This window comes from Pyrus communis, chromosome 5 (assembly GCF_041283825.1).
Source record: "Pyrus communis isolate YQ-2024b chromosome 5, ASM4128382v1, whole genome shotgun sequence".
NCBI lineage: Eukaryota > Viridiplantae > Streptophyta > Magnoliopsida > Rosales > Rosaceae > Pyrus > Pyrus communis.
In genome coordinates, this window is record NC_142569.1 from 18,259,832 (window position 1) to 18,325,548 (window position 65,717).

The 65,717-nt window shown below is 37.7% G+C and overlaps 4 protein-coding genes and 1 pseudogene across 4 annotated transcripts; 1 reads left to right on the forward strand and 4 right to left on the reverse strand.

Annotated features, from left to right (window-relative positions):
- The first annotated feature begins 5,920 nt into the window (after window positions 1-5,920).
- On the forward strand, window positions 5,921-9,229 carry LOC137725164 (magnesium transporter MRS2-3). Its single transcript, XM_068463756.2, has 6 exons — window positions 5,921-6,558; window positions 6,712-6,921; window positions 7,014-7,142; window positions 7,283-7,446; window positions 7,534-7,762; window positions 8,553-9,229. Exons 1-6 carry the CDS (start codon window positions 6,106-6,108, stop codon window positions 8,838-8,840), a joined length of 1,473 nt encoding a protein of 490 aa, XP_068319857.2. The 5' UTR covers window positions 5,921-6,105; the 3' UTR covers window positions 8,841-9,229.
- A 255-nt stretch (window positions 9,230-9,484) lies between these two features.
- On the reverse strand, window positions 9,485-11,445 carry LOC137725166 (uncharacterized). The gene is made up of 3 exons (XM_068463757.2): window positions 11,130-11,445; window positions 10,107-10,580; window positions 9,485-9,887 (listed from the first exon to the last, which is right to left on the reverse strand). The coding sequence occupies exons 1-3, from the start codon at window positions 11,396-11,398 to the stop codon at window positions 9,575-9,577; spliced, it is 1,056 nt and encodes a 351-aa protein (XP_068319858.2). The 5' UTR covers window positions 11,399-11,445; the 3' UTR covers window positions 9,485-9,574.
- Window positions 11,446-15,000: 3,555 nt separating this feature from the next.
- LOC137724911 (protein SOB FIVE-LIKE 5-like) lies at window positions 15,001-16,716 on the reverse strand. The gene is made up of 4 exons (XM_068463557.2): window positions 16,076-16,716; window positions 15,737-15,820; window positions 15,575-15,642; window positions 15,001-15,443 (listed from the first exon to the last, which is right to left on the reverse strand). Exons 1-4 carry the CDS (start codon window positions 16,517-16,519, stop codon window positions 15,428-15,430), a joined length of 612 nt encoding a protein of 203 aa, XP_068319658.2. The 5' UTR covers window positions 16,520-16,716; the 3' UTR covers window positions 15,001-15,427.
- Window positions 16,717-34,837: 18,121 nt separating this feature from the next.
- On the reverse strand, window positions 34,838-35,431 carry LOC148696919 (uncharacterized). The gene is made up of 2 exons (XM_088693399.1): window positions 35,177-35,431; window positions 34,838-35,122 (listed from the first exon to the last, which is right to left on the reverse strand). The coding sequence occupies exons 1-2, from the start codon at window positions 35,429-35,431 to the stop codon at window positions 34,838-34,840; spliced, it is 540 nt and encodes a 179-aa protein (XP_088549525.1).
- A 29,243-nt stretch (window positions 35,432-64,674) lies between these two features.
- LOC137724912 (cyclin-D1-1-like) overlaps window positions 64,675-65,717 on the reverse strand; it is a 1,544-nt pseudogene continuing 501 nt past the window's right edge.

The following is a 65,717-nucleotide window of genomic DNA, read 5'->3' on the forward strand; positions in this document are numbered from 1 at the left end:
AAAAAATGTGAGTGGGCAAAAACAAAGCTTTTTAGAACCATTTCTCTTTCCAAAAATAATAACCCATCACCGTAAAACCTGTATAATTTCCCAGAAAATAATAATACATACGTACATAAAAATCAGGCTTGAGAGCAATGAAAACTAGGGGTGGGCAAACGGGTAGAAGAACCGCGGGTAGGGGCGGGTAGTGTAGGTTCGGGGCGGGTACGGGCCGGGTCCTTTTTTTTTTTGGGAACAAACGGGGCGGGGCGGGCCGGGGCATGGTTATTTACGGGGCGGGCCGGTTCCTACACCTTAGAAAAACGGGGCCCCGGACCGGCCCGTTTCATATTATAATCAACGGATGCTTCACTCCAACCCTTTCTCAACCCTTTCTCGATCTCTCCAACACTCCAACCCTTTCTCAAATTCACCACATTCGGATGCTTCACCCGCCCGATCGCCTGAATCTCCGCCGCGAACTCCTTATACCTCTGATCCCCGCCCTCCCCCAACCTCCTCACCGCCACCGGGATTCCATTCCCGAGCACCACTTTGTACACGATCCCCAGTCCGCTCTTCCCCAGCACGTACGCCGACGCCCTCAACAGCTCGTCCAGCTCGAATGTGAACCCTTTGTCGATCGCGACGAGATCCCCCTCCCCTTTTCCCCTCTCTGCCTTTTCTGGGTCGCCCAAATCCGAATCCTGGTTCCCGAACCCGCCATTGATGCAAGTGCAAGAACAGAGATGACAGAGATTACAGAGGTGGCGCTTCTCGTTGCCGTCAAGGGTAAATCGCCGAGGGATTTCGGAATCTTTCCCGAAAAGTGATTGTACGATAGGTTGAGCGCGCTCGACAGAGACTTCAACTCGCTGAAATCGTTCGGCACCGATTCGGTTAACTCGTTTGAGGAGAGATCCAATTGGTTTAGATTCTCCATGCTGGACCAAATTCCCGCCGGAATTTCTCCGTCGAATCTGTTTCTCGCGAGGATCAGCCGCTGCAATTGCTTGCAGTTCTTCAAGTAGTCTTTCTGAAGCGGACCGGAGAGGGAGTTGTTGGACAGGTCGAGGTTCTGGAGACGCGGAGGGTTGCAGATCGACGGAGAAATGATGTTAAAAAAAAAAAAAAAAAAAGTATTGGACCCGTGGACCCGTCCCGAACCGGCCCGTTTGATACGGGCCGGGTTACGTCCGGTTCCCAATTTTAAAATCCCTACACCCGCCCCGGCCCGGCCCGTTACATTTTAAAACGGGTAGGTCCGGTTCTTCCAAATTTGGGCCCGGCCCGGCCCGTGCCCAACCCTAATGAAAACCAAAGTGAGTGCCATGTCAAGTATCTCAGTAATAAATATGTAAGCCAAGTGATGCAAATCAATATAAAAGATATATCAGCCGGAGTCACCTAACATGACCTGTACGGCTAAATCTATAGCTCATAAACAATTCCTGCACACAACTCGAAACCACATAATGTGGTCTGTACGACAGGCTATGTGTAAATAAATACGCTCAAGTGCTACGATCACATGAAGGCTGTGCAAAGTATCGCAAGTCACCTATGAGTCAGAACCACCTAATGTGGTTTATACGATAGGCTGGCACCAGCCTTGGATCCAAGGTGAGCGTGTGGTGCAGGAGGTGAACAATCACGTGAAGGCTAAGCCCTGAACTCGAGCGGAGCACTAACACCAGGGTGTAGGATAATGAGTACCAAATGCATCCAGGCATAACCATATACATCATAATGTACTCATCTGTAACTTACCTGGGCTTCATAGCATCATGCAACATTATGCATGACAACACTAATGCATATACTAAAATATAACGCAAGTATGACATGGCATTTCAATCACATTTCATTTAAAACAATTTTTGGGAAAAATGTTACATACGTATATATAGAAAATCAAAAGCCCACTCACCTGGAGTCCGCGCTACAACTCCCTAACATAAATATCGAGATGTCTCGAACGACAGTCGCCTAAAACAAATATCAAATCACATCTTAGAATCCTTACTGATAGAACATGTAATTTACATAAAACACATCCCCCAAGGACGATCTAGAATGATTTGAGACCTATTGACCAAAAGTCAACCATGGGTCAAAGATAGATGGTAGGGTCCACAACCCTACGTAACTCAATCTGGAAGATCCGCTCCTTAGATTTCCGATCAATAACTTTCAAAGATCCACATTATGTTTCTAAAACATCATCCTAAAATTTCATTATGATCTAACGGTTGGATCTCCGCCAATTGCAAATTTAAGTGACGGTTAACGTTTTATTTTACAAATTTACAAATCCAATTCGGGAAGATCTGTGCATCGGATTCTTGATCCATAAGTTCCTACGATCCTCAAATATTACGTACTAAAACATATTAAATTTTGGTGACAATCCAACAGTCAGATCGTCGATTCATATTTCTACCAAGTAACGTACCTTAATCAAACTAGATTCACAATAATCAAATCACATCATATGGATATCAAATCTAAGATCAATGTATCGATTTAACATAAAATAGCATTGGTGATCCACTGGCCACGCGTCGCTGCCGGTGGCGGTCGGCCGCCCCGACTCGTCGAAAAGTTCAACTATTTCTAAAAATTCTCAAATTTTACAGGAATGAAGATCTCAATGAGTGGAGCAACTTTTATACCTGTCATTAAGGCTAATTTGACCGGGAAAAGCTCCAATTTAGCTCGAACCATACGGAACCCTAAACTTGGGTGTGTTCGATTCAACCACCAAATTCACTCCAACGCCTCAAACATTGCTTGGGCTTTGTTCCTGAGGTTGAGGGGAGGTTAGTGGTGGTGGTAATTTGCTGGGTCAACTTCACGATCGTCGGATTTCGCCAGGGCATCTATGGGTTTCATTCTATTTGAATTCAAGCTCAAACCCAATAAAATTTAGTTGGAAATGGAAGAGGGGAAGATAAGGATTAGTTTTTGGGTGGTGGTGAGGGTTAGATCGCCGGAAAACCAATGGAAAAATGTCAAGAAGGCGGTGGTGTGGGTGGTGCCCGACGGGTTACACGGGCCAACCCGTGTCTCCCCTCATTTTCTTCTCTCCTTTCCCCTCCTTACTCCTGTTTCTGATTGGTCACCTTCCTCCCTCATTTCCTCCTTTCTCTTCTCTCCTTCTCATCCCAGCAGTCGATTTCTTTCCTTCCTTCCATCCCAACCATACACGTGGCCTCACAGATCTTTGCTTCAGAAATCTGGAGCCTTCCAAGTTAAATAAAATTACCAAAATATCCCTAACTTTAAACATTAATAACTCTTCCGTTATAACTCCAAATCACGCCCTGTTTGCGCCCCGTGCGTCTGTAGCGATGCGTACTACAAGAATATGCCAAGAAAACGAACCTTAAGTAACATGACACGACAGTCAACAAAAGTCAACACTTTGCCTCGAAGGGCATTTTCGTAACTTCACTTATTAAAATTATAAAAATCATAATTTTTGGGAACAGGCTATTAGAAACAAAATCATGAGGGCATGGTCGGGGCCCAAAGCGGACAATATCGTGCTACGGTGGAGTCGAGCCTGGGATGTGGTGAGGGTCCGGGCCAGGATGTGACATGATTGATATATAGTCACTTCAATTTAGCCAACCTTCTATAGGATTTGGGCCCAAACAGCCCGAATCCTTTAGAAGGTTGGCTATACCAAAAAACCTTTCATTCATGATATAGCCAACCTTCTAAAGGATTTGGGCTGTTTGGGCCCTTTTGAGTCTTTATTCATTAAGTTGTCATACAACTTAAGTTAATGGGCTTGACGGTTCTAAGCCTAATGGGCCTTAAGGTCCAATAATTACTCAAAAGCTAAAACGAACTTATTCGTTTGATTAATTAACATATTAATTAATCCTAGCCATAAATAATTAAACAATTTAATTATCCTTACTCATCTCCATTGTTTCTTCAATCTCTACCTTACACGGTGTACGATCCATTAGGTTCTTTTTAGCAAGGCAATGGACGATTAGAACTCTTCAAATCGAATGTGAATTGAAACTTATTTTTCAATTCTCCCTTTAGTGATTATACACCTTTAGGGCTTCCACAAACCATAAGTGACACCTAGTAGTATGTCATGGCTACCCAAGCTAATCACAAGAGGTGGAGAACCTATTCAATTTGGGATTACAATGCAATACGGTCTTTCTCTAATACAATACTCTTAACCACATTGTTTGGTTTGATAGTTTATTTATGTCTACTATCCAATTTGATTCTCTTACTTATATGATTACCTTGAATGTGATTTGGAATGACTTCCTAAATCTCATTCATACTCTGGCCAGAGATTCTTAATCATATCATAGAGAATTCTCCCTCAAACGGTTTGAAGGTTAGAGATCCATTGTTGCACATTAACTTGCCTCCATGACTAAGTGGCTTAACCCCAACTATGTTGTGGACACCTTCTGATATAGTGACTTTGAGATAGTCTAAGATCAAGGACCTAACCATAAGACAACTATGATGCCTCAGGTCAAATGACTACTTTGCATTATCCCAACCATGAGTTCTTATGTGACATGAGTATAAGAACTCCTTGTTGATCGCGTTCAGTGGACTCATTCTCTATTGAGCACCTACATGCTTGTCTTGGTGTCAGTCACACTAATGACTCGAGGCCAGTCACTCTTTCTAAGAGAAGACATAGTACGTACTGATCTTAAAGGACTGTCAATGGCCAATTGGCAATCTTATGATCAGGAACGTTTAGGATATGTATACGAAAGAGAATGGTCTCATGAATCTAACTTCTTTAGATCACATTCTCCCCAATTACATATTCCTTGGACTTATCACTTAAGCATATAACATTTATATGAGACAATTTTAAACAATAATATTTGCCCTTTATATTAAACTAGATTAGTTTAACATGTGAAATGTCCGTAAAGTATCATCATATGATTGGCTTTAGGGCACATTTCCAACATCAGCTTTATTAGTAGAACTTGTATTTTGGCAATTATGGCCTGAACATATGATTATGCTTGTATTAGAGAGTCGTAGACCCATGAAGTGTGGTCCTTCGGGGATGAGTTGAAATAAATGTGATTCCTACCAGGGATTTTAATTTGGATTTATCCCTATTTTACGGGAAGTTTTGCCAAATTTTCAATAGATTTTAATAGTTGATAGGTTTAGTTATGACTTCGTCACCCATCCGGGTGATGGCTAGCATGCCTCGACTTAGGTGCTACTAGATTTTTGATTCGGGGTGTCATGATTGGGGTTATGGATTCATTTAGGGTTTTGGTTGTTTTGGGATTTGTTAGCTCATAAGTGGGTTATGCTACATTTTGGTGTTATGGTTTTTTTAGTTGTTAGTTTAGTCATTTGGATTTGTCGCGTTTACAGTTATGTAATCTTGAATTTCGTATCTTGTACACGTGTTTGATATATTGTTAAAATTGTTTAATAAATATCGTTATTTCTTAGAAAGAAATAAAGTAAGCTCCCAGTTTTTTTTTATTTTTTTTATTTTTTGCCAAGAAATAGAAAATATATAAAAATATTAGACCATTTTGGAGATTAGTTCCTAAATTTGGCCCAATTGAAGTTTTAGTCCTTGAAATAAAAAATTCATGAGTGTTGATCTGTGAACTTTACATAAATTGTCACACATTATTTATTGTGAACTTTACATAAATTGTCACACATTATAGTAAATTCATAGGCCAATACTCACAGATTTATTTAGGGAACTATTATTAGTACTTCAAAAATTTCATCTATATTTCTCACAAGTATATTTTTATTTCTAGTATAAAAAGTTTGGAGTGCAAAATGAAAATTTTGAAATACCAATAACAATTCTCTTTATTTAATTACAATAATTCAATGAAATTAATAAAATCCTGTTAATTAAAATTGAAAAACCAATCCTGCAATTAAGTCGGATATTAATCTTGTTTACCATTTATAAACCCAAAAGCATCAAATCTTGTGCACCAGGGCATGCAATCAACTAGGAAAGTGACACATGATAAAAACGGTCTCATCTTTGTGAGAAAGAGCAAAACAGAGAGATAGGAGAGAGAGGAGGGATCGGCCCGCAAATCCCAATCCCTAACAGCCATGAGAGTCCTTCATCCCACAAACCATCCATCAAAGTCGGGCACAGCCCCAGCTGAGGACGACCCTGACGCAACCCGACCCACTATGCCCGGCCTGGGCATGTCGGTGGCCGGCGGTCTACGGAAGAAGGGGCTTGGCGTGCGGCCATGGTTGCTTCTGGACTCGAGCGGGCAAGCCCAGGTGGTAGAGGTCGGCAAGCACGCCATCATGCGGCGTACAGGTCTACCCGCTCGGGACCTTCGGATCCTGGACCCGCTTCTTTCATACCCGTCTACGGTTCTGGGTCGAGAGCGAGCTATCGTGATCAACTTGGAGCACATCAAGGCCATCATCACCGCCCAGGAGGTCCTGCTGCTCAATTCCCGAGACCCTTCTGTGACTCCATTTATTGAGGAGCTTCAGCGGCGGCTTTTGCGCCACCACCAAGCCACCACCAAACCCGCAAAAACCCAGGTTCCAAAAAGTTTCAATTTTTCGTCTAATTACCATTCTTACGATTGTAATTGTGATTTTTTGTATTGGGTTGTGTTGTGTTGTTAATTGTGATTTTGGTATTGTTTTTAATTGTGATTTTGGTTTTGTGTTGTTAATTTTGGGTGTGTGAAGGAGGGCAATGGCGAAGAATCGAATTGGTATGGCATGGAAGAAGCAGAGGCAGATGCACAGGTGAGAGGAGCGGCTGGTGGAAATGGGGAAGGGGAGGCAACTGGGAAGCAAGGTCTGGAGGATAATCGTGATGGTTTGAAGGTCCTGCCTTTTGAGTTTGTTGCATTGGAGGCATGCCTTGAGGCTGCTTGCAGTGTCTTAGAGAATGAAGTAAGTGAATATCATTTTCCAGACTGCCTCATTCAATAATCCGTTCCATCCTTTCTAACTTGTTTTCCTTGTTTTTGTGGATTTGATAATAGGCACGGACATTGGAACAAGAAGCTCATCCAGCTTTAGATAAGCTCACTTCAAAGATTAGTACTCTCAATTTAGAACGCGTCCGCCAAATCAAGAGTCGCTTGGTTGCAATTACCGGCCGTGTTCAGAAGGTTAGCATAGCATTTGATAATCCAGACCCTTTCCTTTCATGGCAAAAAATAGGTGTCAGGCTTTTGCCATGGATTAACCAATGCATGAACTAGATCACTTGCTTGGTGCTAAACTTGTTACGTATTATGTTGGCCTCTAGGTGAGGGATGAACTAGAACACTTGCTTGATGATGACGAAGATATGGCGGAAATGTATCTAACTGACAAGTTGGTTCAGCAACATCTTGAAAATTCGTCCACTTCCTCCTTGGGTGAGAGAGATGACATGGATCCTGAAGCTCCACGATCAGACATGGATGACAGGCAAGGCAACTCATAATCTCATTCTCATTTTAATTTATAGGAATGCCAGTTCTTCACTTCTTTAATTTTCCTATTGTATTGTATCAGGGGTCCAACTGAAATTTCAACGGAAGCTGGTGGGGATCCCTTGAATTTTGATGGTGATCCTCAAAACAGTGATAACCACCGGCATCAATATCTTAGAAGGGACAGCCATGTGACCACAACTAGCTCCTCACATAGTGCTATGGGAAAGGTCCTTGATGTAGAAGAGCTTGAAATGCTTTTGGAGGCATATTTTGTGCAGATTGATGGTACACTAAACAAGCTATCCACGGTATGCAAGTACATTTTACCTCTCAATTTTGTTCAGTTCAAATATCTGTAAGTGAACATAATTTAAAATAGAGAGTGGTGACATAGAGGATGGTGATGCCAGCAGCCAGCCTAACACTTGCACTGGAGGTCAGTTCAGCGATTGCCATCTTCACAACGCCAGCCATTGCTGGTATCTGGGGGCTGCTCCCATGAGCAGTGCCCATGGCAGTGGATGGGCGCTTTCTCATTAAGGCTAGTAAAATTAAAAAGAAATACAAAAGATATGGTTAAAGATATTTTAGTAATATTGGGGTTGGATAGTAGGTGGGTTAGTAAAGGTTTTCCTAAGTTGAGGTTCATCTGTTGTAATCAATTTCTTCTGAGGAGCATAAATATACATCTGTTTGTCTTATGGTCAGTGTTGTTGCATATGAGAATTGCAACCATGATCAGTGTTAGGCTTTCCCTTGGTTTAGGGAAATTCTTCACAGTTAGCTATGAAATCGCTGTTTTTCTGCAACAGTTTTAACTCCGTCGATAGTATCTCTCTATAGAGACTATGATTGAGATGCAGATAATGTGAACTCTTTTTCTAGCCTGTTTGATCACAATTTTTCCTAATGAAAGATATAGATCATGTCTTGTGAAGTTTAAGGATTAATATTTTTTTATGTAATTCGTCGTTATTCATGGAATCTCTTCCTCTTATCATCAACAAATCTCTTCATGCATTATGTTCGTTTTAATATTTGTAGTGTTTCATTTTTTGTATATGTTTTTTTCTATTTTACATTGTTGTCTTTGTGCAGTTGAGGGAGTATGTTGACGACACGGAGGATTACATCAACATAATGTTGGATGACAAACAGAACCATCTCCTGCAAATGGGGGTCATGTTGACAACAGCAACCCTCGTTGTGAGTGCCTTTGTTGTTGTAGCTGGTGTCTTCGGCATGAATATCCAAATTGAGCTATTTGATAAAGAGAAAGCAGGGATGCGAGAGTTCCTCTGGACTATCGGTGGCAGCACTGGCGGGACCATATTCTTATATGTGATAGCTATTGGATGGTGCAAGCATAAGCGCTTGCTGGAGTAGTGACGACAGGCTGTTTATCATCAAGAACGTACCTAAAACGGAAGTGTATGCTGTGTTTTGGTAGACGTCCTTTGGCGACACCAGCACTACTCTATGCAGCTTCTTCGTTTACTGTACGTAATGCCAATATGCATGCAATATATATGCACATTCGCATTGTTCTTTGTTTTCGTAAGAGAATAATGTTTCAGGGTGTGGAGGAGGATCTAAATGGTTCGATCCCTCATCCTACCTTGTGCTCCTGACCATTAACTGGAATACTAGTCGAGGAACCGATGAAGAATGGGTCGATGTTTGAGGAATCTTAGGCGGCCTGAATTGGCAGAACTTAACTCACAATGTATCCTGTATGACATTATGAGTTTTACATGTAACAAACTTGAATTTGAGATTGGTCGTGTGTGACCGGAGTCCTGTCCTGCGGTGTCGGTAAATGTTCCTTTGAAGTGGCAGTTTGACATTTGCTACGGAGACTTGTTAAAAGCACAATAAGTAAAACTTCAACATGTATCAAGTAAAGCTACTACAAATTAGTTCTAACGCTATTTATCTTTCCAATAGTGACGGATGTCTCGGGTCCGAATCTCCGCATCGCGCGTATAAGTAAAATATGTATTGGTGTTTTGGAGCTTGTGGGTGATACGTGATTGAATACAGATGTCTTAGTTGCACCAATCTTGTTTATTTGGATGAATGTTTTTAACAGCAGTACACATATGTTGCGTCCTCACAAGTCATCTATCTTTGTTTCCGTCCACATCGATTATTTCCGGATGAATGTATATGATTTCTTCCTTGAGTTGCACGCCAAATTTCTGATCAACCTTTTCCTTCACTAGAGCAAGGAGGTGAAGCATGTCTTGAGAGGTTGAGCCACCGCAGTTTTTGAAGAAATTTGCATGCACTTTGGATACCATTGCCCCTCCCACTCTAAAACCTTTCAACCCGGCTTTCTCAATCAACTCAGCTGCTGCAACTCCCATATCCAATGGATTGCGGAAGACCGAACCAGCGGTTTGTTCCCCAACCGGTTGAGACATTCTTCTCCTGCAAATTTAGCCACACTACACCCATAAGCGTCTGCAAATCACCTCCTTTTCCTATAAGAATTTTAAACGTGCAAGGAAAGTGATATCTCACACCCTTGATTCTGGCATTTGGATTCAATAAATCAAAGGAGAATTAGGGGACATAAATAAAAACGAGTGTGCGGAAATCATTCCCCGTTGGAAAAACTTCTCTCTCTCTCTAGATGAACTAGACTACCTTTCCATGTATTCATGCTGCCTTCTCTTTGCTGATCCTGAATGCTGCAGTTCAAACGTAACAGCAATGATGGCTGCCAATTCTTCCATCACTTGAAATGGAGATGACCTATACCCGAAAACGAGATCAGTCCTGCTAAACCTAAGAAACTTCCCATCCATTGTTACAAATTCAACACTACGTATAGCATTAGCAGTCTCCTGCCCGTTTGCTCCAGCATTCATATAAGTAGCTCCTCCCACAGTACCAGGAATTCCTCCAGCAAACTCGAGTCCTGTGAATCCTTCATTGGAGCATTGCACCCCTAACCGGTTAAATCGAAAGCCACTTCCAACTCTGTATAAACCAGGTTCCTTCTTCTCCAAGAACTCGATCCGGTTCAATATTACACAACCATCAAAACCCACATCATCAAACAAACAGTTAGAGCCTTTACCAATGACAACGAACCTGATTGAGTGCTCACGGCAGAATCTGCATAGTTTTCAACCAAGCAAACCATTTTACTGAATTTGGTTCCAGTTTGTAACAAATTAGTTTACCTCGTTAACTCGGAAAAAATTGTCTGCAAAATTTTTTGTCTTCATGAAAAGCAAAATAGAAGATCAGATGGAATGCTAAACAGACAATGGGCCTGGTAGAAGCAAAAACCGCTTTCTGCCAACTAACAGTGCTTCTCACTACGTTTGATTGAATTTTTTTTAAGTACTTCTAGTTTGTAGAAGCGCTTTTTGGAGAAGCACTTCAAAGTTTAGTAAAAATTCAACCTTCTTCAAATAAAATGACTACTAGGTTAAAGCACTTATGAACAAAAGTGCTTTCTACATAAACAATCTCAAACAGGCCCATTTCAGACAGATTAAAATGCATAAATGTATTTGCAATCCAGAATTAAAAAAAATAAAAAATAAAAAAAAAAAAAATAAAAAAAACCCCAGAAATCAGCTTTCAGAATTTGAGACCACAATCAAATTCAGAGGATGTATTGCATTATATAATTAGAAAAGAAATGCAGAACAACACCTGATAGCAGAAACAAGTTGGGTCTGATCGAATACTTGGATAAAATAATTGCAAGGGCCTCCAATGCCCCAAGTGCTGAGATCCTTCAACTGCTTCTTCCCCCGAATAAATTTCAACCCTTTGCAGTTGTGGGTTTGTCTTTGGTCTTTGCTGAAGCTGCTGCTTTGACTGCACAGAAAGGGAAAAGGGCCTCTGGTTCTTGGTGCATGCAGCAAGATCCCTGGAGACCTGTAGCAGGGAGGGATTGACAGGGAAGGAGAAGGGCTCATTGTTTAACAGTTTTACATGCGTTCTTGGAACAACTGTTCGTTTTTTTTTTTTTACTTTGCACTACTCATTAGTTGAAAACTATTCACACTATTGGGCTTTTCCAAAATAAAAGTCAATCTCAACTAGAGCCCACAACCAAAACATTGTTCTAAATTGAGCCCAACCCTAAAGAAAATTGTAACAGTAGTCCCTCAAATTTAACTTCATTAGAGCAAATGGTCCCTCAACTAAAAATTCATGACCATTGGTCCCTTTACTCATCAAAATGTGTAGTTATGGTCTTTTTCGCCAACTCTGCCAAAATGAGTCATGTTGGAAGGATCATTGCTACAATTAGGTTAAAGTTGACGGATCATTGCTCCAATTGGGTTGAAGTTGTAGGACCATTTCTCCAATTGGCTAAAGTTGATGGATCATTGCTACAATTTTGCTCATTTCTTTTTCCATATTTGCCACTAGATTCAACCTCACGTGTGTGGCACGTGACTTATCTTGATGGAAGTTCTAACAGAGTTGACGAAAATGACCATAGCTGCACATTTTGAAGAGTTAAGTGATCAATAATCATGAATTTTTAGTTAAGGGACCAGTGCTCCAATTAGATTAAAGTTGAGGAATTATTACTATAATTTCCTCTCCAACGATATTTAGCCCAAGCTATCCACTATTCATTTTCTATTTCATATCATTCCTATATTTAGTAAAATTCCAAATATTGACTTTTACAAGATTTTCTTTCTTTCACGATTAGGTCTTTTTACATATGCCTCTTGTAACTTTGTAAGAATTAAGTTGTGACAAGATGTAGCCCTTTCATTTATGTAATTGTCTTGACAATTTGAGACTTATTCTTTCTTTTGTGTCAATAGGATGAAAATATGAGTTTTGAATTAGTTTTTCTTCTTTTCCCGTAGTTTGATCTGTTAACATATTTCCATTATTGATGGTAAATGCACAAAAAATGTCCCGGTGGTAACTGCAATCTTCTTTCATACTTTTTATAAGCTCAACTCTTATTTTTGGTGTGGAGTAAGATACTAAGATTGTACATATTAGGTTTTTATTTTTTATTTTTTTATAGTAAGGAATAAAAATTCGAATTTGAATATTTTTAGGCTTTTTAATCAAAATGGTTCCTAAGATTTGCATAGCTCCTCACTCTGGTCCCTGAGATTTGAAATCGATAAAATTGGTCCCTGAATTTATCCATAATCAATCATTTTGGTCATTCCTTGAAAAATCTCCATAAATTAAGGATAAAATGACAAAAATATCATCAATTTTTGTCAAGTTATTTGGGCCTATTGTTTATTATATTGAGGGTAATTTTGTCATTTTGATCTTTATTTAACACAATTTTTCACCGAATGACCAAAATATTGATGGTGCACAATCTTAGGGACTATTTCTATTAATTTCAAATCTCATAGACTAAATTGAAGAGTTAGGCAAATCTCATGGACTATTTTAACTAAAAAACTACAAAAATGGGTATTGGGCAAGTACACAGTAAAGTTTACATTGGCCGAACCCCGAACATATTTGCAGTAAATCTACCACATTTGTTTCTCAACCCCTATAATTGGGTGTAATAATTAAGAACTTTTGCTAGGATGAAAAGCTTTCACTTTCTATCTGATGGACATCGATCAAGATCTCTAATTCTAAGAAGGTAGATCTTTGCATTGCTCCTATAGCTGCAGGTGCAGGTACCTTCTGACTAATTCATAATTTTTCATGCAGGACATGCAGGTCCATGGAAGAGACGATAAGAGCTGCTGAGACTCTGTCTTACTAATTGGGAACACTTGAAATTAAATGGCACTGGAGGCAGCTGGGACTCAATGTTACAACACAATAAGAAACAACAAAACCCTTCCCTTGCTTCCTTTCCCCCTTTATTCTAATATGTTTGCAGAAATTGGAGGTTTTGTCTTGTAGGTGGTTGGAAGGGCAAATGGTGTTTTCCCCCATACCTTTTTTCATTCTTATCCAGTTATCTATGCTTTTCTGCAATATGATGGAATGCAGTGAGGCAAAACATGACTAGCCATCACTATATATATCTTTGACTTTAAATTGCTTTAAATTGCTGGATATTCTTTTAGAATAATAATTGAACTCGATACTTCTTATAGATAATTACAATTTGATAAAATGCATAACTTTTCATTTTGTTGTTTTATAATCACTTATGTATGTGTCAGTTTGTAATTTATAATGAAGTGAGAATAGCTCATTAACCATAAGCAGTCAATCTGCATTCTTTGTTTTATTATATGTTTCTTTCCTTTTTTTTTTTTTTTGGGTTTTGATTGACTGCATGGAAGATTCCCATTACTGAAACCCCAAAATTAAAAAGTCCAAAACAACTTGTGGGTAGGACTTGGAATTTTGACAACTTTGACAACTTTGACATCCTACATTCTCAAGTTCCATTTTATCTTTATCCTCTTTCAAACTTTTGAATAGAAACAAAGTTTTTATTCCAATAGGAATTGGATTTTAGGGAACAAAGAATGCCAACGAATGACACATAATTGTCATGACATAAAGTCCAATGACAGCTTCACAGCAGACAAGCTTGGAGTGTGCAAAATTACATTAACAAATAGTATTTAAAATAGTAAATAACAAATAAAAAAATGGGATCCTTCCAAATGAGATAAAGAAGCACAGATTAAACAAGATGGGGGGATGTTCCATTGGGTCAGAGAGATCTCAGGCAGGATCTCCTGGCCTTTAGAGAAAAAAATCATGGAAAAAATGCATATCAATATTCCAACATTTTAGTTTGGCCTTTCCCTCCCTCGTTTTTCTGTACTCTGATCAGACTGCCCATCACCCATTACACTTTACATCATCCTGTCTGGATTTTCATATGCATTTTAAGCCCTAAATTTTTTAAGAGAGAACAAGTATATGATTATTCAGCATGCATGGATGGAGCATTTGTCTGGACACTAGGGACATCAAGGGTCTTGTCCTTATTAATGCCTAAAGTTTTTATTTTTATATTTTTCCAAGATTTTGGTTTTACGATCTGGACAGATTGATTGAAAGCTTTATCTAAAATGCAGATTTGATGAGGAAATCCCACCTAATCAAATGTGATGACGATTCAGCCATTTTATCACGTAATTTGTGTACTAGCCAAAAGAGTTAGGTGGATTCTTCATTTTTGTCCTTACTATTTGATTTAGCTGGTTTAATTAATTATTGGAAACAGCTATCTTCCTTGTTATGCTGAAAAAGTACATGAATTAGGTGGGGAATAATGGCTTTTGACAAATGTGGAAAAGAAACTCAAAATCAAATAGTAGTAGGAAGAACTCACGATATTAAACCTCAAATTTTCTCATTTAATTGTTATGAAAACAACCATTTTTTGACTTCTGGTTTTCCTTAAGTTATGGAATTAGAAAACTTGGAGACATTTTAGGCACTGAAATGGCTTGGTAAAAATAGCATGAGGATACACAAAAAAGTAGAACAACAATTTTCACTCTTTGTATTTTCATGTACACTTTTATTTATTTATGATATTCGAGTCGAATAATGCAAATAAGAATCAATGAACAAAAAATAACATAAATGTACATAAAAAGAAAATGAGTGTGCATAGCTTATTTCGAAAAAATTAAGTGCTGCATTGGATACACGTAGACTGCCTAAATAAAAAGGCTTAGCCCTTTTCTAAATTGTTGAAAAGGTGGTAGGGGAGGTATAGTAAGTTAAAGAGGTCACCTCATTTGCACCACCTTTCCCACCGCATTGACAAGTAAAAGAAAAATAGAAAAGAAATCAAAAAAAAAAAAAAAAAAGGAACATGCAAGATCCCTTTCGAGATCCAATTCCATCTAACTTTTGCAGCCTCTGTAGATCCCACCATTCCCTACTACTAGAGCTAGCAACTATTGCAGCAGCTGCCATACAATCATGTGGCTAGTAGAAATACAAAGAGCAGCAGCTGATGAAGATTCCCTTTTCCCTTAACCTTTCCCTTATATCTCATTCCCATTCCCTAGCTACCCTGGAAACCACCTACATGTCAAGAAAGAAGCTCGTTCAATTTAAAGAACACAAAGGAAATTAAAGAATGCAATGTATTTGTAAACTAATGCATAAACTGTAATAATTTTTTTCAAGGAAGAAGAAAACAAATGAGGACTCACTGGTTATTTCCAGATGGATTACTAGATTGTAAGAAACCAAAGTGCAGGTCTTGGTGTGCAGATCTCCCCTGCAAGAAATTAATATTTTTATTAATCTTTTTAAACTATAAACCCAAAAAACACAAATCTTACAATAACTAAGCAAAAAACGAAAACAAGTACCTGAAAATGTGTAGATGAGAAACCTTGTGAATAATCCAGAACACTGCTTCCAGAAGCTTGATTATTTGACACAATGAGGTTATTCTGCAAAAATTTCAAGACCCCATCAAATATGATAAAAACCCATTCACATTAATGGATACATCAGTGCATGTTGATAAAATTTAACATAATTTTGGCCACAATACTTACATGTATTTAATACATCACCATTTTGACGGTTAGATGGTGATTGTGTAAAATACATATTATCACTTCAATTATATCTAACCGTTAGATGACGATTGTATTAAATGCATGGAAGTATTATAGTTAGTCTCTTAGTTAAATACTAATTACCTTGGAGTAGTTGAAGACAGGAGAGCTAGCAGTGTCATCTAAAAAAGATTGTTGTTGTTGTTGATCACCACACGAGCGCCTACCTTTTCCTTTGATATTATTTCTTTGCTTCCTTTTTCCTCCAGTCTTCAAATTTTCTGCATCCTTGGATATTTGAGGAGGATAAGAACACCCATTATTATTATTGTTGTTGTTTTCATCAAAGTAGACTTCATTTTCATTGAAATGTGGAGGCCCAGAAGATGCATCAGAAACCATTGATTGATCTTCTTCTTCATCATCCGGCTCCTCAACTTGTATATCACAAAAATCAGACTTTCTCTTTCCATTCATATCTCTGCTGCGTGAAGCACTTGGAATATGAGAAAGATAATTAGAGTGCTCCAAGTATACAGTCCAACCAGACTCACAACCGCTACTGCATTCTGAGGCAAACACATTCATTTTTCTAATCTCCCTTTCACAAACTATAATCTCAAATGGTTTCGATTCCTTTTAATATAACACGAAGAGAGAGATATATAGGTAAATAATATAGATGAATATCAACACCTCTCTCTCTCTCTAATCTCTCTTTAGTTAATTAAGTAGATATGATATATGGTATATCTCAATGGAGGACTGGTGGAATGTGTTTCTCTATATTTGGACTTCACACACCAAAAGTTATGTAAACATATAGGAGAGTGTGGAGTGAATTTAAAAAGAAAGGAAAAAGATGAATAATTTGACTTGTTTTGTCCCGACTCTGACTCACCTATTTTCCCCATTCAGCTCTTTGATAGAATGAATCAAAAATGCCAGTTGGGAGGAGGATTATAGTGGGTGCGTGAGAGAGAGAGAGAGAGAGAGAGAGAGATTAAAATTAAAAGAGAGAAATAGCTAGAAAGAAAGAACGAAAAATATGAAATAAGAGAGGCACAATATCCCTTCACATGCTAAGACAGCTAGGCACTGTGTACCCTCTTAACATAACTGGGCACACCTTCATTTCCCCTTCCTCGACCAGTATATGGACACCTATCCCTTCATATCAGTACTAGCCATTGCCTCTCTCTCTCTCTCTCTCTCTCTCTCTCTCTCTCTCTCTCTCATCGTTGTTGGTGATGACATTAGCTTGATTGGATCGGGCATGGGAGTTTTTTAAGTATGAGATTTTTCGAGCAATCTTGTGGTCCTTGTAAAGATGTTTTAGTAGATATATAAAGCAACGCAGTTATATGATCCGCATGCTATTTGAACTAATAATTTCACATACTCTTCAAGTTCAAGATACTTTCCTCCTTTCTGATATTATTAGTTAGCATATGTCTAGGGTTTACTGTGTTTAGGCAATTTGGCTTGGAATCTACAGCGCCTTAATTTCCGCTTGAAATTACCTTATATAAGCCAACTTTTTCTACCTCTATGTGATTGACTACATACAAAAGAGTTAGTAAGAGTTGGTAAGAGTTAGAAAGGGTGTTATGAAAGTAATTCTACTAAGGTTTATCGAAAGATTTCTCAACATTGGTACTATTGCAAAGATGAATAATGCTAAAAACAATCGTTCATGTACTCATGAATAACAATATATCATAGATTTATGTGAATTTTATTGCACATGTATGTGACTCATACTAATTGATGAATGACAATCACCCACGTGTCCATAATTTTTACGATATATTCACGTGTGCGTAATTTAACTATTACTTCACTTGTAATTAGAATACATAAGATTTAGACTAGATCTAGACATAACCAAATACACAATGCAAAAGAATGCAGGACAAAAGGTAGGTGTATTTGGAAGTTATTGTTTACTCTCAAGAATCAAGCCACAATAATTAAAAAGGTTAAGCACAAATTAAAAGTTTAATAGGGCATGGCTGCATGAGTGGAAACTGTAGAAATTTCTTGGGGCAAAGCTGAGTTGAGTGGGTGTTTTTGAATCCACATGCAACCACATTCACACCTCTCTCTCTCTCTCTCCCTCTGTGTCCAAATTCTGCAGAGAGATTTACTCTTTACCTCTCTAAAAGGACTGACACACGCATGTGAGCACGTGTGCATATGCATATGCAGAATTCCCCGCATATATACACACGTCTGCACGTTCACGCGCACTCCAACCTAAACTGCTCTTTCAAAGCTGCATTTTAAAATTGGTCACTTGTGATGACATATATTTATCTTTGGTGCTACTTCCAAAGTTCCAATTAACGTAAACTTCCTTCATTCTTCACATCTTCCCTTTCAAATTTTTTGTTTTCCTTCCTCCCATTTTTAAACAATGTGCTCTAATTGGTAATACTATTATTATTTATTTCTCAAAAAAATGTTAAAGACAAAGAAAAGTATATTACGCATGTGGTGGTCAAATAGAGGAGCACAAGAATAAGTGCTAAACTTATCCTCAGCTGCATAAACTTTCATCAACACGTATCTGATAATAATTGACGCATATAAGTTTGTATATAATTATCAACTTTATATAAACGAGCTAAATGTACGAAAAGGAATGAAATGTTCGATCACTCTCTCTCTCTCTCTCTCTCTCTCCCTCTCCCTCTCTCTCTTGCGCATTTAACGTGATCTTGAATGTTAACACATCCTAATATATATATATATATATATATATATATATATGCATTGATAAATGATCAGAACTAATTTACGTGCGTGTTCATACACACTTAGCACTGCTCATGCATGTGAAGGATGAAAAACCTAGTGGTTCAATATAGTACATGAACCAGTAGGGCCACCGCACCTATGTATACATGTATGGTACGAAGGTTAAACTTTAAAAAGCCATGTGCATTCCCCATTGGATCACTCAGTATTAACAGCCCATCCAAATGATTCATTATTAGGGACCTCGAAGTGTTACTATCAAACCCATCCAATTTGGCAGTGTACTAGATTGTACCTTCAAAGATTAAATTTGATCTCTCTCTCTCTCTCTCTCTCTCTCTCTCGATTGATTAAAGAAAAAAATAGGTACCCATGTCCCATCCAGCTCATATGGACCATACTTTGACAAATGCTGATTGGAGGGCATAACAAACATTGGACCTTGAGTAAAGTGCGGTTTCACATTTGAACTATTGATAGTTAAAATTAGTTTAACTTTTTAAATTATTTGAAATTAGCAATTAATCTCTCACTATTAGATTCGATAAAATTTCATAATTTTGCCATCAAATACAGAAACGTGACCAATTCGTGATTCACTTTTGAAGGTAAAGTTGTGCCAATATTTGATGGCAAAATGAATGAAACTTTATTGAATCCAACAATTAAGGGTTAATTGGATTATTTTGAATAGTTCAAAAGGTTAATTTATCAAAAAATAATTTAGAGGGTCATTTTTAACTAGAATAGTAGTTCGATGTTAAGCAACAATTTATCCTATTATTTTTGGTCTGATGATATGATGAGCAGTAAACCTACTTAATTAGCACATAAACACGCTTAGATGAGCAATTAATCTAATTGGATGAGCATTTGGTTCTCAAATGTAATGCTTGCCATCTTCATGGAGTAAACATGACTTTTGTGTCATGTTTTTCATGTTCGTGTCGTTTTCGTGTCATACCGAATATCTTAATGGGTCATATTGCGTAACATCCGTTAAAGTAAATGGGTAATATGACTTGACCCAAAATCGACCTGTTAATATTATCAAGTAATATGGCCCAACCCGTTAAAGAAAATATACTTTAAATCGATAAATAATGAAAATAAAAAACATAATTTGACCCAAAAAAAAAAAAAAGAAAACATAATACTAAATTAGTATATGCATATAATATTATCACATAAATATTACTGCAAAACATAAAAATATAAAAAATACATTTGTCTTTTAAGTATTACAATTACATACTCCAAAATAAGAGCCTAATGAAAAACATTAGTACATTACTATAAAATACCAAATGTTTAAGGATATGCCATGTTAAGGGAGTTGCGTTTCAAAGTTGAGAAACCTTGCATGTTTATATATACTTTCATATTTTTTAGACTTGTACATTAATGATTATGTATTTTATTTATTTTGAACTCCCTTAAAAATACTATTCATGAGGGTTTGTATAGTTTAAAAAATTCAAACGATAATGTACCCATATGCATAGTATAGAGGATGCGATCACGAGCCTTTGGATATCTTTTCACATTTTTCACACTTGTAAATGAATTAGTATAATTTTTTTAATGTGTTTGGTATTTTTGAATTACTTGATACTTTTATTTTTAATGTGTGTTATAATTTTTTAATCTTACTCTTTGCCTATAGTATACTATAAAAATAAATAAATAAATAAAACTTACTATAAAAATAAATAAATAAATAAAACTTACATTTTTTAAATTTATATAGAATAATACATATTTAATATACAACATATACATATACACTAAGAGTATTGTATTTTATAGTAAGTTTTTTAGTAGTTTAAAAAATCAAAACCCATTATTTTCTTATCCTTTACGTGTTGTGTTAACAAGTCGTGTAAGAAATTGCCAAGTCTAGCATGGAGGAATGACTTTGAACTAGTTATTGTAATGTTAAATTTGTGATTCATAGTTGTAAGGATGAATTTTATTTTGCACCCTCAAGTTTAAGTGCAATTGCAATCTCATACGACAAGTTTAAAATATTGCAATGTCTTACAAAAACTTACAAATTTATTACAATGTCATACATCTGTTAATCAATATGTTAATTTGATCATTAAATGATGATAAGTCAACTGTAGGTACCAAATGTTTTTTCCACCTTTCTATTTTCTCTGGTCTCAAAGTCAAGACAAAATAAGAGATGACATTCGAGAAATCTAGCATAGAAAATCTATTCCAAAGGGTGGGCGTGGAGAGAGATCTACTCCGATGTTCCACTACTATTTGAGATACTTACCAAATTTAAGATCAACACAAAAACCTAAGACAAAAATTTCAAAAACTTTCAAAACTTTTTTTTTTTTTTTGATATAACTTATAGGTGATTAGCCTCAGATTTGTGATAATGATTGATGATGGCTGTTTATTTTAGGATAAGACATGCAATGATATAGACAAAAGGAAGCGAGAAAGCTTTTGGTATAAGAGAGAACATTTTAGGAGGAGGAGGAGGAGGGGAGAGAGAGAGAGAGAGAGAGAGAGAGAGAGAGAGAGAGAGAGAGAGAGAGAGAGAGAGAGAGAGAGAGAGAGAGAGAGAGAGAAGATGGTTGCTCATTTGCAGCTTATTGAAATATTTTTATGGCTTATTCAAAAGGAAATGGATTGATGGTGGGCGTGGCAGGCGAGTGGTGCAACGGCGTCATCAGTTCGATGCAGGTCTGGGACGGAAATGACAATGATTTTTTGGGTTTCAATCTGTGGTGGATCCATGAAAAATTATTTGGAGGGTCATATGTAAAAGTTTTAGATATATAATGCCCTTAAAAATTAAACCATACTTCCATAATAACCTTAAAAATTAAACCATAATTTCATCATTCATAATTTATAGAACAAATAACAATTCAAGTTACAACTGTCCAAAACGTATTTTTATATTTTGAAAATGTTGCATTATAACTTCATTACTAATAGAAGAAAAAATGTTGCTCTTAATATAAACCAAAATGGTTCACCAAGTTACTTGGTTTTGACTATGAAATACATTACAAGAAAGGATGTGATAACCAAGTTGCTGATGCATTATCTAGAATGCTTCCTAATGTTGGTAATTCTAATAATTCAGATGCACTCAATGCCATTTCCTACCCTTACTTTTCTTGGTTGGATGACTTAAGAAGGCACATTGAGAAAAGCACTTGGATAATTGCTAAGTCTTAGTAGGCGGTACAATCTAAGTCTGATGATGCTCCTATTGGCATTTTGAGGTTCAGTATTGATAATAGTTTCTTAAAGTACAAAAACAGAATTATTTTGAGTCCATCGAGTTCTTTGAGGGATAAGGTTTTTTGCTGAGTTTCACGCAAGTCCTAAGCTACTCATGAAGGTTCTTTAAAGACCTACAAGAGGATTTCCAGGTCATTTTATTAGGACGGTATGAAGAAAGACATCAATAATAGATGGGCTAGTTGTGCTATATGTCAGCAAAATAAATATGAGATTTTGTCTCCACCTAGACTCTTGCAGCCACTACCAATTCTAGCTAAAGTATGGCATGATATTTCAATGGACTTTACCATTAGTCTTCCACCATGCAGAGACAAAACTATGACTTGGGTAGTTGTGGATATGCACATTTCACTGCATTAAATCATCCATATACAGCTTCTTCAGTTGCTCAACTTTTTGTTGACAACATATTCAAACTACATGGTATGCCACAATCTATAATGAGTGACAGAGATTCGGTGTTCATGAGTAAATTCTGGAAAGAGTTTTTTTCAATTGCAAGGTTTGAGCTTTGTTTTATCATCCTCAAATAGGTTTCTGGAAAGAGTTGGAAACTTACTACATATAGTAGTTTATAACAAAAGATAAACAGTCAATGAAATTGTATTTGGTATTCTGTTTCTACTTTCCCTCTATACAATCTCTGAAGATGTAGCTAGGTCTTAACATAAATTATTACCTAATCATATGAAGTATCACCTTCTATTCAAAGATCAAATACATGAAAATTTTAAAGAGCATTTTGCGGAGGATATACCACTCCATGCTGCAGACCTTGATGAAGTTTGATTAGAGGTATCGTCTAGCTGGAAGATGTTAAAGCAAGCGCTTCTTGGCAGGTAACCCATGTGTTCAAAGACGAAGACAACATAATTTTTTGACTTTTATAACCGGATTTGCTTTCTTTTACCCTTTTCTTTTATTGTGTTTACTTTCCATGGTTATCTTATTTTATGAGTCTTGTTTGCTAGTATGTCTTTTATTGGTTTTTTGTTTGACTTTTATTTTTGAAACATTGAAGACAATGTTTGGTATAACTTGGAAGAAGGGGTAAAACAGATTGATTTGCTCGAGTTTTTTTTCAATTTCCATCACCTATCACTAATAATGTTGTTGTTCAAATATTTTAAATTGTGTTTCATTCTTTTCATATTAAAATAAAAATAAAGAAAATTGAAAAAAAAAAAATTGGAAAAAGTTTGAAAAACAAAAAGTGTTGATTTTGTTGTTTGTTTGTGTCTTAGGTACTTCCAACACAATGATGAGGATTGGGTTTCTAATTGCATGACTGTTAAAGAATGTTACAAACGTGGGTGGAGGTTTAATATTCTCTTTGGTTAATCTTAGTTGTAGTTGTCATTTGCGAATTCACATGTAATCAAAAGGAAAAAGAAAAAAAATCTGTTTTTGTAACATGCTTGAAAGAAGACACTCAAAACAATGTTACAACCCTGTGAGACTTGTGCTTATGCTTTGTTTGGAGAGTGTTGGGGGGCTTTTCTGTCAAAGGCTATGATGGGCTTGTGTAGTAAAGAGACGTGTCAAAACCTTCATGTTCCCTATTCTGAGTTAGCGAAGACTAGGCCCAAAGCATCTCGAAGGAAAAGCAAGTCCTAGGGAATGCTTTGTTCTTTTTCCAGCAGCTCTTAGATGCTTGGTCTAGTGTTATGTTGAGTACTTTCAGCGATGAAGTGCTTCTAGTGCTGATGAGATGTTTCCCTTGGTGCTGATGAAGTATTTCCTTAGACGCTAATGATGCATGATGTGGAAGCTGAAAGCCCACTAGTTTGGCATGAAAGAGAGGTTATTCTTGGCTGTATGGTATCGAAATAGCTAATTTAGGGTTTTTAATGGTTTTGGTGGTTTTGTAGGAGTTTAGGAAGATTATTGGAAGGCTCAAGATGAAAGCAATGCTTCTCTCTAAAGAACTACGATTTCTTGCACTTCGAGGAAGCTTGCTCTGGGTGGTGCATTCTTACCATAGTTGTTCTTTTTCCCTTGCGTGGGTCTCCCTTCTTTACAACATACTGATGCTTTGTACTTATAGAAGCAGGGATCCTTCTAGGCCCTAGCTGGAGAATCTCTTAGTTACTTCTCTAAGCTTTAAAGGGATCTCATTTTGTGGCTTAGTCTTTCCCTTCCTTTCTACCTAACTCTTATACTATTTCCTTTTTGGTGTAAGGTAATTGCATTGTTGAAACTTGCATTCTACTTTTTCTCGAGGAGTGGCTTTCCTAGGTATACTCATTGGTCGTGATATTAGAGAAGCTTCACGACATGATGTTCGGCCTCCACCTCAAGAAAGATAAAGGCATCTTAGGGCAATTTGCCAAAGTAAGAGATATAGAGCGTGCCTTCAAGCTCAAGCGTAAGGAGTTGGAGCATGAGAGGTCCAAGTTGAAGAAAATGTGCCATAAGAGTTCAAAGGAGATGGTGAACTATCTTCAACTTGCGGTAGATCAAATGTAGGTTGATGCTTCCAATGTTCATTTGGAAAGGTAACCAGTTGTGGTTAGTCTTTTGTTTTTCCTAAATATGTATGTCACTTAGCTGGTTGCTTGTTTGACCTTCACTTTTTTTTTCTTGGCAGAGCATGATCTTTTACTGCATCTTTCTTTCCGAAGGCCTAGTTATTCCTTTAGACAATGGGTATGGGGCTTTCTATGCTTTGTCTCACTTTTATTTCTCTGTTTGCTTCAGCTTTGAATTCTGATGTTGAACTTGGCATGATGCTTGGTATATTTTGTCTTGCAATGACATTGGTATTTACTTTGCATGTGTGGGGATTTGTTGAGTAAAATCCTGTTAGGCTTTGAGATACATGCTTGAGCTTCTGCTTGTTTCCAATGGCTGATTATGGCACTTTGCATTTTGCCAGTGAGTTTCCCTGGGGAAGGTAAGTATGCTTAGGCCAGTTTCCTAAGGGAAACAAAGCGTGCTAGGAAGGCTTGACTTGCTTGGCATCGATTAGCTTGATTGTTTTAAAAGTTTTCCTTGCTAGGCTTGATTTTGCATTAGCTTGATTGTTTTAAAAGTTTTCCTTGCTTGGCATTGATTTGCATTGTTAGATTCGGCATTGATTTTCTATTATTAGGCTTGGTATTGATCTTGCATTGTTAGGCTTGGCGGAGCATGATCTTTTACTACATCTTTCTTTCCGAAGGGCTAGTTATTCCCTTAGACAATGGGTATGGGGCTTTCTGCGCATTGTCTCACTTTTATTTCTCCGTTTGCTTCAGCTTTGAATTCTGATGTTGAACCTAGCATGATGCTTGGTATATTTTATCTTGCAATGACATTGGTATTTACTTTGCATATGTGGGGATTTGTTGAGTAAAATCTTGTCAAGCTTTGAGATACATGCTTGAGCTTCTGCTTGTTTCCAATGGCTGATTATGGCACATTGCATTCTGCTAGTAAGTTTCCCTTGGGAAGGTGGGTATGCTTAGGCTAGTTTCCTAAAAGAAACAGAGCGTGCTAGGAAGGCTTAACTTGCTTGGCATCGATTAGCTAGCTTGATTGTTTTAAAAGTTTTCCTTGCTTGGCTTGATTTTGCTTTGTTAGGCTTGACATTGATTTGCATTGTTAGACTTGGCATTGATCTTGCATTGTTAGGCTTGGCATTGATTTGCATTGTTAGGCTTGACATGTTGTAATTTTTGTGTTGGCTTGATGCGTGGGGTTCTGGCTTTTTTTGGATGCTTGATGCAATAGTAATTCCATGTAGGGAATTATACTGGGCTAGTGCTAGTCGAAAACTAATATTTCGACGGCTGGGAATAGAAGTTGTTTTGCTTGGAACATTTCAAGATGTGCAATGGGATTTCCTTCATGAGAATTAGATAGATGATGGTGATGGCAAGCAATTTGGATGAGTATGCAGTGGTTAGAAGGGCAAAATATAAAGAACTTTGGATAGAGGATAATGGTATATGGAATCACCAAGGCAATGGAGGTAAGCATGATGGCTCAGGGATATGTTACGTGGCAATGAGGTAAGTAGGAATTTGGAGTAGAATGTTGGATGGTCGGCTTGGTGGTCTGTGGAAAGTAGCAATGCAAGTATTAATTTTAATGCAAGGGATAATGGCATTTCCCGGGCACTTTCCAAGGGTGAGGTAGCTGGTGGAAAAGGCAGTCTAGGCCCTTTTTGAGGCTAAGGCTCCTAGTGGAAAAGGCGATCCAGACCGTTTCTGAGGCTGAGGCTGAGGCTGCTGGTGGAAAAGGTGATCCAGATCCCTTCCAAGGCTGAAGCTTCTGATAAGTGCATTATTTTTTTATTATTTCATATCATTTATCCCTATGTTTTGTTAATGAATTGGTCTTAAAAGAACCTTATTACTTTCATTTTCTCAGTTTAAGCCAATCTGCACATGCAGGACGTTTTTTGTGATAATTCGACTTTCCGGAGGAGTTTTGATGCAAGACCAATTGGAGAAGGAAGCTAAAAGGTTGAAGATCGTTGTATCTGAATTTTGTAATTTTCCATGAAGCCAAACGTTCCAGTTTTCAAAGTTAATCCCACAAAAGTTGTTTTCTCGTCAGAACTGCACAACCGTAGGAGAATGATGATTTGAAGGCTTTCCCGATTTTTCCTAGTAGAATGCGATATATTCTTGGAAAGCTAAGAGATAAAGCTACATTTTTATATTTTTACAGAATTTTCTAGAAGAGAAATCGACCTCAAATTTGGCGTGCAAGTCAAATGACGTGTTTCCCAAGCCAAGAAGGATTCTTTCCTAGTTTCTTTCATTGATTATTTAAGAATTTCTTTTATTTTAGGAGAGTTTCTACCAGACTTTTTAGGGTTTTACTAGAATAAATATAGTGCCTAGGCTATCTCAAAGGGGGACTTAAGACAAAAAATTCGTCTAAAGTGTAGGAGGGAAGCTGAGCGTGCTTTTACCATTCCTTTTCGGGTTTTATCTTCTTCCATGACTTCTTTTGTAATTTTTATTATGACTATGTGTAACTAAACTACTTTTCTAAGGTTTATGATGAAATCATGACGTGATTATTTCCGAAGTATCTTGTTGATTATTGTTCGATTACATGCCATGTTTAATTCTTAATCTTTGTGATTAATTTATTCTCGTTTTGGATGTTCTTCTGACTGGCCATCATTGTGAACTTGTTTCTAGATAATTAGATAAATCTAAGAGGATGACCAATCAATTAGATTTATTGGAACTAAGATTAAGAAGAGTAGAAAAACTAGTGAGGATGACCAATATCAAACTAGTGCTACTTGGTTGACATGATTCTTCAGCGCTTAATAGGTTTTTATGTGTTTAACTGTATGCCTAACAATAGGATATAGTTGTCACGTATAGACACACGAGTTGATGCCTGATCACAGATTAATTTATATTTAAAAAAAAACAACCTTAAATATTGGTATGGTAATTGGATAGTATTCGGCTTGAAGAAAATGGAATATGATTGTAATTGGTGGATTCATGACCTTAGGCTTTCATCATATTAATTTGTTTAAACTTTCATTCATTGTGTTTTCATTCTTCATATTCCTAGTTTGATTATAAGTTGGAGTTTTAATTATTTTTCGTAATCAATTAATCAGTCATTTGTTATCTAATTAAGTTAAGTTTCACGAAATTAGTTGGTTGAATTGGTATTAAAAGCAATCCTTATGGGATCGACCTTGTATTTGCATATATTTCTACAATTGATTCGTGCGCTTGCGAGTTTAATTTGGTTTAAATTAATCTATTATTTAGGCTAGTTTAAATATAAATCAACTTCTGATTGGAAAGGACGATTTGGACCTTTTCCGGGGCTGAGACTGTTCGTGAAAAAGGTGATCCGAACCCTTTTTTGAGGCTACTAATGGAAAAGAGAGTTGCAATGTAGAGGACATGTTCGTCGATGATGTGGGTATGCATGCTACGTTCTACATTCCTCGGTTGCAGTAAGAAATGAAGGTGCTGGTGTTTCCTCCGGTGGGCTGGAAGTTGCCCTTGAAAATTTAGGCAGCAGTCCTATAGAGGTAATTCTCTTCCATTGTGATTTTCTTCTCCTCTACCTTCCTTTAGTTTGCATGATTAACGATTTTCCTTTGTCAGTGGTTGCCAACATCGCGAGTGTCAATGTCTTTCCAAGTTCAGACAAGTCGTTAGCTACGCATCAAGATTTTAAGTTGGCAATGATGTAAGGCATTAGATATCCAGCCCCCATGTGCATGTTATCAGGAATGGTTCAAGTCGTTGCTAGCTTTTAGACCTGGCATTCGTGTCGTGTTTCTCGTGTTCATGTCGTTTTCATGTCATACCCGATAGCTTAACGGGTTGTGTCGTGTAATACCGGCTAAAGTAAACGGGTAATATGACCCGACCCGAAATCAACCCATTAATATTATTAGGTAATATGATCCGACCTATTACCCATTAAGAAAAATATATTTTAAATCAATAAAAATGAAAATGAAAAACATAATTTGACGCAAAAAAATGTAAGACATAATACTAAATTAGTATATACATACTAAATTTTGGAGTTGATCCCTTCATGAAAGTTGTAAAGTTTTTCATTACAAGTGATTACATTTTTCACACTTCTACAATAATTATTATTAAATTTGCACTCAAATAAAAAACACTATTCATGAGATTTGGAGGGTTTTAAAAATCTAAACGATCATGTAACTATCGTCTAAGCGTTGAGGATGCAATTCTGAACGTTTATTATGCTTTCACATCTTTCAGACTAGACATTACTAATTACGAATTTTATTTATTTTGAACTCCTTTAAAAATACTATTCATGAGATAATGGGATGATGAGTCAATTGAATTAAGATAAAGGGATGATTTCCTAAGATATGCATTGAGTAGTAGGTAGAGTCAATTGAAGCAACTAGTGTTTTTCGAGAAGATAACCAATATGCTTGTGTAGTGTTCCATAACAAGTTAACAAAATATAAGCAAGCATAAACATAATAGTTTAAGATAGCATGATAAGGCAGTTAATTAATCTTAGATGTGATGAGAGAAAATCTTATCTTACTCATCCAACTTGGATGGTGGAAAGTAGTAGGCAGAGGCTTTAGTAGCACTGGCCTAGACTTTAGCGATGACGTGCAGAGCGTCGAGCATGGGCAATGGCATGGTGGTGTCTATGTCTCAAAAAGAAACTCGAAGCATGTGAACGAAAATGATAAGGGAAATGAGGATGATGTTGTCCTCGAATTTTTTTGTGGATAAGTGAATTGAGCATGATAAATCCTTTTTTTTTCTTTATAGTCGTGGAGCCCCCGAGTTGATGGATATGCAACCGAATCTGGGAACTTACTTTAGAGTTTTTTGGCACCTAAGTGCCATGATTTCTGAGCCACTAAAAGGCCTTGTCATGAAATTCGTTTTACTTAAGGCTTTCAATTCACTTTTGCAGCCTCTGCATCAAAAGCCTGTGAAGGCAAGGAGCCCCTAAGTTACTAGATCTCACAGTTTATCATTGGCAAGGTGTTTTCCACCACTACAATAATCCATATTTGTCATTCTTAAGCCCATGTAGGCTCTTATGTAAAACTTTATTTGCTTGATAATGAGCTTTTACCAGACGCAAAAAAAGAATAATAAGCAATCCTTGTGTATTGTTATTTTAACAAAGAAGTGACCAAAATGAAACTAAGAAGAGGAAGTTCTTATCTTTAGTTTCCTTTGCAGCTTGTGTATCCAAAATTTATGGTAGGGAGCCACTGCAAGAGTAATGCCCTAATCCCTAGTGAAGTCGCCATTTATGTTGGCGGCTTTTGTGTCAAAGGTTATGATGGGCTTGTGTTGTAAAGAGACAAGTCAAAACCTTCATGTCCCTCGTTTCTGAGTTAGCGAGGACCAGGCCTAAAACACCCCGAAGGAAAAGCAAGTCCTAGGGAATACTTTGTTCTTCATCAAGCAACTCTTGGATGCTTGGTCTGGTGTTATGTTGAGTGTTTCCAGCGCTGAAGTGCTTCTAGTGCTAATGAGATGCTTCCCTTGGTGCTGATCAAATGTTTCCCTCGACACTGATAAGGTGTTTCCCTGGGTGCTAACAGAGTACTTCCCTAGGCACTGATGGAGTGTTTCCCTAAACGTTGATCAGTGCTTAGTGCCCTGATCCTGGTGGCTTTGAAAAGTATTTGTTAACCTAACAAATACTAAGAACGACTAAGTAATCATAATAAATTATGACTGGATAAATGATGCATGGTGTATAAGCTAAAAGCCCACTAGTTTGGCATGAAACAGAGGTTCTTCTTGGCTGTATGGTATCAAAATAGCTAATCTAGGGTTTCTAATGGTTTTGGTGGTTTTACAGGAGTTTAGGAAGATTATTGGAAGGCTCAGGATGAAAGTAAGGCTTTTCTCTAAAGAACTACAGTTTCCTGCACTTAGAGAAAACTTGCTCTATGTGGTGCATTCTTGCCATTGTTGTTCTTCTTCCCTCATGTGGTTCTCCTCCCTTTATAGCATACTAATGCTTTGTATTTATAGAAGCAAGGATCCTTCTAGGCTCCAGCTGGAGAATCTCTTGGTTTATTCTTTAGGCTTTAAATGGATCTTCTTTTGTGGCTTGGTCTTTCCCTTCTTTCCTCCCTAGCTTTCCTATTATTTCCCTTTTGGTATAAGGTAGATGAACTGTTGAAACCTACATTCTGCTTCTTCCCGAGACATAGCTTTCTCGGGCCAGCCTTCCACAGGTAGCGTGCCTCATGGCGTTCGTATGTTGGTTGTCTGTGCAAGCTAGAAAAGGGAAAGTCAGCATTAAATGCCCGACTTGTTAGGCTTAGAGTGCATTTAATGTTGGAATCTTGTTTTGTCCTAAATAAGAGGGTTGGCTTGCTAGGGAAAGAGGCAAAGGGTATGAGTTGGGATCCTTGGGCCCTCAAGCAACCCAAAGTATTCTATAACCCTAATTCCACGTAACCCCAGTGAACTTCCATAACCATCCACACCACCAATCAATCGGCAAGCCTCATTAAGTGGCTTAGGCTCATTTAAGCATTGCATATGCATGACGTGACTCGTATCATAATATTATTGTATTAATAATATAAGCTTGGCATGATAAATATGCGTAATTTGCATGGGCTTGGCATTCAATAAATTATTATTTTATTGGTGTGGCATGATTGTAAATTTGCATGCTCTTCATTTCTTACTTTATGCATGGGTTTAAGTTTGCCTTGTGACAGTTCCACAACGATTGGGCTTTGAGACATGATTAGGCTTGTAAGTGACATTTTTGGGCCCCAACAGAGAGTTATAATCTGTGAACTTTCTTGTTTTCTAAAGTCGTTTCATGATCTCATTATTTCTTTGTTTGGTTGCTACTTATAATGCTTTTTCATCTTTTTAGGTCTAAATACTAGAACTCATGCCTATTCCATTCAAAGAATTTAATTGATCACATAACAAATATAAACAAGATAAAGATGTCTAGTTATCACTAGAGCCAAATAACCTTATCCCTTGCATATGTATTGTAGGTTTAACCCTTCGATCCTTATTTAGCCTATTTTTCTTTGTTAACTAACATTATCCCTACCTAGCCTAGTATAGGAATATCCATATGCTTGTTCTTAAAAAATAGTAACGCATTACTTATTGAGAATTCATTGATGTACGATTTGCAAAAGCATAAGTGTGGGGAGGGGTTTATTTTGTTCTCTTGTATCTTATGAATTTATGTTTGTGTTCTATTCAAAAGAGAAAAAAAAATCGAGAAAAAAAAAAAAAAAAAAACAAAAGAATTCATAAATTGTTCAAGCTTTAGTTGTTTTTACTTAGTATTTGAATTGTAAGTTGTTGATGGTTGAAGGAGGGTTCATAATCTAAAATCTTTCTCTATAGTTTGTATGAATCTCTTCTTTATGTTTATAGTTGGGTACTGTGATTAAGCGCAAATGCTATGTTGTTGATTTCAGTACTTTGCTCACTATCTTTTTAGGAACTTTTATTTATTCTTAATATATTTTGTGAGCACCTTAGCCCTATTACAACCCTTAGACCTTTATCTTGATTGTTATGTGTTTCAATATGTGGAGTCTAAAATTGGAATGAGCATGTGAGATCCTTCGTTCTTGTTTCTAAGTAGTGGCATTCATTTGTCCAATTTAATGAGCTTAGAAAAATCTTATAGTTAATTAGTGTTGTTCACATTTAATTTAGGTCATTGTCATTCACAGTTTATAGAAGAAATAATTAGAGACCAATTTGTATGCATATGTTTCAGGAGAAGAATCTTTTAGCTAGCCTTTCACCCATTATCACTCAGCACTTAATTTGCTTGTTGTTGTTTCTTTTGTTCAACTGATAATTTTAATTTTAGTTTAGTTCAGTTCAATTCATTCAAAGAAACGATGCTAGATACCTAGCTATACCTATTAGAAGTGGTACAAATTTATTAAAAGGGATGATGGTGATTACAATATGTAATGAGGATATGAGAATTATAATCATCTTCATCTTGAAGTATATATATGGAGTAGCTAGATCTAGTAAACGAGCAAGGCCTCTGCACAATTCCCTTTTGTATGTGTTCGACACCATTTATTCAATCAAGTGGTGGATAGAGATAAATTTACTGGGTATTTTGGTGAAGATGGTAGGGATGATACTGTAACACCAGGAACTTGGCCTGCTTATACTAGGTTTTTGGTCACTTCCATGTGGGAAGTCTGCATCAACAAAGGGGCCATAAGAATATGAACAACTAAGAACTTGTACCTGAGCACGACATAAACTGTGTAGAATAATACCGAATCAGATAGCTAGTGATTCCCACAAGCTCTAAACTGTTTAACTTTTTACAGTAGTAGAAGCGTGATTATAAAGTACCTTATCTTGAATGCATCCAATTTTTGGACGAATCATCATCTTTCCTTTGCCTAAAAAAAAAAAAAAAATCATTATCTTTGTATATGTACTTCTTTTGAATTTCAGTTAATCAAATCTCTGAAAGAGTGACTTGGAAGAACCCTATTGTTAATTAGCACTAGTTCGTACTTCGCAGACCGCCTTTGCGTGACAAGTTGACTAAATTGGACGGGAGTTTTAATGGTGTTTGGTGGGTCTAGATGCATTTTATATTGGGATAAGTATAGACTCAGAAGTGGATCGCGGTAAATGTGACTTGATATCAAACCGCACCCATGCTAGCCATGTTAAATACTCAAAAGCACGGTAGTAGTTCTGTCCAGGTTTTCCGGCCGAGAAATGTTAGTATGTTGACCTATATATAAGGCCTCTTTCCTGTTTTTACAAGTCCAATATACTTGTAATGCAGTACAAGTTAGCCTCTAGGTCTTCGGCCTGGCCCTATGTACCCAATCAAAGCTTCATTTTCGCACGGCCCATGCAATCAGTCAATCTCCATTAGCACTGAACAAGTTGATGAAAGATGTCGGCCAATTTTTTCACTAGTTGCTTATATGGTAAGCATGCAAACCAATTACGCAATCCCTTTTAAGGCCTGAAGTTTCCTTCAATCATTAAGCACATTTGCACATCCATGTCCATGTTAGAAGAACTAGGAAGTGCTTAGTTAAGCTAGCTTGAGAGAAACTTATATGGAGGAGCTGAGTGAAAATTGTTTCCATGAAGCCAGCTACCTAGACCAAGAAGGTCAATTAAGAATATAGGGTGCCCGTGGACCCTGGTTCAAGAACTTGCTTGGCGAGGATGCAAACATTTTCCTGAGAGATTCAAAATGGTGCATCCTGAACACGATTAGGCCATCTCCAATTGATCCGACTAAAGGGCCATAGGGCCGAAAATAGCCCTAAATGACACGAAAATCGTCTTCAACCGAAGGATAGGTCAAAGGGCTCATGGGCCCCACCAGTTGGCCCAAACTAACTAGCCAGCCCCGGCTGGTCCAGAGGTTTGAATCTCAACGGCCAGTTGCTGACGTTAGCTAGCCGTTATATTTGAATTTTTTTTTTCACAAATTTTTTATAAAAAAAATTAAAAATTCTATTTTTTTTCCCTATAATTACCTAAACCATTAAACAACATTAAATAACATTAATTAACATTAAACAGCATAAAACTTATACAACATTAAAAAAATAAAATAAAATAAAAATTTAACAACATGAAACTTAAACAACATTAAAAAAATATTTAACATAAAAATTGGACACCTACTCTATGCTTTTTTTGGCCCAAAGATGTGCAAGAAGATCCTGTTGTAGGTACTTGTTTGTGGCACGAGAACGTATAATCCTATGCCGCCTCATGTACTCATTTAAAGATATATTACCAGTTCTTGGATTCAAAGGCAAATTAGGCCAATCATTATTTTTGCATAAGCCCTTCTTGACCTATTTGCATCCTCTTGGTTGTCATCAGACTCTCCATCAATATATCCATCTCGCTCATCCTTCACAATCATGTCATGTAATATGATGCAAGGCATCATGATAGAGTTCAAATTTTCTCGACTCCACCATCTTGCCGATTCCTTAATGATCTTCCACCGTGCTTGTAGAATACCGAAAGCTCTGTCAACATCTTTCCGGTATGCCACTTGGTGTAAGGTGAACCACATTTCAGTGTCATCCACAAGGTTTGCAATTGCTTGGATAAGTGTGGCCCACTTTGGGTAGATGTCATCTGCCAAGTAATATCCCATGTTGTACTGACGTCCGTTGACGTAGTAGTTAAGTTAAGGTGATTTACCCTCCGTCGGGTTATTGAAGAGGGGTGAACGTCCAAGAACTGTAATATCATTTTGGGATCCTGGGACTCCAAAGAAAGCATGCCAGATCCATATGTCAAATGACGCAACCTCCTCTAACACAATTGTTGGCTTTCTCGATCTTCCGCTAAAGCCTCATTGCTATCCGGTGGGACAATACTTCCGCTAAAGCCTTATTGCTAATGACCCTATCATGCCCGAAAAGCCACGGTCTTCAGCTTTGCGAAGGAGTTGCTCTAGGTTTGCTTGATTTGGTTGATGGACGTACTCCTCTTTGTAAAGCTGAATAACTTTTTGACAGAATTCAGCAAGATTATCAAGGCATGTAGACTCAGACATACGATATGTAGCATCCATCGCATCAGCTAGGGAGGCATAGACCAGCATTCGGAGTGCAACAGTAACATTCTGATGAGGTGAGAAACCAGGGTCACCTGCTCTGTCCAGTTTCTATCGAAAATATGGATTGACATGTTGGACATCATCAAGTAAACGCTCGAAGACATGACCCCTCATCCAGAAGCAACATCTGAAATCTTCTTCATTGTACACCGAGTTGGGGTTGAAGTAGTTGTTCATCAGATTCTCATGCACCATCTCTCTATTTCGTGGCTTGTAACCATGACTAGCGATAGAGCCACCCCATTGAGGTTGTTCTTCAGTTGCCTCATAAGTTATGAACCTAGCCATAGTTGCCATATATGATGTATTGCACCATGCTTCATCTTCTTCATTGGACTCCTCATCTTCTTGTCTCATCTGCGCCCATTTGTCTTCCAATTCGGAATTGGATGAGGGCCCCCAGTTGGAATCCGAAAAGGATCCAAAGTTGAAATTCATTGCAAACTTGAATTGAAGAAGATTAAATTGAAAGAGATATTGGAGAGGGCAAAGCTGAAGGTGTGTGAATTATAGGTCAATATCCACCCTATTTATGGACATTGGAAGCTGAAGATAAGAATGTAGTATCCCTCTTCCTTTGCAAGAAAGACAAGATGAGTTTATTTCGTGTTCATCTACTAATGGTGAATTCACTGTAAAGTCTACAACTTGGTTGAAAGTTGAGCACCAAAGAGTACACCCTTCAGCTGTGTGGTTGAACAAAATGTGGAAAGTGTTAATACCACAAAAGATAAAAATGTTTTGTTGGCTTCTCTTACGTGGGAGGCTCCAAACAAGCGTGAGATTGGATAATACTAATCCTATTTGTCCTTTTTGTAATATTGACGAAGAAGATCAATGACATCTTTTTGTTAGATGCATATATGCTCAAGAAGTTTGGCAAATATCCTCTGGTGCTAATCCTGTTGGTGCCGGGTTGAATTTAGTTGATTGGTTATCTGAATTGAAAGCTAATGATGAGTCAGAGTTGTTTGATCTTAGTAGGGCTCTCCTTATTTGTTGGCAACTATGGAATGATAGAAACAATTTGATTTTTCATAATTGTAAGGTCCACCTTACCAGAGTTCCAAAGGTGGTCACTACCGTTGGTATTGAGTACTAAAACACTAATAAAAGCTCAAGATCAATTCGTAATTATGATGTTGTTCATAGATGTTCTCGGATTATTAAATGGAAAGCCCCTCGTGCTCCATGGCTCAAAATTAACTTTGATGGTTCGATAGTGGGATTTCAAGCGGCTACAGATTTAGCCATAAAAGCTCATAATGGGTCTCCTATTGTTGCTAGGACTCGCAATCTAGGAGAGAATACTATATCTGCTACTAAAGCTCTTGCTTTACATGATGCGCTAAAGTTTGCAAAAGTCAAAGATTTCAAGGATGTCTGTGTTTAAGATGATTCCAAAGTCGTTATTGATTCTATTTTGAACAAGTTTAGAACGTCTTGGCGATTGAAGACTATTATAGAGGACATCAAATAACTTGCATGATAATTTTCTTCTATTTTTTGGACTCATGTCTTTCAGGAGACGAATTTTCTTGCCGATGTCATTTCTAGCGTAGGGCACTCTATTTATGATACTTTTATTTGGGATAGGACTTTATCCACTACTGCTAGAAATGCTTTTCTCTTCGATTGTACTGGAATTGGTTGTAATCGTGGTTTCTCTCTTTGAATGAATTTATTTTTCCATAAATAAAAAATAAAAAATTAGCAAAGTGATTCAAGCATTTAGTGATGTAGAACAAATAAAATTCTTGATCAACTGATGGAGTGCTTGCATTGTCATGGAACAATTTCATAATATAAAGTGGCATATATTGAAATGGGTGATAAAGAAATGGGACGGTGGAAGAAAAATGAAGCAGTGGTTCTTTTTTTTTTTTTCCCCAAGAAAGTATAGCAAGATTCATTGATCAACCAACACAATTACAAGATGTTTCCCAGACTTGGATATGAAGATAATTTGTACAACATAAAAAAAAAAAAAATATAATAATGAATTACCCTTTTCTTTTTGGTGGGAGGAAAAGAAAGGGGAGAGTAGAACCCCCGGAAGTAGAGTCTTCGTCTTCATCCGAAATACGGCTTTGCAGCAACCATAGACCGACAGATCTATGGAGAATACCAATACCTGACAACATAAAAGTCATCACTAAAAGGCGATATCACATCACCCCGCTAAAGCGCCACAAACTACACATAATTAAACTTATCTAAGCTAACTAATCTAGACCGAGAAAGAATGAATACACCGATCAGCTTCATTGAATGTTAAACCGGCAACTTCATCACTTATAGAGAGATCTGCAGCAACCATAGACCGACAGATCTGACCAAATACGGCTTTACGGAGTCGATTGGATCAGATACGGCTGCTCAGCCGCGGAACCACCATGGGAACAGACTGGAAGTGCGGATCCAGTCCACCCACAACCCAACACGCTTAAGGCAATGAAGAACCTGGGTCTAGCTCCAAATGAAGGTGATAATACCTTGAAAAGGGCAAAGACGCCATCCACGCCACAGAGGATGGGTAGCCAAAAATCCAGTGAAGAAGAGGAAGCGGTGAGCGGAGGGGCGCTGGGGGCGGCGGGTGGTGGGTGGCGTGAGGCCGGAGAATGGAGAGAAGGAAAAGAGCGTGGTGGATGGAAATGGGAGGCGCTTGGGGGTGCGGGGACAAAAAGATGGGGCAAGGGGGGTGCGGGGACAGAAGGAGTAGGTGAGGGAAAGGGCTGCCATCGACCCCAAGCCGGAGAAAGGGTTCGGCGGCGATGACGGGGCACGATCTAAGGTTTTTTTATGGAAGGTTTGGGGGTTTCGAGGAGAGAACGGTGGTTTGATGTTCTTAAACGGTTGCGTTCAGTTGAATAATTTGACAACTGTAGAAGAAGAGATGTAGCTGATTCCAAAAGCAATATTGCCGATTATATACACCATTCGAAGAGACACTTCAATCTCTATACATAATCCTAGTATATTAGTAATAGTTTCTGATTAAATCTTCAATGTTCTATAGCTTGTTTATCTGTTTGAATGTTTCATGCAAACATTGCTATCCGAAATGGTATATTTGCAATTTCTCTTTTCACACGTGTGGACAAATAATGTCAGAAAAATAACGCAATAGTATATATACTAGTAAGATCAAATTTTCAAATTAAAATTATATATGGCTAAGTACGTAGGTATGCTTTATCTGTGCGGTTTGGTTTTTATTTTGTGACTAACAGAGGCAAAACCAGGCCAAACAAATGCAAAAACAAAGAAAAACATATGGATTCAAGTGGAGATCAAGAAAGTGGATCTAGTTAGAACATTCTGGTGGTGTAGCTTTAGACAGTAGCACAATAACCTTACTCTTCACGAATGACAAGTCAAATGAAGAAATTCACATATTTGTAAAGATTATTTGTTAAATCTTGGAGTTTAATCTCCAGAGAATATGTAAATTTCTTCATTTACTTGTCTTTCAAATTCAACCAAAACTAAAATTATTTTGCTACCATCTAAAATTCCGGCTCCTCAATGTTCTAATTAGGTATTTTCTTGATCTCCACTGCAATACTTTTCCTTTTTGCATTTGCTTTGGCCTGCTTTTGCATCTGTAGAGCCAATTTCATCTAGTATTTTTGCTTTGGCCTTTTGGCTGGCAAATATCGTTTCAATGAGATGCATTTGAATTCTAAAATCACGCAAAGGGCTTGAGGTTACCTCTGAATATGTCATACTAGTTGTGTGTTCTAACAAGGCCGATGGCATGCACATGTTACTCTATTATTAATTATCATCTAGTTGATCATCATTAGTCATGTACATATAGTATGATGATCACTTCAGTTTAAATTGTTTCTTGGTCGATTTAATGATTATCTTTTTAGGATTAAGAAAGTTAAGAAATATGTTACATTTTAGCTAGTGATATTGTTTGGACCCGATTTTGCACTATTTGGCCCGTGCAATCAAGGTCATTCGATGAATTAATCAGATTTTAATTTTGTTTTCTTCTAAATATTACTATTGAACTACCGTTATATTGATGAGAATGGACTAGCGTGTGCTAATAGGATGCTCTCATATTCAGAGAGAAAAATGAAGTTCCAATTATTTGTTTTGGGGCATGTGTTGGTGTTTGAAGGCAGATACCACGAAATGGTATTGGATGGAATAGGTCAAGTGGGATGATATTGCAATTAAATTGTAATTTACTTTGCATGCATGGTTGCACCTGGACAAACGGGGTGGAAAATGAGAATTTTTAGTTGGAATAGGAAGAATAGTTTGAAGCATGCAAAATATAAGATTATATTTGGCCGCCAAGCAGATGTGGGGGATTGTCATTAGGCTGCGATGAGTTGGAATAAAGCTAAAATACTTCGTGGCTTCAGCAATTCGAGTTCTATAAATACGAAGATCCATATAACAATAAAGGAACTTCAACTCCACGAATCAGCCGCCGCCATGTTTCTGCTGGACTGCTTCTACGGGTTGTGGTAGAAGGAGGCCAAGATTCTATTTCTGGGTTTGGATGGCGATTGGGATGATTTGAGGACTGGGTTGCTTTGGACGGAGAAAAAAGATGGGGAGGGAGAGAATAGAAAAATGGAGAACTGTTATAAAAAAAAAAAAAAAAAAAATAGAGTATACTAATAATATAATATTAATATATAGATTAAATAATATAATATTAGGGTTTGTTAATTAATCAACCTCACTCTGCACCAAACGATTCACTAAGTCAGTCAAGCTTAGTTTAGTCTAAGCCAGTCCAGTTTAGTCCCTGAAACTAATTCAGTCCCCAATACTCTGGTGCAACAAACGCACCCTAAGGGACTAGGGAAGTCCTAGGCCTATCTTGCAATTTTTTATCTTCATTTCTATGTATAAGATAAAGCATAACCTTGTTTTACTTCTGGTAAGTTTAGTTGCAATCTTGGAGTTCCTGGATATGAGATTCTCTTATTCTAGGTATAATGATGTAGCTTCTTCTACTTGTTCATTACTTGAAGTTCACATTTAGGTGGAGGAGATTAATCTAGTTTGACGTTTTCGAGCACAATAACTGAATCTAGTAGTCAGGATTTATGCTTTTAAGCTAAGGGTTGTTGGCTTGAACTTCTATTCCATTGTTTGTCTCTTTTCTTAAGCTCTGCTCTTAAATATTAATTGGATTAAGTGACTATATGGTCGATGCAGTTTGAGATAAATAAATAAAAATACAATCAATCTACACGATATCTTAGGCGTTAAAAAAAATAAAGTTTTAGATTTTTGAAAGGCCTCCTGTGAAGAAAGATCATGGCTTCGTCACTGCCTTCAAGTTGGATTACCAATAATGTGCTGACAATCGGCAGCATTTTCAGTTTGGATTAACAGTCATTAAGCGATCTAGAAACATCTTCAGTTTGGAGTAACAACACTACTTTGAGTTCGGCTTAGCGAGTCCTTGGTCTTCTCATGGAAAAAGGTTATCTCATTGAAACATGTCATCTCATCAACCTTTCGCATGAAGTGATGTGTTACCGAGTTACTCAGTGTTTAACACATTGAAAGCCGAACCTTTATTTAACTTCGCAGAAACTAGCAACCTTGTCTTCAGTTTCTAGGACCCAAGGCCGAGAGACGTTCCTTCCTTGCCATCGCTTTGATTCAAACGTTAATTAGCAGTGCATTTGACACTATCACCACAACCATTTTACTCGACCAAGTTCGGTCGTGAGTTAGTATACGTAGTGTGCTCTAACTGACTTAACATGCGCACCACGTAGATTTTGTATTAGTAAGGATCACATATTTTCCCAAAGAAACAGGCACATCATATATTGCTAATATTTTGGTTGGTGATAATGCATAGCTTGGCGGGATGAAGTCAAGTCATCTGGCATTGGTGCCATGTAGCATGGAAGCCCCTCATTTCTAAAGGTGGTACTACTACCAGTACATGCAAATTCAAAAATCAAATCAACCAACCAGCTGACGAATTTCCCAAGAATCCTGCAATGCTAGTTATTATTCCTAATAAGGTAAATTACATTTTACCCCTCAGGTTTGAATGAAATTACAACCTCATATAACATCTAAAACATTTCAATCTCTGTTGTAAAATCGATGGTGTGTGCAGTGGAATAAAAGAAACAAGACACAAAATTTACTAGGTTCCTGTACAGTCAGTGTGACTGGAGTACGTCCTCGGGGCAGCAGTAGTGCTTTCATATATAATCTGAAATCATAAGATTACAAATTTTTATTCTCTCATCTCTTCTTCCTCTCTTTGTCGTGAGCCTTGTGACTTTTCTCTCATTTCTCTGCACTGTCGTGCCTCTGTCTTCTGTATTTATAAGAAGCATAATCAAGGTATCTACATCTTTTTGTAGTGGGATAAAATAATGGAAGATAACTATTATTCCACATATAGTTGAGTGGACATCCACTTATTCACATCACTCCCTCTTGGATGGCCACAAGTCTTCGATTGACTCGTTAAAATCTTGATCTGTTTTGGATGCTCCCCATGATGAGTATTTCCCCTTGATTTCAAATCATTTAAGATGATAGTTGATCATTCTGCTTCAGTCTCTTAGCGAGAAGAGTTGCCAAAAGAGGTGCTTTACTTGTTAACTTTCCACAGTCTTGTTCTTGAACTGGGATGAAGGGTCTTCTGATTTCCTCCAAAGGTCTGAATTTACTCCTTTTATTTGGAGCTGAATTTGATTTAAGGGTGATGGACACTTGATCTTGAATCGGACTTGTGATTTCTTTAAGGACCTTTGAGGCTTGATCTTGAATGAAATTACACCATGAAGAAGTTCATGTAGCAAGTGATCTTCGGCTTTCTCGGGGATGAATCTCCACGTGTTTGTTGCGCTTGTCTCCACATGCTTCAATGTATCATTTTCACTTGCCTTATATGTTCCCCTTGCAGAAGTGGTATCTTTCCTAGTTTTTCCCCATGCAGGTTTAGCATCTTCTCTTGCAGTATTTGCTAACTGATGTAGGAGTGGAATGCAACCCTTGCATTTGGATGGTTCATCACTTCTTAGTGACTCATCCATGTGTGGCAGCTTCAGTGTAAATAGCCAACATCATATCAAAAGTTGAAGATGAGTGCTCGAAAGCAATGCAAGGTAAGCAACCAGGCAAAGGTTTCAGGCAATCAGTTCCAAATCATGAGCTTGATTCCATGTGGCGACTGATTGCTCTCTTTCTCCTTATCATATAAGTGAGAACAAGGACAAAGGAAAGGACAGGGAGATTGCATGATATGAGATACTCTTGCTCTTGTCCCAAATGATATGAGATAATCTTGCTCTGGTGTGACTGGTTTGAAGAGGTATTCTCGGAGAGGAAGAAAACTGAGTATTTGGAGATGCTTTGTTGAATATGCATTCTCGGAGATGAGGAAGAGTTAGGTATTCTTGCAAGTCTGCCTTGTTCTGGAGAACGAAGGTTAACATATATAGAGATTTTTCAATAGCAAGTAGTGGTGTTGTGCCCTTACTCTTGTCAGCAACTGTGGTGTAATTAGAATGGTAAGATTTACGCGCTTTCAACTTTTTCAGAGATCTTTGACAAAGTTGTACGTGATATCCGAAAAAGCTGAGATTGCGTCTGAAAAATGCCAACGAACTTTCTTTAGGAAAATCTGCCTTTTGAAATTCGGAGAACGATGCCTCTTCGATCTCTGAATAAGTGGCTCTGTTGCCTCTTCTTTTATAGAGACATCAATTATGTTCAAGAGTATGCTCAGAAAGTTGCTGCCTGTAGAAATTTTCCTCTTCTTGCACTTCTGAGATTTTATTTGACCTCCTTTTTCCTTCATCATTTCTGAAAATAGCTTGCCCATCTAACATTTGCTTAGATTTGAGTCTTAAGAGTGATACAGAATAGCAGCGTCAGGATAATATATGGCGCCCGTCCTTCTTATCTTCTAATGGTCCTTTTACGGTTGGGGACTCTGTGATGAAGAATAACGTAACCGCTACTGTGATAGCTAGGAATCTTCTCACTCCAAAGGATAACAGAATCCTTTCAAAATGATCTGATGAATCGACCGTTCAAGACTCCTTGGCTCTCAGTGTTCAATGTACGAGCTCTGTATCCAATATGGCCCAACGCCTACTTGCTCGAACTCGCCAAGTTGAATCATTGATGGCTGAGGTGGCAAGTTTTAAACAAGAGATTAGAGAGCTCAAGCACGAGAATAGAGTGTTACACATGCTTGCAAATAATTACTCGACTAGTATGAAAAGAAAACTCGACCAGCTACAGGAATCCAAAAGTCGGATTCAAAGTGATCACCAAAGGTTCCGGAGGCAACTGATGTCTTCCCCTTCTGGTGTTTTGCCAAGTACTGAGGTGTCACATGATCAATCTCCAGTGCCTTCCCCTTCTAGGGTATTGTCGAGTACTGAGGCTTCACATGAGCAACCTTTGTGAAGGCTTCATCCGGTTTGTTTGTTTTAACTTATGTGTATGCACATATCTGTAATTTCTTAGAGATATTAATAGATAGGTTTTATTTCATTCAATGTATTGTGCCAAATACAATAAAGCATATACTTCACTAAGATATGGTACTTCTGGACCAAATATCAATTTATCTTTACCCTCATGAAGATAAATGATCATTCTTAATGTCTAAATCATTTGAGTATTCAACTCATAATCTTCAATCTATATGATTCTTTAATATCATAAACATTATGGATAAGATTTGGGTTGACATATTGATCGATTTGCAGTTCAAGACAATATTTCTCTCAACAATTTTATACTTTTTCTAGACTCTTCAAGTGTTTCAATTTAATATCATCAACTCTTGCAAGAGATTTTAGTATGTTGCAACAATATCATAATGAAAGTACTCACTAAGGCAATTTAAACCATCCATTGGTATTGAGTACATATTTTATGTTTTACCCTTTGGGGCTTACTTCAAATAATTTGAATCCTTCACGGATTTTCTACACTTCATGACACATTTTCCTTTGGAATTTATACAGAGCAATGTGCTTCCATGTATATTTGAGGGATTTACTTATGGAGATATGATGTGGGCGACTCATAACCCTTCGTATATAATTCTCCATTCATATGAACTTGTTTATAACCTTGTGTCATATCATGTAAGTGTATTTCACGGTATTACAAATGTCCATATGTAACCTTCTAGGTTCAACATCTTTTGGCTATTTGTATTGTATTCAAGTATATAGGTCTATTTTTCCACATTCTTACAAAATTGTAATGGAATTGCCTTTCTCCATTTTGGCCAATAATTTTGTTGACAGAAAAGGAACGGGACTCAATATCAAAATAGCTCATTGATGAATTTAGTAGCTACTTGTAAAAACAAAAATTACCATTGGTTGTGATCAATCATTGATTCCATATTCTCATGTGCATGCACATGCATAAAAGCTTTTCATTTCTTTGGATATCCATTGCCTCTTCAAGGGCATTACACTATCTCTTCCATGATAGTCATAATTTAGAGAATGCGGATCATAACCTCCTCTTGAGCATTATAGAGCTTGAATAGTAATCTCCACTTCCGGGAGTTAAGTCATTGGAGCCTATATGTCTATCATGCTTCATGCATGAGACATCAACATTCCTATGTCCGCGGATTGTCCTTCCTGGGACGTATATCCATGGAGCAATTGTCATGCTTCTGGCATGCAATAATTATGCTTCGGGAATGCAATAGTTCAGTAATGCCATATTCTTCTTCTTTCAAATGACTAAACCTTTTGAGTCTGAAGGTCTGCCACGCTTCAAGCGCGCAACATATAAATCATTTATTGCCTCATTATATTGTCCAACAAGGACATTAATTCTTATAGGCACATTTGCAGCAAGTATATGTGATTTCATGACTTTCGTTGCATCATTAAATGTATCTAGCATTTGATTTGCATATTGTTGCATCATTCAATTATTCTCGCTTCATTTTTATATTGATTGCTTCATGAATCAAAATAAGACAAATTCTCTTCGTTCTTCTGGAACAGTCTTTTCTCATCATTCTTCTGGAATGATATTTTCTCATCGTTCTTCTAGAACGAAGTTATTTTCTCCCCCTAACGGCGAGAAAATTGTCTTATCAAAATGATAGTCCGCAAACCACACGGTATACATATCCCCAATCAAGGTTCCAAATGTTGAATGATAGATGGAGAATCAAATTCAACATAAAATCCCAGTTTGTATTGATGCTTTATTTTAGTACGTTGTGGCAGTACAACAGGCACATGTATAACACAACCAAAAACTCGTAAATGTGTAATATTTGGCTGGTGCCCAAACACGAGTTGTACTAAGAAATATTGATGGTTGGCAACAAATCTCAACCGAATTAATATTGCATCATGTAAAATGACATGTCCCCACGTAGAAGCTTGGCAATTTCATTTTCATGAGCATAGCGCGGGTAATCAATTTCATTCGCTTAATAAATGCTTATGCTAAAGCATTTTTGGGTATGGACATGAGGAACATGGCGTTCAACATCAATGCCCAATGATATGCAATAATCATCAAGACTTTGAGATGTAAACTCTCAAGCAAATATGCATAATATCATCATTTACATACACTAAGGAACTTCTGGTCCTTATTTAATAGCCTATGGATTGAAACTCTTATGCCCTTTATTACAATTAAGTTGTGGCACTTCGGCTATTCAAACTTAAGGCACCCATCAAGGAACTTCATGTCCGATCTTGAGGATCTAAGGACTTCATGTCTGATCTTTTTGCATGATGGACTTCAAGTCCAATCATTTTATGTGACGAGGATCAAGAAACAACAAGTTCTGATTTGATCAAGGAACTTCGGGTCCAGTATGTACTCATCATAACAAAAAGAAGTACAATAAATAAATTAAAGCAATAGGCGGTAATTCCAACCATGGTAAATAAATTGGTTTTAAGTAAATAAAGCTTATGACAAGGGCTTTGATTTATCACCATTCACATAAATATCAAAGCTTTAAAGCAAAGGGTAATAATTCTACCCACTGTAAATAAATTGATTTAAATAAATAGAACTTATGACATGGGCTTTAATCGAGCACCATTCACATAAATATGCCAAAACAGAAAATGCAATGATTAAGTCCTCATCTTTTGCTTTTTCATTTTCTTGGTCTGCCACTTCTTTTGTTTCATTCTTTTTATTTTTGTTTTTATTTCACAACTCTAAGTCCTTTTAGTTACTCCGATGAGTTTTGAAAAAATCGAAATGGTTCCCATAAGTTCAGGAGACAAGAGTGTTAACTACTTATAAGAAGATCAAACCCTTAGATTTAGCTCAAATTTTAGTATGATATGGGTAAGAGGATACCGAACAACTTTCGTGAAGAAATAGTTTTCTCAACTACCGAAATGGAGTTTAAGTACTCATAAGGTGCCTGTTTAATTTTCTGCAGAAATTGGAAACTGGTTTGGTATTTCAGGCATCTGCGATGATTGCATCGTTGAAATTTTCTGAAAATTTGATATGTTGTAGGTATTGGGCGGACGAACAACTTTGAAGAAGAAATTATTTCAATCCGATCTCTGCAAGCTAGAGTTTCGAGGCTGTTTACATGGTTGTCAGATTCTTTACGAATTTTGAGTCTGTACTATTTTGCTTCTGCAAAGGATAATATACAGTCATACAACAACATATATATATATATATATATATATATTTGCTTCAGGAAAATCAGTAGTACAAAGATTTAAAGATGAAATGAAAAGATTTTCTTATCTGTGAGATTTCAGGCGACAGAGGTGAACAGGATTTGTGGCGTTGTGCTTTCCACTGACACGAGGGCTTTTCATGCTGATAACGTGTTGTAAAATCGATGGTGTGTGCAGTGGAATAAAAGAAACAAAACACAAAATTTATGAGGTTCCTCTACAGTCAGTGTGATTGGAGTACGTTCTCGGGGCAACAGTAGTGTTTTCATATATAATATGAAATCATAAGATTACAAATCTCTATTCTTTCCTCTCTTCTTCCTCTCTCTACCATGAGTCTTGTGGCTTTTCTCTCATTTCTCTGCATTGTCGTGCCTCTGTCTTCTGTATTTATAAGAAGCATGATTAAAGCATCTACATCTTTTTGTATTGGAATAAAATAGTGGAGGACAACTATTATTCCACATATAGTTGAGTGAACATCCACTTATTCACAACAATCTCATATATTTAGTATTTTTTTTTTTTTCAATTTCGTACAACCGTTAAAAAATTTGTTAAGTTAACCATTAAGTGATGACGTGGCAAATATAATGTCCTCATTTGTGCTAACGTGACTACCACATTTGTGCCATGTTGCTAAACATTTAATAAAAAAATTTTAAAATATTAACATAAATAATTAAAGAAAAGCAAAAAAAAAAAAAAAAAAAAAAACAGAAACCCCATTCGTCTTCCCCACCTGAGCACCCCTTCATCCCCTCCACCCCCTCCACGACTCTACCCCGTTCCGCCAGAAGTAACAGAAACCCCCTTCGTCTTCCCCACCCGAGAACCCAAGCTAGTTCTGCGCCACCGAGCCGCTTCTGTGGGCTCTTCGGACAGCCCCAATCTGTAGGTGTAGAGAGGAGCCCGACATTCTTTCTAGGAAATTAAGATGAAGCCCGCACAACCAGCCGTCCCAATTTTGATCTCATGAACCTGCAAATCCTGATCCATCTTATCTTCTTTGTTTCCCCAATTTTGAAATCTTAAGACACGTGTGAACGACTCTATGAGCTTAGGCATCGTCGTCGTTGTCGTCTGCTCTTGAACATGCTTGACCTGACGAAAACCCCGTCGCACCCCAACTGCTTCATCAGCACCGGGACTGTGGAAGTCACCATGCCGTCAGCTGAAAAATGCATAACTAGCAACCTCCCCTGCTACTTCATCTACATCATGAGATTGTACGGCACTGATATCCACCTTGTCGTCGTCCATGTTCCTTAAGATCCTGATGTCCCCCACCACATGACGCACGTGCCAAATGGCCTTTACGATTTTTCTGGTGCCAGCTTTCCCCTTCATCCGGATCATTGCGCCGCCCTCGCGGATCCTACGGAACGCCTCGTCGAGATTCCGACATCCACAGACGAACAGGACTTGAAAATTGTGCTTGTTAATGGGGGAAGGAGGTGGGCACGGGTGGGGAAGATGAAGGGGAATTTGGAATTTTGGGTTAGATTGAGGTGTAGAATTAATGGGGGAAGGGGTGGGTGATGGGGGATGGGAGAATGGGATTTTTTTGTTTTTTGTTTGCTTTTCTTTAATTAATTATTTTAAAATTTTAAAATTTTTATTAAATGTTTAGCCATGTGGTACAAATGTGGCAGCCACGTCAGCACAAATAGGAACCTCATATTTGTCACGTCATCACTTAATGGTTAACTTAACAGATTTTTTAACGGTTGTATGAAATTAAAAAAAATAATACTAAATATATAAGATTGAAATGTTTTGAAGATGTTGTATGAGGTTTTAATTGCACTCAAACCTGAGGAGGTAAAATGTAATTTATTCTTCCTAATATCAAGCAAAAAAAGAAGGTGCTGCCGGTACACACCTTCCTAGGGCAACACCAATATTCTTTCCTAGTATTGCCACCAAATGATGCTACAGTCACCACAACATCATGTTTTGCTATTTGAAGTGGGTTGTCTACTGGAAACATTTTCCATATCATAGGAGATTACAAGCAATCATGCTGGTGCAATTCAATCCTCATCGATTTCCTTCTCGTTTAATAACTAACAGTTTAACATACTAACGTTATCATTTATTAAAAAAAAAATTGTAGAAGATTTGTTGGATGCTTTTTAATTTATATATTCCTTCATTTTACAATTTATGTTTCCCATATAAATATCGTATTTTTTTGGGTTAATATCAATTTACTACCGTAAAGTTTTTTGGTTTTCAACATTTGATACATGAAATGTTAAGTTTTTCGTCAGAACCTCCGTTAACTAATGACGTGGAAACCACGTGGATAGTGACTGAGTGTCACGTGTGATTATGGGCCCACGTAAATATTAAAAAATTAAAAATTTAAAAAAAATTAAAATTCTTTTTTATCCCATCTTCTAACCTATTAGGCCCAAAAACTCTTCTTTTTTTTTTATAATTTTTTCTGGGCTACTCCTCACCCTCACAACCCCCTTCATCCCTCCCTTCTCTCCTTTCTCTCCTCTACACCCACATTCTCCACACACCCGCCTCTCATTTCTCTCTTGATTGACGGTCATCAACTTAGTAAAAGCAAAAGTACCAACTGCAAGCACAACAGTGGCATTGATAGTCCTATCTACCAGCCTCTCAAATTCCTTACTATCTCTCTCACTTCCAACCCTAGAAGACCCAAAACCACCAGCACCTTGAAACGAAAGCCTCATCTCACTTTCTCCGAACCCGCCCACCTGACTCACTGACTCCCCCTGATCCCCGTCGTCGCTATCCACCATGCTCGCCGCCACCGCCCCTTCCTTCTGGTCCGTATAGTCGAACCTCTGACCTGGAATCACATCACACTCTTCTCGCTTGACCACCGAGTTCAGAAGACCCCTGCTTTTTTGTTTGTTTCTCAGGAAAGATAGGTTTTTTGGGAGTTTGGAGGTGAGAAAATTGGAGGTCGAGATGGGCTTTAGGTGTCCGGTAATTAGTTTTCAGGGTTTATGGTTTAGGAGGGAAGCTCTGAGTAGCTATAGAGTAGATAGTGGCCATGGCTGACCGTTAGGTGCCACGTCATCAGTTAACGGAGGTTCTGACGGAAAACTTAACGGATGTATGAAAGTGTCTCATAATTAAAAATTTCACCTAGTCCCCAGTCTTTGTTCCTAAGCACTAGGCAATGGCCGATTCATACAATAACAAGGGTGGGCAGTCGTCCACCTAGACCTCAAAATCTTCCCCTATAGGCGAGATTTGTGTCCACCCAAACATATAAATCGCCATGGTGGTGCTGGCTGCCTAGCGCATGTGCATGGAAATCACGATATGTTTTTTTCTTTTGCATATGACCAATTTGCACTCCTTCCTCCATGATGGTGCGCGAATTCGGTTTAAACATTTCTCTTTTTTCCTTCTATCTTTTCTTCATCGCACTTGGTCCTTTTGTTTTTAGTTGGATAGTTTGATTATGTCCCTCTTCCTTTTGGTTAGATTGTTTGTTGGTCCCAATTTATATTGATTTGAACATGATATCATTTAAGACGTACTTAATATTTTGAGGTATTCATCAAATGACCCCCTAAACTTGTAAGGATTGGCCAATTTCCCCCCTCAACTCTCATAATTAGTCAATTTACACCACTACTATTAATTTTTTTTTTTTTTAATTTTCCATCTATTCTTCCATTAAGTAGGTATTCGCATGACTGCCCTTCAATGGCAAAAAAGTCAATTTGCACTCTACTGTCATTTTTTTTTTCAATTTGCACACTACTGTCAATTTCCGTTAAGTTCTACACCTTACCAGAGGTAGACGAGGCCGAGGGAAAAGGCAATGGGGCTGCAAACTGCAAAAACAGCATATCAAATGGAAGGTAGAGGGGAAATGACTTTTTTTTCCCTTTAAAGGCAGTCATGTGGATACCTACTTAACGGAAGAATAGATGGAAAATTAAAAAAAAAATTAACAGTAGGGTGCAAATTGACTAATTATGAGAGTTGAGGAGGAAAATTGGCCAAAATTAAAGTTTGGACGCAGGCGAGCGCGCGGGGGTGGGGTGGGGGGGAGGGGGTTTATGTGTGTGGTTTAGAATATCTCTAATATTTTAGATAAAAGAAACCACATAAAATATGACTTTCAATTCTTAAAATTACCGTAACGTTGTTAAACAATACATGAGGAGGCTTTTTGTACTCAAATTTTTATACTTTTTCTAGTTATTACTACTATATATTCTTTCATCTCATTATTTAAATCCAAAAAATCAAGTTTGGGAATTCTATAAATAGGAAGCCAAGGTATTCATTTTCATTCACCAATTCACATCACATCAAAACTTTGAAGCTTTGAAACTCTAAATCTCCCAAGGAAATTCCGAAGGATCAAGAAAGCTCTCGTCATTCTTCGCCAAATCCTTCTTCAAGATCAAGCCCCAAAGCCCCTCTTGAAGAACTTCCACCAATTCAAGATCAAGCCCCGACAACCCTTGAAGAAATTGTTCATCGTTCATCATCCGTTAATCCTAAGATCAAGCCCCAACGGCCATTTGGATCAACAACATCAACAAATTCACACATTCATTCTTCAAGTTCAAGCCCAAAAGCTCTTGAAGATCTGTTCATCCCCGTTCTTCTAGATTAAGCCCAAAAGCCCTTGAAGATCCGTTCATCACCGTTCTTCAAGATCAAGCCCAAAAGCCCTTGAAGATCTGTTCATCCTCAACCCTCAAGATCAAGCCCCAAAGGCCCTTGAAGAAACTTCCCTTAACCTTCAAGATCAAGCCATGAACGCCCTTGAAGAAACTTCCAACCGTTCATCCAAGATCAAACCTTGACGGCCATTTGGATCAACAACACAATCCATAAATCTACACCTAATAGAGATCAAATCAGATGATCAAATTATAAAGAGATTGTAACCCCAAGATCATTAATACAAAAAATTATTTTGTACACTTGTTCTTGTTTCAAGAAAATTCGTGTTTACAAATTTGGCACACCCAGTGGTACGATCTCTACCTCTCATCTCTTTCTCCGTTAAGGAATCCAAACATACCTCAAAATTAATGGCATCAAGCAAGGGATAAGCTGTTTGCAACCACCAAGGGAAGGATCCTGAGCATTTCCGACGCAAACAGACAATTCATTGGCTCTACAACCCTCCTCAATATATCACTTCAAAGTTGGTGCCACTAAGGGAGCAATGGGAGCATCAAAGGCGCGAATCCATCATCAACCTGACCTCGTTGAGGGCACCGAAGCATGCTGCTGAGGCGCACAAGATAACATCCCAAAATGGCCAACAAGGTTCTTCGTCAGCACCCTAGATGTCTGAACCAAAATCGCGTCTATCGGTTCCACAAGTCATGACCATCGGCGTTACCTCTATTAAAGAACAACTAGCTCAAATAAGTAAAGCAATTGCAAGGCTCACAAGGACCACCAAGGAGAAAGACTTGCAAATCACCGCACTCATCAACCGATTGGAAGCGCAGCATGACGAAAAAGTTGACTACGACCCAAAGGTTGATCCACTAAAGAGATAAGCCGACGAAGAAGATGAGCCTCTGGTGGAGAAGGTCAAAGAGAAGCCAGACCAAGCGACAACACCCATAAGCTCTCTTTCCATACAGCATATCCAGGACATGATTGCCAACACCGTCAGAACACAGGTGGGAGGCACTTCGCAGGATGCACTGCTATGCTCAAAGCCGTACACGAAAAGGATTGATAGCTTATAGATGTCGACGGGGTACCAACCACCAAAGTTTATGCAGTTTGATGGAAAGGGAAACCCAAAGCCACGTCGCCCATTTCATCGAGACTTACAACAACACGAGGACTGAATGAGACTACCTCACAAAGCAGTTTGTCCACTCTCTGAATGGGAATGCATTCGACTAGTACACGAACCTAGAGCCTGAGTCCATCAACAGCTAGGAGCAGTGAGCGCAGAAATTCCTTAACTGCTTCTACAACACTCACCACACTGTAAGCATGCTAGAGCTCAGAAATACAAAGCAGTGGAAGGATGAGCCAGTCGTTGACTACATCACCGATGGCGCACTCTAAGTCTCGACTGCAAAGATAGACTCTCGGAGACCTCTTCGATCGAGATGTGTGTTCAAGGCATGCAATGAGGTTTACAATACATCCTTCAAGGCATCAAACCACGGACCCTTGAGGAGTTAGCCACCCCGCGCCCATGACATAGAGTTAAGCATCGCCCATCATGGGAAAAAAGAATCGATCGCCAACTACAAGAACGACAAAGTTTTGGGCCAAATGTGGATAAGGCCGCGTGGAAACCCACCAAGGAAGCAATGACGGTCAACACAGCTCCCGTAAAAAACCTCTACACGAGGCAAGGCGATTCAAACCGAAGCTTTTCGTGATCAAGAGATGCGTAGACGCACTTTGAAGGAGCTTGAGGAGAAGACTTATCCATTCCCCGACTCTGATGTAGTTACCATGTTGAAAGACTTGCTCGACAAAAAGGTGATCGACCTACCTAAGTGCAGACGGTCGGAACAAATGAATTGTACTGACAGTCCAAGATATTGTAAATTCCACCGCTTCATCAGTCATCCGACGGAAAAGCGCTTTGTGCTGAAAGATCTCATCATGAAGTTGGCTCATAAAGGAATCATCAAGCTAGATCTTGACGATATGGTGAAGTCAAACTATACCGCCATCACTTCTGGCTCTTTTAGGGTTTAGTGTGTTGTTTCGTCGGGCAAAGTGAAAAACATAGTTATCATATTATATTCCTTTGATGATTTTTGCAATATGTGAAACTAGTTTCCATGATCCAACTATTAAATTTGTTTGTATGTACTCTAAGATCTCATACACCAAAAACTATTAAAAACAAACGTTCGGATATTAGATAACAAGAAATGAAAAATCACAATTTAATAGTCATTTTAGCTCCGATTTTAATGATTTTTTACAACTACACTCCTTGGCCCGATAAGAATACAATGAATGAATTTGATCATCAATTTAAAATATTTATACTAGTGAATACCATAATACCTTACGTTCTATTTAATTAAAGTATAGAATAAACTTTAAGTGTTTGTTGAATCTATTGTTTAGACGGGATAAACATTCTACGAAACTTCACACGAATGCAAGTCTAAATATTCAAAGTGGTAAGAGGAATCTTTATTATGCCTATCCCATATTGTATGGTTAGCAGCTTGAGAGGCTCAACCGTAATAAGCGTGGTTACGATTGGTGGGCTATGTGCACGGGCACATAGCGCCTTGACTCGGAAGTCCAATGCATCATTTGGCCTTCGGAATGGGTTATATAACATTCAAACACGGGTTCACACATTCAAGGGAATAGTCAAAATAGCGATCCAAAAATCATCCGAGGGTGACTCTGAACTCTAACCCCGAGTACGACCACTTCTATCCCAGACCAACATACTAAGCCAAGTATGTTCTACAACACCATGTGTTAAGCAGGTCTGAAGGAGACATCCAAACTAGGAAATACTCAAGAGCAATTTTATTTTAGTAGAGCTCTGGTACGTGGAAATGCCTTAACCAAGCCAGCTAAGTGTAGCCCAATCGAAAACGCTCAAGTCCAACACATAAGGTCTAACAAAAGGATTCAGAAAGTGTTTCCAACCCACATACAGGCGACCAGGTCCCTATCGAACTTTTGTTTAAAATTCACTAGAGATGAATCAACAATTCGAACTAAGAATGAGATTAGGTCACATGTTGCACTATTGAAATCCTCTAACCTAGGATGAGGGCAAGGTGAAATAACAAACAGAATCAACAAACAAGACAACTCAAACATGTCAGACTGACATTAAAATCTGGAGACCATTCCGGGTATGATTGAACATTTTCTCATCCTTAATCCAACTGATGCATTACTGTGAGTTTGGGATGCATTACTGTGAGTTTGGGGCAAAAGGTTTTCCATGGTTTAATATTTAATACCTGGTACCAAAGTAAGGTGGTACTCTGGATATCGCGATAGGAATCATTATAAATACTAAGTTTGGGAGGTGACGATTTTTCGAATCAACATCACCAAGGGAGGGCTTTTGAGCTTTGTCCCTATCCTACAAGCTTACTCATGTTTCGCCTCAATACTCATTACTTCAAAGTTAACTTACCTTGAAAAGATTGACAGATTAAAGCCAAAGATGAAAAGTTGCGAGTGTTTTACTCTAACAGGCTTAATGACTTAAGTAAAATAAGCTTAGCAGTATATTCCAGCTGAACGCAAACCCACTCATTTTGGGATCAACAAACCTGATGATTAAACATCAGTGAAAAGAATTAAAGCTAATTTCTTATTTTTCGTGCACACATGCAACAAACACAAAGTTTCATCATTACATACTCTACAAGCATCGGATCACCATATGAAGAGAGAATACTAAACATTACGTATTCCAGCTTACTCCAAAGGGCATGGTCTTTGGATAACTGTCCATCCTTAACAAGTTGTCTTTTCGATACATAATTAAGGGCAATTGTGAGTCCATGACCTTGTTACGGGGCAATAGACGAAGTTTAAGCGACTTCGTTGGGATGACCATGCTTCTTCCGCAAGACACACGATCTAATCCAGATATGGCCATAATCAGATCTTTTGACTCTTGGAAGGTGTCATATCTACTTCTAGGTATTCTAGGTATCCTTTGGGATTCTCCTAAACCGGGACGAGAATTTTATCCTAAGAAGATCGAACTCTTGAAGATGCAAGCAAGTAGGACTAGCCAGACTTGGCTAACTCCAGATCAATAAGAAGTTTGAAAGTCATTCTGAGATGATTCGCTTATGGTCTGTTGGTAACTATCCATCTTAGAAGTGGAGCGTATTCTTAGAAAAATAGTTAGGGGCAATTGTGGGACCATGATTTTCTGCACCCAAGACATGTGTTATCTTAGGTGGCAAGAAAGGTCGGAATACCTATAGCACGTGATATTTAGGTGAATAACCTGAGAGGTTTAATGTGGATCAAAACAGGTTACTTTTATAGTCAGAGAGAACTAGCCTTAGTCAGATCTGAGTAACCGAGTCAAATTCAGATTAGCCTGAGTCAGATTCGAAGTAGCCCTAGTCTAATTCAGAGTAGCTTTAGTCAGACGAAGTTAGAATACTAAGTAAAATCAAATAGACTGAGCATAAACTCATTAAGTTTTGTGAAACCTTTTGAACATGCAACCCATATGTGGTATTCAGATCAAATCTAAACATGCATGACTCATTAAGTTTTTGTGAAACCTTTTGAAAAACCATACATCCCTTAAGACGTGGTATTCATCTTAAGTGAACTTGCACATATTAACCACAAGAAACCTTCGTCAATTTCAGGGACCGACCTCCAACCAAAATTGCATCAAATTACTTTTCTAAATATCATAATGATGATCAAGCATCAAGACAATTAGATAGTTTAAACTGGTGATTAATAATTCAAATATACATGCATAATATCATAAGCAAATTAAAAAGAAACTACATATTCTTGTTAAAGCTCATGGCCTCGCCCTAGCAAACGGAATTTAGTTACGAACAATCATAAACCAAAATATTATTAAAAATAAGGATAGAAAACACCTTGAAATACAAATCATCAAAGCCTAGCAAAGTTCTCCAAAATATTATGCGTTCTTCTTCTTTCTCCCCCATTTTTTCCTCTAAACTTAATGTCTAAAAAGACTTATTTATACTACTAGAAAATAAAATCCTACCTAGAAAAGGTCTTAGAATAATACTAGGAAACCAAATAACTTAAAATAAATTAGGAAATATAATCCTAAATTGACTAGTAAAATTCGCCCAATATCTGCATAGCCTCAAAACAGCCACGTTTCTGGATCTTCCAGGCTCCAAAACAAGCCCAAAATGGCTAGAATTAAATTTTGAGATGTTCCGAACATAATTGCAGAAGGCCTCAACTCTAAAAGACATCATTTTGGACGCCAAAAAGCCCACATAAACCCAAAACGTCACTTTGACAGCACTGCGCATTGTTCCTTTATTTCATCACCGTAAATAAACCACTTGGTAGAAAACTATAAAACTTTGAACGAATAAGTCAACAGACTCACGAACATCCTTCAATTGGAATCACTCCAAAATTCATCCGTTTGACTACTTTTTGCTCCAAAAGAAGTCGAATGTCCTACATTTGAAATATAATTTAAAGTATCAAGCTTCTCACAAAATAACCAATAAATACTAAGAATAGGGTAAAATATATAATATGAGCTGACCAACAGCTACAATATAATTGTGAAGATGCGGTGACCAGCATGTACAAGTTCACACTTGTGTCAATCCTTAGCAACAGCTACAATATAAGCTGGTTTAGCAGCTTCATTTTTCATTTGAAAAACCTAGCAACTGCTACATCCATTATCCTCTCCCTTGCCTCGAGCCCAGAGCCCAAATGGCTCTCCCTCTCTAAACATTACACCTCAAGCCCAACGCCAAATGCTCATCCACTCATTTTCTTTCATCGCTCTTCCTTGCATAAAAAGGAAAACTACTGAAAAGGGCTTGAAAACTTTGAGTTTTAAAGATAAGGACAAAATAAAAGGTAAAGCGAATAGTATCAGGATTGACTTTTTAGTGTAAAAATGTGGTTTTTGGTTAAAATGAACAGTACCGGGAGCTTTTCGTTAAAGTTCCCTTTAGAAAAACCTTCATTGTTGCAATAAAAACCAAAGCTTCCTCTCTAAAACTCTCAGATCCAAGCCACAACCCAAAATCACTTTCATTGTTGTAGATCCATTGCATCCTCCTACACTTATTTTTTGTAACGCTACAACCCAAAACTCATAAATTGTAAATCCGATGCAGCCACAGAGTCTTAGCAATTCCTTGAGCTTAGTATCACCTCAGTGCTGCAATCGACACCCAAAAGGTAAGCCCCATAAATCTCCTTGTACATTTCTTGTCCAATAACCTTCCTTATTCAGTCTAATTCGTGAAATCCTCATGCATGTGGTTACTTCTCTGTGTAGGACTTTCTCTCCATCTTTACTGCAAATCCCAACACAAATCCATCTATACAAGAAATGTCTCATACATCCTCACGCCCTCGAAGGTAAAATTCATCCTTGCAATTATTTGGGCTTGAATTAGGTTATGTCTCGCATAAATCTGTGTAAAGTAGTCCTTTCTGATTTTAGTGCGTTCATGCATCAATGGTTTTAGTATACTATCTGCAAGTTCATGAATGTGTTATGTATATTGCATGTCTCCATTGATGAACGCATGAGCCCAAAAATCCGTGCATGAGGTCAATTTTCGTATTGGCTTGATGAATATGCTCCCATCTGTGCCTGGACCACCCCAAACTTATATGTAAAACAATATTTTAATGAATTGTGAGAATGAATGATCGAGTGATAGGGGGTTTCCAAGTAGTATAGAGTCTTCTTGGGTAGGTTTCTGAAACTCAAGACTCCAATTCGCATTCCTTTTTAAATTTTTGCACTTTAATGTTGATGTTGAATGCAAATCTGTTATGAATGGATGGATGAATGCATTCTGAGATGAGTGGATGAATGCTGATGAATGCATAATTCAGTTAAAAGTGCACGTGTACTGGATATTCAAGGCCAATCGAATCTAAATACAACCTGCAAAGAACACACATTAAAAATCTACAATAAAATATTGATTAACTAAAAAAAAATTGTTGTTTTTGTGTTTTTCAATTTCTAATTTTTATTATTATTATATATATATATATATATATATATATATATATTGTTGTGATTGTAATAAAATCAAGAAAATAAAATAAACAAAAATATAAAGATGGGGTGAGAAAAATTGGGTTGCCTTCCAATTAGAGATCACATCACTTGTTCTCTTAGAGTCAACCACTCCTTAGAAGCTTCATAGGACAAAAGTAGGTACGGAATGAGATGTTTATCAATTATGTGTTTCAGGTGAGTGTTTGAATCCTTCATATTTGACCTTCTATGTGAATGAATCTTTGTAGTCATATAGGACCCTTTTCCAGTGAGGCTTGTGTCTCCAATGAGCTAACTTAAACCTTGTATTTAACACCCACAATTTCTGGACAGGCTGAAGTTCTTGACGAAGAATGAGGCTACCATTAAACTTTTTCTTCATTCCCACATAAAACTTATCCTGTTCGTAGGACTCATCTTGAATTTCTTTGAGTTTGATTGGATGTGCAGGTGCACTGTCTATTACAGCAGCAAAAATTATTTTATCTTTAGTTGTTTGCCCTGTATCAAAATCTAGTATATTTGTCAAGTGTTGGTCATGTGTTGGATCAGATTTTGAATTTGTATGAATAATCCCTTCAAACATGTCAATTTCAATGCCTTCATGCAACTTTGTGGCGTATAGATCTGGGAAAGAATGTGTTTTGGGGATATGTTAGGATCAATAGCTTATGTTCCTCCGTTGTGCATGAGTCAAACCTTGATGGCTCTCCAATTTCAATATCTCCCAGCATGTTATTATAGCCCTCCACACATTGCGATGTTTGAATACACTGCCAAATAGGATTTTGATGCTCTGGCCATGATGGATAAAAATTTGAGTATGAATCTCACCTAGGCCTCTGAAAATTGTTCCTTATATTAATATGGTGCTGCACAAACTCTAGAAAATATTGTCGTTGAGGAAAATACATAACACCATAAGTATTCAAATTGCAAATAGCACAAACTGTGGGTGCTCCCTGTGAGGATCCAAACCAATTCATTGCTGCAATACTTTCAAAATGAACAAATTGTTACCTAAAAAAATAAAAATCCAGTAGATAAAAAAATATGTACAAAAATAATTAACTAAGAGTTGATAAACACAAATTATTTAAAACAAATCCCCAGCAGCAGCGCCAATTTCTTGATAGGATTTTTACCACCTGCCAAAGTAGTGATTAAAACACTTAAAAATACTTGCAAGAGTACAATGTTATCGTAATATAGCAACTCAAGTAAGGTCGTTTCTACAGAGATTGAATAAATAATTTATGTTAAAACCAAATCTTAATTAATTATTTGAAAATAAAGTTTGTAAGAGGTTGATTTAATGACCTAAAATATTAAAAACCAATTTAATTAAAAACAATTAAATAAATTGGCAAGGTAAATAAAACAAAAGAAAATAGTTTGAAAATCTATTTAAGCACTAGAGTTCCACCATCATCTTAACAATCTTATGTAGTTCTTCCAATTACTTATGACTTACACATGCATATTTGAAGGTTAGGTTTTCCTAATATATGCCTACTTGGACCCCTAACATAGAGCATATATCAAACATGCAACCCGTTTGTGGTATTCAGATCAAATCTAAACATGTATAACTCATTAAGTTTTGTGAAACCTTTTGAAAAACCATACAACCCTTAAGACGTGGTATTCATCTTAAGTGAACTTGCACATATTAACCACAAGAAGCCTTCATCAATTTTAGGGACTGACCTCCGACCAAAATTGCATCAAATTACTTTTCTAAATATCATAATGGTGATCAAGCATCAAGACAATTAGATAGTTTAAACTGATGATCAATAATTCAAACCTACATGCATAAATATCATAAGCAAATTGAAAAGAAACTACATATTATTGTTAAGGCTCATGCCCTCGGCCTAGCAAATGGAATTTAGTTACGAACAATCATAAACCAAAATATTATTGAAAACAAGGATAGAAAGCACCTTGAAATACAAATCATCAAAGCCTAGCAAAGTTCTCCAAAAATTATGTGTTCTTCTCCCCTCTCCCCCCTTTTCTCCTCTAAACCCTAATGGCTAAAAAGCCTGATTTATACTACTGAAAAATAAAATCCAACCTAGAAAAGGTCTTAGAATAATACTAGGAAACCAAATAAATTAAAATAAATTAGGAAACAAAATTTTAAATTGACTAGTAAAATTTGCCCAAAATCTGCACAGCCTCAAAACAGCCACGTTTCTAGATCTTCAGAGCTCTAAAACAGGCCCAAAACAGCTAAAATTAAAGCTTAAGATGTCCCGAACATAATTGCAGAATGCCTCAAACCCAAAAGATATCATCTTGGACGCCAAAAAGCCCACATAAGCCCAAAACATCACTTTGACAGCATTGTGCACTGTTCCTTTATTTCATCGTCATAAAAATACCCTTGGTAGAAAAATCTAAAACTTTGACACAAACAAGTCAACAGACTTACGAACATCCTCCGATTAGAATCACTCCAAAATTAATCAATTTGACTACTTTTTGCTCTAGAGGAAGTAGAATGTCTTACATTGGAAATATAATTTAGAGGGGTGTATTCAATTGAGAATTTGATCGACTTTAATGGATTTATAAATCCATGGATTTTTATGGAGTTTAATTGATTTGTAGAGATTCCATATAAAATTTTGATTCAATTCCCTAGAAATCTCATGGGGAGAGGTGAGATTTGTGGATGCTTAAAATACACTACGAAATCTCTCAAATTCCCTCTAATTCCTCAACTTTCTCAAATTCTTTAAAATATGTTATAAACTTCTTTAAAATCCTAATTGAATACACCCGGTGTGACAACCCGTTCCAAATTTTACGTTTTTATTTTATTTTAAAAGTGTGAATTTACGAAATTGCCCTAGAGGTAAGGACTTTGACTTCCGTTGACCATCGACTTGAGAGATGTGGGACTTATTCTTTTAGCATATCCTCGTAGTACTCATTGGTACGAACGTATAGGCGAAAGCCGTTTGCGAGTCCGGATTATAACGGTATAGTTATGGACGTTTGAAATTGGTTATTTAAATATTTGAATTCCCACCTTGTGGGATTAGTGGACCAATTAAATTAAAGGGACAAGGAACCAATTAGAAGAGAGAAGTGAAGCTTGCAGCCAATCAGAAAGAAAGAAGAAAAGAAAAGAAAAGAAAAGAAAAAAATGGGAAAGCTTCCCGTGCACCCATACCCGACATATGTGACCACCCATTTTCCAAGGCCAATTCCGGCCAACTCCGGTGGAGTTTTTCGATGCCACCACCACCATCTTGAAGCTCTCATTCCCCTCTACAAAACTCACCTTGATTAACCATGGTATGGGGCGGTTTGAGGTCACGAAAATTGACGAAAATCAATGGTGCTCCGACTTTGTAGACGAAAATCAATCCGCAACTCCCATCATCCCAGGAGCAAAACCCAACCAACCTTGACCCCGTTGGACCACCGTAAACGACGAATCGACGTCGGGAAGTTTTAGGCCCCCGCCGGCTTTGTGGGCAAAATTGACCATCTTCCGTCCACTTTTGGACTTCGTGGCAGGTATGAAAGTTGCTCCACTCACTGATATCTTCATTTCTGTGAAGTTTGAGAATTTTTGGAAATAGTTGGATTTTCCGGCGAGTCGGGGCGGCCGACCGCCACCCGCAGCGGCGCATGGCCAGTGGGCCGCCAATGCTATTTTTAGGCTATGTCAAATGTCTTGAATTCAGTTTTGTCATTTGAATGACGTAGGTTGAAAGTTGGAACCTAAATTCGTTACGATACGTTACTTGATAAAAATGTGAATCTATGATCCGACTGTTGGATCGTCACCAAAATTGGATATATTATAATACGTAATATTTAAAGATCATAGGAATTTATGGATCGGGAATCCGACGTACAGATCTTCCTGAATTGGATTTGTAAGTTGGTAAAATAAATGTTCACGACCACTTGTTTTAGGCAATTGACGGAGATCTGGCCGTTGGATCGTAATGAAATTTTAATATGTTATTCTAGAAACATATTGTGGATCGTTGGGAGTTGCGGATTGGAAATCTGATATGCGGATCTTCCGGGTCAAGTTATACAGGGTTGTAAACCCTACCGTCGATCTTTGATCGACGGTTGACTTGTGGTCAATGGGTCCCAAACTATTTTAGAATTTCGTTGAGGTTGTGTTTTATGTGAATTACGTATTCTTCGGATAAGAGTTCTGAGATGTGATTTGATAATTGGTCTCAGGGACCAATCATTCAGGACACCTCGATGTGTGCGCTAGAAAATCATAGCGTGGGCTCCAGGTAAGTGGATCTTTTCCTTTTTATCGTACATATTGTTGAGAGTTCTATCGACACTTTTAAATTGATTAGGTATATTACTTTCATATATAATTATTGTGAATGCTTGAAGTACTATATGAACTACGAATGGCTTGATCCTTGTTTAGGGTACGTAGGCAGTCTAACGAGACGTTAGATGCAGCCATAAAATATTTGAGACAAAAGCCTTGCTTGGGAAATTGAGTAATGCGAAGGAAATTGGTAAAGACAAGTTTTAGTTTTATGAATTAGTTAGCTAAATTAGTATTAATTGTGTCGTCATGGATAATTATCCCTGAAAATAAGTAGTTCAGGAGTAGGGCATTATTGATTGTACACTTCACACCGTATTGTTTATAATTGAGAATGTTACGACATAGTTGAGTATTAGATTGCATCATGGTATATCAATATGTATATTACTTGCATATAATTATTGGGAATGCTTTCAAGTGCAAAGGTGAACTCAGGACACCCAGGTAAGTTCAGGTGAGTTTATGATATTAGTTGAATCGATTAAGTTATAGCATGACTACAGTTATGTGTTAGGCAACTTCGATACTGTCGTACTGGTTGCCATGAGTTCCACATGTTATATTGAGATGCATTGAGAGCTCATAAACCTGCATCCCGGTGTTAGTGCTCCCGTCCGTGGCCAGGGCACAGTCCTTCACGTGATGTTCACCTCCCGCACCTTACACTCACCTTGGATTCAAGGTAGGTGCACAGTCCTGTCGTACAGATCACCTTAGGTGGTTCCGACTCGTAGGTGACCCGCAATTATTCGCCCAGTCTTCACGTGATCGTAGCACTTAAGCGTATTTATTTACACCCAGTCCTGTCATACAGACCACTTTAGGTGGTTCCGACTCATGTGCAGGTATACTTATTGAGTTATTGGCTAGCCAGGATTGATGAGATATGAATAAGTCGTACAGGTCACTATAGGTGACTCCGACTTATATGCTAGCCAAGATTGATGAGATATGGATAAGTCGTACAGGTCACTATAGGTGACTCTGACTTATATGCTAGTCATGATTGATGAGATATGGATAAATCGTACAGGTCACTATAGGAGACTCCGACTTATATGCTAGCCAGGATTGATGAGATATGGATAAGTCGTACAGGTCACTATAGGTGACTCCGACTTATATGCTAGCCATGATTGATGAGATATGGATAAGTTGTACATGTCATTTTAGATGACTCTGACTGATATATCACTTTGTATTGATTTAGTTCATTTGGCCTACTTATTAATGTATAGTGGAGTTGATGGCAAACCGTGGTTTTGATCATTTCTGAGTATGGTTTGGATATATGTATATATGTTGTACTGTCTTATGGAAAACGATACGGGTTTTACATTTAGGGCATTACTTTTAGAGAGGTAATAACTTTGGGAAGCTTGGTTTTATTGCTTACTCACACCTTCTGTTTGGTGCCCTCCAGGTTTTAGCTGCTGAGTTTGTATCGACAAGAATCTGTGGTGAATCTTAGTATTGATGGATATTTCTGAGGGTATGATTCTTACCCACACTACTGTACCTTACTTATGCTCTGACATAGCGTGTGAAATGGGTTCGCTCCCACTCATAGCGCACTCTGGTACTTAGACACTTTTAGATTCAAATTTATTCACTTTTTATACATTATCACATTTTATAGCTTCGTCACCTTCCAGGTGTCGGCCAGCACAACGCAATTCAGGGTCCAAGTGGACTTTCTGGGTCGGGGTGTGTCACCCGGATTTCTAAGGATTTTAATAAACTATCTTAAAATTTTAATTAAATACACCTTGAATTTCAGAGAATCACTTAAAATTCTGATTGAATACCGCTAGATTCATTAAAAGAATTAAAATCTCTTAAAATCTCAATTGAATACACCCCCTTAAAGTATCAAACTTCTCACAAAATAACCAATAAATTAATACTAAGAACATGGTAAAATATATAATATGAAATTGAATCGTCACTAATCAATTATAATTTATGAACTCTCTAATCCCGACCGTCCATCTTATAATGAAAATGTCATCCAAAAAAAATGTAAGGACAAAAATTTAAAGAGATGGTGGAGGGAATAATTCAATAGGCGGCTCCTTGAATTCTCCGGCTATTTCTATTTACGGCAGCTGTACATCGGCGGCGGCGGAGGGTCGGAGCCGCTTGGTTGACCGCCCTGCTTGGATGGTAGATTCGGGATTCTCGAACCGAGTGTCGCAGCTTGAACAAGCAGCCGCGTCGAGCACGCCGATTGGACAGCCTGGAGCCGACAGCGCCGATCCGATACTTGGCTGTTTATGGTGGGAACACCGACAACGTGTCGAGCAGGTACTCCTCCATGAGAAAAGAAATATTACCGCGAGATTTCCCTTCACAGGTTTCTATGTCCCAACTCTTCGATTCTGACTAAACCGAAAAATTAATTATTCACAACACAGCCCCAAAAAAATCATAAATTGCAAAAACACCCGCGGCAAATACTATACTTTGTTCACTGTCTCGTAGAAAAACGGCGCCCCTTGGCGATCTCCGTCCGCCGCAAAATCAACGCTTAAACCGGCGGCTCAGAGCACAGCGGCCGCCGCAATCGTCGATGGAGAGAAACCCAAGAAGTCAATCACTGAGAAAACATCAAAAACGCAAAAAATCCAGAAAACAAAATAAAATGAATGGGCTTTATTAATCGGGTAGTGAATCAGTTAAATACCAAGAATGGTGCTGAGAACTAAATCGGAGGAGGCTGAGAGGAGAGAGGAGGACGATGAGGGGAGGTCGGAGACAAAATGGTGGAGGAAATCGAAGGGGATTATGGATCGGAGCCTCCAATTGAGAATCCCCATGACCCGGAGCTCCATCCGCTGGACCGTTTTGGGCTCGAAGATTTGGAGGTCCAGGATG

Coding starts and splice junctions, on each gene's coding strand:
- LOC148696919 (XM_088693399.1), bottom strand. CDS start 35,431: ATGAGACAAGAAGATGAGGAGTCCAATGAAGAAGATGAAGCATGGTGC. Junction 35,123..35,176: donor GCTTCTGGATGAGGGGTCAT/GTCTTCGAGCGT, acceptor TATTTTCGATAG/AAACTGGACAGAGCAGGTGA.
- LOC137724911 (XM_068463557.2), bottom strand. CDS start 16,519: ATGAATGTGTTTGCCTCAGAATGCAGTAGCGGTTGTGAGTCTGGTTGG. Junction 15,821..16,075: donor CTGTCTTCAACTACTCCAAG/GTAATTAGTATT, acceptor AAATTTTTGCAG/AATAACCTCATTGTGTCAAA. Junction 15,643..15,736: donor TCTCATCTACACATTTTCAG/GTACTTGTTTTC, acceptor AATTTCTTGCAG/GGGAGATCTGCACACCAAGA.
- LOC137725164 (XM_068463756.2), top strand. CDS start 6,106: ATGAGAGTCCTTCATCCCACAAACCATCCATCAAAGTCGGGCACAGCC. Junction 6,922..7,013: donor GCAGTGTCTTAGAGAATGAA/GTAAGTGAATAT, acceptor ATTTGATAATAG/GCACGGACATTGGAACAAGA. Junction 7,447..7,533: donor CGATCAGACATGGATGACAG/GCAAGGCAACTC, acceptor GTATTGTATCAG/GGGTCCAACTGAAATTTCAA.
- LOC137725166 (XM_068463757.2), bottom strand. CDS start 11,398: ATGAGCCCTTCTCCTTCCCTGTCAATCCCTCCCTGCTACAGGTCTCCA. Junction 10,581..11,129: donor CAACTTGTTTCTGCTATCAG/GTGTTGTTCTGC, acceptor AAAACTATGCAG/ATTCTGCCGTGAGCACTCAA. Junction 9,888..10,106: donor CAGCATGAATACATGGAAAG/GTAGTCTAGTTC, acceptor CTAAATTTGCAG/GAGAAGAATGTCTCAACCGG.